The sequence below is a fragment of the Hemitrygon akajei genome, chromosome 15 (genome assembly GCF_048418815.1).
Source record: "Hemitrygon akajei chromosome 15, sHemAka1.3, whole genome shotgun sequence".
Taxonomy (NCBI): Eukaryota; Metazoa; Chordata; class Chondrichthyes; order Myliobatiformes; family Dasyatidae; genus Hemitrygon; species Hemitrygon akajei.
Genome location: NC_133138.1, coordinates 12318441 through 12379388, shown reverse-complemented (window position 1 = coordinate 12379388; position 60948 = coordinate 12318441). Strand labels below are relative to the sequence as shown.

At 38.9% G+C, this 60948-nt stretch overlaps 1 protein-coding gene across 1 annotated transcript; it reads left to right on the top strand.

The window, feature by feature from the left end:
* The first annotated feature begins 2053 nt into the window (after positions 1-2053).
* Positions 2054-46226, top strand: LOC140739170 (organic cation/carnitine transporter 2-like). Its single transcript, XM_073067203.1, has 10 exons — positions 2054-2604; positions 18701-18804; positions 22065-22219; positions 27344-27515; positions 31669-31795; positions 36894-36994; positions 37704-37918; positions 39822-40004; positions 41827-41962; positions 45828-46226. The coding sequence occupies exons 1-10, from the start codon at positions 2080-2082 to the stop codon at positions 45880-45882; spliced, it is 1773 nt and encodes a 590-aa protein (XP_072923304.1). The 5' UTR covers positions 2054-2079; the 3' UTR covers positions 45883-46226.
* The last annotated feature ends 14722 nt before the right edge of the window (positions 46227-60948 follow it).

Here is a 60948-nt window from a genome sequence, read left to right as displayed (position 1 = left end):
GTTTCCTCAGGTCATAATGTAATTAAGAAATGGTAGTTAACAGGAATGGTGGAAGTCAAGTTGAGGTCTGGAAGGCCAAGAAAACTTTCCGAGAGAACTGTTCATAGGATTGCTAGAAAGGCAAATCAAAACCCCCGATTGACTGCAAAAGACCTTCAGGAAGATTTAGTAGACTCTGAAGTGGTGGTGCACTGTGCAGTGACACCTGCACAAATGTGACCTTCACGGAAGATTCATCAGAATAAATCCTTTCCTGAGTCCTCACCACAAAATTCAGCATCAGAAGTTTGCAAAGGAACATCTAAACAAGCCTGATGCATTTTGGAAACGAGTCCTATGGACTGATGAAGTTAAAACAGAACTTTTTGGCCGCAGTGAGCAAAGGTATGTTTGGAGAAAAAAGGGTGCAGAATTTCATGAAAAGAATACCTCTCCAATCGTTAAGCACGGGGGTAAATCGATCATGCTTTGGGCTTGTGTTGCAGCTAATGGCAAGGGGAACATTTCACTGGTAGAGGGAAGAATGAATTCAATTAAATGCCAGCAAATTCTGGAAGCAAACATCACACAGTCTGTAAAAAAGCTGAAGATGAAAAGAGGATAGCTTCTACAACAGGATAATGATCCTAAACGCACTTCAAAATCCACAATGGACTACCTCAAGAGACACAAGCTGAAGGTTTTGCCATTGTCCTCACAGTCCCCTAACCTAAACATCATCCAAAATCTGTGGATAGACCTCAAAAGAGCAGTGCATGCAAGACGGCCCAAGAATCTCACAGAACTAAAAGGCTTTTGAAAGGAAGAATGGGCAAAATTACCCAAACAAGAATTGAAAGACTCGTAGCTGGCTACAGAAAGTGTTTACAAGCTGTGATATTTGCCAAAAGGGGTGTTACTAAGTAGTGACCATGCAGGGTGCCCAATCTTTTGCTTTGGGCCCGTTTCCTTTTTTGTTATTTTGAAACTGTAAAAGATGGAAATAAAAAAGTAATCTTGCTTAAAATATTAAAGAAATGTGTCATCTTTAACTTTATGCCTTTTGGAAATCAACTTTTATTCACTGAACCATTCATAGTAACAGGAATTTTTACCAGGGGTGCCCAAACTTTTGCATGCCACTGTACATACAAACTTCACACCTTTTGGTTCACATCCATCCCACAGACGCCAGCATCCTCTCTGGACCGGGATTCACAGCTTTTAGGAAATGCATTGTTCCAAATTAAATTCACAATACATTGTCAAGGAACAGAAAACTGGCAGCCAAAGCCATTTGCTAAATGTAAATGACTTAAACCCAAAAATTACTCTAACACCGCCCCCAAAACCCTATCTTCAGTCTCCAGCACACTCGTAGATTCGCAGTCACCGGACCCCGATTTACCCGGTGGACTCATGGAGATTCTCAGACTGGGGGCTCTGACTGAACCAAGAACCAGATCGTTTTCACATACAACAGAAAGGCAATGGTGCTAAAACTGAAACAAGAGAACACACTGTGTATTTTCCTTGCATCCTAGTCTTTAAATGCTTTGGTACTCGATCCAGCTGTGCACTGTATTAGTTCGTCGGAGAAAATTTGCTGTTCCTTTTATCTTACTGCCACTGCTTCCCAATCTCGAATGATCAACGCAAACGATTTCTGCTAATTGTTTCTAACATTACTATTTTTTTGTAGCAAGTGCAAGCCTGCTGCACAAACACAGAGGTCTCAAACTTGGACTGAAACCTGCATTTCCATCCCATCTCTGGAATCCACGTGGGCTTCGGTGGTGGAACAGGATTTTCTGGGACTTCTCAGGTTAAAACGGACATTTGCGCACACTGGCTGTCAATGGGTGACCGGTTCACGGAATTTGACTTTCTTTGCCATGATGGTGCTCAAATCCTAAGTTATGGTATGAATAGGGCGTTGAGTTGCGTTTGCACTGCAGTTAAATCTGCATATAGTGATGGCATTGATTACCCAAGACATTCCTGTCAGCAAGATGTGATAAGATCCCGGCGAAACAAAATAGACTTGTGTTTAGCGTTTTGTTGCGTACTGCAAATAACTGTTACCAGTCGTTAAACTGAATGACGAGTGGATTACTGAAGCAAAGAGACATATTACTCCTTAGTAAAAATGCGGCTCTGGTGCTACTGGTCCGCCCACCTCCGGTTAACGTTCCAAGTTTCGGGAAGAAAGTCGCTGTCTGCGCTGTGGCTGTCGCTAACATGCGGGATTACGATGAAGTTACCGCTTTCTTGGGAGGCTGGAGAACACATCAGAAACTCCTTTTCGCCCTTCTGAGTGTCAGCGTCATTCCGAATGGTTTCTCCGGATTAAGCATAATTTTCGTCGGAGATGTCCCAGAACATCGCTGCTTAATTCCCGAGAATCTCAACCTCAGCGAAGCATGGAGGAACAGGACGATCCCTCTCCAGGGTCCCGAACAACAGCGCAGCAAGTGCACTCGGTACCGGCTGGACGTGATACTGAACCTTTCGCAGACATTCCCCGACCCAGATTTCCTCAACATGTCTGAGATCGAACAGGAACCGTGTCTGGATGGATGGGAGTACAGTAAGGAGCAGTACATCTCCACTATCGTCACCGAGGTACCGTCCCCGGCAAGAGTTAGCCCAAGAATAATATGTAGAGTCTGTTATGATATGTTCAGATCTCTCAATACAACCCAGGTGCTTTCCGGATTTGACGCAAACAATACATTTCACTGTATGTTTTGATGAATAAAGCAAATCTTAAGCTTATTTTATTTAAACACACATAAAGAAACAAGTTTTTTTTTAAATTCAGGGTCAATGAAGAACTTTGTTGACTATTTCTCTCCACACAGTTGAGCGACATGCTAAGTAGTTCCAGCTTTTTATTTGTTTCTGGTTTAGATTTCCAGCCTCAGTTGTTTTGCTTTGAATCATCACGAATTAAATAATCTGCAATTTTTTATATACCAGCTAGCTTTGGGCATGGTATAATCTATTCTGTTACCTATGCTGTAATTTAACTATTTTGCCAGTCTTTCCTCTTTAGTCCTCATAGAACCTTAGAGCTTCTTTAGCTACATTGATCAGGAATTTTATTGCCGCACCTCTATGCTCATCCGATGCCTTCTATGCATTCTGCAATAAGTTTAATAAGGATAGAAAAAGATATCAATGCTTTAATGCTGCTATCATTTAGTATTAGGATAACCAAATGGAAGTAATGTGTCTTTGAGGATACTCAGCTTTAACAAGACTTCTGTAACAATGGTGACATCTAACATGAGGTATGTGGATGCCTCTGAATTTCCAGCAGCACAACTTTTGCCAGCAGGCTTCAATCATCATGGAATTTTACTGAGGTAGTGTGCGATGTAAAAAGAGTTTGAAGCCTTTTGAGGCTTTCGATGGACTTCAATCATAAAAATCTATTAGGCACTTGGCAAAGGCCAATAAAAAGAATTTAAGTTTAAGATGAGCAGCCATTGTGTGAGTGGGCCAGCATTAGAGGGCTTTAGCTCAATAGACTTGGCCAAGAAGAGATGTGTAAATAAAAAACATAAAATGCTGGCAAAACTCAGCAGGCCAGACAGCATCTATGGGAGGAGGTAATAACAATGTTTCGGGCTGAAACCCTTCATCAGGAGTGAAGTAACATGGGATGGTCGAGGGGGGATAAGAAGTGGGGGGAGGGATAAAGTAGAGAGCTGGGAAGTGATAGGCTGGAGGGAAATGGGTTGGGGGAAGGTGGAAAATTATGGGAAATAAAAGAGAAAGAAAGGTAGGGCTGGGGGGAGAGATTATAGTGAGGGGGGGAAGAGAGAGAAAGAGAACCAGACTAAAATAATAGATAGGGATGGGGATAAGGGTGGGGGGCAGGGGTATCAACGGAGGTCAGTGAGTTGGATGTTCATGCCGGCAGGAAGGAGGCTACCTGGGTGGGAGATAAGGTATTGCTCCATTGACCTGCGTGTGGCCTCATCTTAACGGTAGAGGAGGCCATGGACAGACATGTCGGAGTGGGAGTGGTTGCATTAGGGTCGCATTACCCTAATGTGTAAATTTTGGGTAAGCTCCATTCAATTTCTATCTTCTTTGGTCTATTCATGCTCTGAAGTGCACTGAAGATGGGTCCAGGGTCAGTGGTGTAAACTTCTTGTGAGATATGGGAACTCTGAGAGACCTCTATTAGGAGAGGGAAAGGGAAGAGGCTTCTGTGGCTATTCCCTTCAACAATAAGTATATGGGGGAATGATCTACCAGGGAAAGCCAGAGCAACTGGATCTCCGGCACTGAGTCTGGTTTTGTGGTTCAGAAAGAAAGTTGGGAGAAGAGGGATTCTATAGTTACAGGAACAGACAGGAGATTCTGTAGAAGTGAAAGAGACATCCTTATGCAATGTTGCCAGCCAGATGACAGGGTCAGCGACATCTCAGATCTCATCCACAGCATTCTGAAGGAGGAGGGTGAACAGCAAGAAGTTGTGGTACAGATAGTAACCAATGACATAGGGAGAAAAAGGCATTAAAGAGAGAAGATAGTGAGTTAGGTAGAAAACTAAAATCTGGATTGCTGCCTGCCCTGCATCGGTGAGGGGAAGAATAGAATTTTTTGGCAGATGAATGCATGGCTGTGGAACGGTACGTGTGCATGGTGTCAGATTTCTAGATCACTGCGATCACTTCTGGGCTGAGTAACACCTGAACTCAGGGGGGGACCAGTATCCTTGCAGGCAGGTGTGTTTGAGCAGTTGGAGATGGTTTAAACATTTTTTGGGGAATGCGAATTGGAATGATAGGGCAGAGGGTGGAGCCGTTGATATACAAGTAGATGCAGTGGGCAGAGAGACTGTGAGGAAGGATAGACAGATGATAGAGCAAAATAGCGGTCAGTGGGATGGGTCGGACTAGTTAGTAGGTCAGTAGTTCAACAGTTAGGAAAATCAAGGATAAAGTAAAAGAGAAGGAGATTGTAGGAGAGATTACAAAAGTCTAGAGTAAGTTAAAAGGCAAAAAGTTTAGGAAAAGATAAGATTTGAAATTCCAGTAATAAGGGGGCAAAATTGAAAAGGGTGAAAAATACAGGACAAGGTGCTATATTTGAATGCATATAGTAATGGAATAACTTAGCCAATCTTGTTGTGCAATTAAAGTTTTGCTGTAGGCATGATTGAGTTGTGTTTAAAGGAAGATCATAGTTGGGTGCTTATCATCCAAGATATACATTGTATCAAAATGACAAGCAGGTATATAGAGGGAATGGCATGGCTCTGTTGGTAAAAATGAAATCAAATCCTTAGAAAGGGGTGACGTAGGATGGGAATATGTAGAATTCTTGTTGGTAGAGTTAAGAAAATGCAAGGGTAAAATGACCCTGATGGGAGTTTTATACAGGGAGGACTCCAAACAGTAGTCAGGATGTGAGGCTACAAATTACGACAGAAGTCAGAAAAGGCATGTAAAAAGAGCAATGTTCCAATAGTCATGGGGGATTTCAATATGCAGGCAGATTGGGAAAATCAAGTTGGTGCTGGATCGCAAGAGAAAGAACTCATAGAATGCCTATTAATTGGCTTTTTAGAGAAGCCCATAGTTAAACCCTCTAGGGAAAAGATGATTCTGGATAGCCAACAAAACTACCTATACAATATCCATGTTCTTCGATTTCCCTCATAGTCAATTACCTGTCCAAAAGTCTCTTAAAAGTCCCCAAATATATCTTCCTCAACCACTACCCTAGGCACTGCATTCTTGGCACCCATCACACTGTGTAAAAAACTTGCCCCTCACACCTCCTTTGTACTTACACCTTCTCACACTAAATGGATGCCCTCTGGTATTAGACATTTCAACCTTGGGAAAAAGATTCTGTATGTCTACTCTATGTCTCTCATAATTGTCGCGTATTTGATATTTCAGTAATATTTGAGTAATATTGTAAATATCTAATATGATTAAGCATTCTTGCTCATTTAAATAATTCATTGTGTGTTATATGTAAACATGTAATTGGCATACGTCAGTCATCACATCACCGCATGATAAGTGCGCACCTCACTTAAAATGAAAAACAAAGTTGAACTTGCCTTCTCAGCTCCTTGTTTTACTTTTAATTAATTTTTATGTTTTTGAGTTACAAAGCAGAGCAGTGAGGATGAGTAAGTTTTAAACCAACCCGTGACCTGTGCTTAGCTGTTGAAATGTAATGAGATGTTTGAACTTGTTTTAAAGTGCAGTGAGACATCTGAGATTTTTCAAAAAGCAGCACAGCACCATTTCTTTGCACAAGGAAAGACGATTAACCAAAAAGAAGGCAGAAAATGAAAGTATTCACAGGTTCATCAACAGTAAGTACTGGTGATAATAAGCATTAGAAAGAGCAGAAATGGCTGGCTACATCGGAAAGATTGACACATTAGATTACATAAAAGATAACTGTAATATGTACATTGAACAGATTATGCAGTATTTTAAAGCAAATAAAGTAGTCAACAAGGAACAAGTACCAATTATTTCAAGTGCATTGGATGTAAAGACATATACAGTAGTTTTTTTTTAAGAGAACTAGATACTTATTGATCCCAAAGGAAATTACAGTGTCACAGTAACGTTACAAATGCACAGATATAAAAATAATCAAATATTAGCAGAGAAGTAAGAAATAATTAAAAATAACCGACCTCAAACAGTTTAACAGGAGGGGGGACATCACTTCCATGGCTATAGGTTGACTCATTATAGAACCTAATGGCCAAGGGTAAGAATGACCTCATAAAGTGCTCTTTGGAGCAGCACATTTGTCTTAGTCTGTTACTAAAAGTGATGGGTTTAATGATGCACTGAGAGATTGTTTAGTTTGTGGAATCTTTCAAGAAAGCATTCAAAAATAGCTTCTAACTAAAGCACACTTATATTTAAATGAACAGTTGAAGTAGCAGTGTCAATGGAAACAGCAGTCAGCGATGGAAATGAGTGTGAACAAAATTGCAATGTCCAAACAATAGCTAGTCTGGCTGAGCACATTGTGTTACTGTTGTGGCAGGGGTTCACATACACCAGACCAGGGCAGGGCTAAAGATGAAATGTGTAGAAAATTCAACAAATTAGGACACATACATTTGTCAGGCAGACAAAAATAAATGGACTGTACAGGGGAGATAAGAAAGATTTAAAAAAATCAAGTTGCTGTTTCAAAAATAGCACTAATCTGCATGCTGTTGATGACAATTTAGATAATGACATGAGTCACACAAGGCTGGGTAGCCTTGAGATTTACTATATGAAAACTAGAGGAGACATACAATATGGCTTACACCAGAAGTTAATTAAAGTGGAATTGGACACAGCTTGGTGGTTTCAGTCATGCGACAAAATGAGTTTGACTGACTTTTCAAAGATACTGCAGATACCCAATTAAGAACTCTATTGGAGAAAAAATTTCCTTTGTAACAGTGAAATACGACAACCAACAAGCCTCAGTTGGCTTATGTATGGTAGAAACAGGAGGATCAACACTGTAGGTTCATGAGCGGCTGAGACAACTACAACTTGATTGGAAACTTATCGACCATTTTTATGCCGCATCACCTTCATTAGAGTCAACTGAAAGTGAATTAAGAAAGGAATAGGATAGTGCCAAAACTATTTCCATGTTGTACATCATGAACCATTGTCCAACTGGGGAAAAATGAGTGTTGGTGTCAACATCCATGCTACTGGTTGGAAAGCATATTGGATCAAGCGGCTCAGAGGAATTGTGAAAGTGATGAATGCAGAGGTCTGACTACAACAGTTTAGGAGGCAACTTATCTGAGAAAGCTTCTGATATGTTAATCTGGCAGTTACTTGTAAAATGTGGCTTGGTTTTAAGATAGAAGAGAGTCCACAGAACTTCAGGAAATTTGCAAGTATTCGGTTTTTGTGAATATAAAGAAGCAAAACCTACTCTGCATGCATTAGGGTTATTGCATGAACTTCAAATGGGAGACAAAAAGCTGCTTGTAAAAGTAAATACACACAAAATCCTGGAGGAACTGCAACATCTATCAGATTGAAAAACAGTTGATAGTTTTTGGGCCAAGACCCTTCTCAGGATTGGAAAGGAAGGGGCGAAGACATCAGAATAAAAAGATGAGGGTGGGGAAGGAGGATAGCTAGAAGGTGATTAGTGAAGTCAAGTATGTAGGAAAGGTAAAGGGCTCAAGAGGAAGGAAAGGCTGGATGAATGGAAGGCCAAAAAGAAAAGAATCAATGAAGATACAAAAACAGAAGATTCATCAAATGATGTTCTAAATGAGGAAACCACGAGAGAGATCAGATCTGCAGATCAGAGTCAGAATGAGAGAGAAAGAAGCTGGGACCAGGAGAGAAGCAAGGATCAAAGTAGATCGAATGAGACTAGCCGAGAAAAAGAAAAGAAAGATGTACAGAGCTGTCAGGTCCACTTCCTACAGTGTCGGAGTAATCTCTTACGACCACCATGGAGGAGATCCCAGGACTGAGATTGTGCTGACAGCCATAAATCTCAGCTGCCTTGCAGACTGACCTCCCTTGGCAGGAAAGATGTTATCTCAAAGAATAAGAAAACCATCACAGCAATTACATCTTTAGGCCTGAATGGGACAATTTAAAAGTTACTCTGCTGTAGATGTCTATACAGTAGTTGTATTATATAGTATACTATGTATATAGTTGAGATGCATTTTCTATTGAGTTGGAGTTTATGGCTCAGCAAGGAGCAGTTTTGTGTATTTAATTTTTAAATAATATTTCAGTGGTATTGTTTGATTAAACTACTTGTTCATTTAAATAATGCATTATGGGTTATATGTAAAAGTATGTGAATAGCATACGTCATCACACCACCACGTGATACATGCATGCCTTGCTTAAAGTTAGACTCGCATTCCTCACTCCTTGTTTTCCTTTCAATTAGGTTTTATGTTCTTGAGTTAGAAAACATAGCAATAATCTTATAAATCTCGATCAGATCTCCCCTCAGCCTCAACAACTCAAGAGAAAAAAAAAACTCAAGACAAGCCCAAGTTTGTCCACTCTGTCATTATAGCACATGCCCTCTAACCCAGGCAGATTCTGGGCAATCTCTTCTCCACCCTATCCAAAGCCTCTACATCCTTCATATAATGGGGGCAACCAAAACTATATGCAATATTCCAGATGCAGCCTAACTAGGGCTTTTATAAAACTGCAACATTACTTCTTGACTTTTGAACTCAATGCCTCAACTAAAAAAGGCAAACAGACCACATGCCTTCTTAACCACCCTATCAATCTATGTTGCAACTTTCAGGGAACTATGAACTGGGCTCCAAGATCCCATCAGCTCAACAAACTTCATGAGGTAATGAACCAGATTTTATTAGGGAGCTTAATGAACCCTTACTTGAACCCTGATCAAGTAGTGATCATAATATGATGGAATTTATCTGCAGTTTGATAGGGAGAAGCTCAGATCAAATGTTTAAGTATTACAATGGAGTAAAGGGATCTACAGAGGCATGAGAGAGGAGCTGGCCAAAGTTGATTGTTAGGGGACATCAGCTGGAATTTTTGAGAACAATTTGGAAGGCACAGGATAGATATATCAAAAAGAAGAAAGAATATTCTAAAGATAAGATGAGACAATTGTGGCTGACAAGGGAAGTCAGAGATGGCATATAAGCAGAAGAGAGGGAAAATTAGTGGCAATCTAGAAATTAGGAGGCTTTCAAACAACAGAAGGCAACTAAAAACAATAAGGAGGGAAAAGATAAAATATGAAGTTAAGATAGCCAATAATATAACAAATAACATAACAGAGGATACCAAGTTTTTTTGCACACATTTACTTTCTTTCTCAATCTTTTTATTATTGTTATTAATGTCAACAAAATAAAATTAATACAAAGATAATGGGATTACAAACATACACATTTCGACTAAACATGAAAGAATACATAAGCAATGATTACAGTATAAATGAGTATTCCGAAATCATGAACGATACAATATACAAATAAACAAGGCAAACCTAGGTATATCATAGTATATATTAAAAAAAAACAGAAAAAAAGAAAAAAAATTATGCAAAAGAAAACTAATCTAATCTAATAACTAATAAAGAAAAAAAGAAAAAAGAGAAAAAGAAAAAATGGAAAAGAAAAAAAAGGGCTGTTTATAATTTCTCACAAAAATACAAAATCATCAGTGTCGTCAACTCCGATCCTCTCAACATATATAAAATCGAAACTGGAAAAACAAATAGGCTTGGAACAGGGTCATATTACATCATATGAAAATATTGAATAAATGGTCTCCATATCTTTTCAAATTTAATAGAAGTATCAAATACAACACTTCTAATTTTTTCTAAATTTAGACATAACATAGTTTGAGAAAACCAATGAAATATGGTAGGAGGATTAATTTCTTTCCAATTCAACAAAATAGATCTTCTAGCCATTAATGTAAGAAATGCAATCATTCGACAAGTGGAAGAGGATAAATGAAGTGAGTCCATCATTGGTAAACCAAAAATTGCAGTAATAGGATGCGGTTGTAAATCAATGTTCAATACCGCAGAAATAATATCAAAAATGTCTTTCCAATATTTTTTCAAAAGTGGACACGACCAGAACATATGAGTTAAAGATGCTATCTCAGAATGACATCTGTCACAAATAGGATTTATATAGGAATAAAAACGAGCCAATTTATCCTTGGACATATGAGCCCTGTGCACAACTTTAAACTGTATTAATGAATGTTTAGCACATATAGATGATGTATTAACTAATTGAAGAATTTTATCCCAATTCTCAACAGGGATAGTAAGGTTAAGTTCTCTTTCCCAATCATTTTTAGTCTTATAAAAGAGCTCTGAATGTATCTTCATAATTATATTGTAAAGTTTTGATATAAGCCCTTTCTGAAAAGGATTTAGTTCTAACAAATTCTCCAAAATACCTGAAGACACCAAATTTGGAAAAGTAGGAAGTATAGTATTTAAGACATTCCTAATCTGTAAATATCTAAAAAAAAATGAAATCTAGGCAAATTATATTTATTAGATAATTGCTCAAAAGACATAAAACAATTATCCAAAAATAAATCGGAAAATCGTAGTAATCCTTTAGTCTTCCAAGCTGAATAAGCTTGGTCTATAATAGAAGGATAAAAAAAAAGCAATTGGATACAATAGGAATATTTAAAACAAACTGAGTCAACCCAAAAAATTTCCGAAATTGAAACCATATACGTAAAGTATGTTTTACTATCAGGTTATCAATTCGTTTCGGCAATTTAGAGAGAGCAAAAGGAAGAGAAGTCCCCAAAATAGAACCCAATGCAAATCCTTGTACAGATTTAATTTCCAGGTTCACCCAATGAGGGCTAAAAGATATATCCCAATTCTTTAACCAACATATCAAATATCGGATATTAACTGCCCAATAATAAAAACTAAAATTAGGCAATGCCAATCCACCTTCCTTCCTTGCCTTCTGTAAATAAATTTTACCTAACCTAGGATTTTTATTCTGCCATATATATGAGGAAATTTCTGAATCGACATTAGCAAAGAAAGATTTCGGAATAAAAATAGGTATCGCTTGAACTATATATAAAAACTTGGGTAAAATAACCATCTTAATAGCATTAATCCGACCTATCAGAGATAAAGATAGTGGTGACCACTTAGTAAACAAACATTTAATCTGATCGATTAAGGGTAAAAAATTAACCTTAAATAAGTCTTTATAGTTTTTTGTGATTTTAATCCCTAAATAAATAAAAGAGTCATTAACTAATTTAAAAGGTAAATTTCCATAAACTGGAACCTGTCTATTTAAAGGAGACAATTCACTCTTATTAAGATTTAATTTATACCCAGAAAAATCACTAAATTGAGCCAACAATGATAAAACTGCAGGAATGGATTTATCAGGATCAGAAATAAATAATAATAAATCATCTGCATATAATGATAACTTATGTATATCTGTCCCACGATTAATGCCAAAAATGTTCTGTGATTCTCTGACAGCAATTGCCAAGGGTTCTAAAGCAATATCAAATAATAATGGACTAAGAGGACAGCCTTGTCTAGTACCCCGAAATAAACGAAAAAAGGGAGATCTTTGATTGTTAGTAAGCACCGAGGCTACTGGAGTATGATATATCAGTTTAATCCAGGAAATGAATGTCGGACTAAAATTAAACTTCTCAAGCACATTAAATAAGTATGGCTATTCAACTCTATCAAATGCTTTCTCCACATCTAATGAAATGACACATTCTGAAGTGCTATGTGAAGGAGTATAAACAATATTCAATAATCTCCTAACATTGAAAAAAGAATAGCGATTTTTAATAAAACCGGTTTGATCTTCCGAAATAATTTGGGGTAATACCTTCTCCAGCCTGGATGCCAGTAACTTGGAAAAGATCTTGGAATCTACATTCAATAAAGATATTGGTCTATAGGATGCACAGTCAGTAAGGTCTTTATCTTTCTTCAATATTAAAGAAATGGAAGCTCTATAAAAAGATTGTGGCAAATTGCCCAATCTAATTGCTTCTTCAAAAACCCTGCATAACCAAGGAGAAAGAGTAGTGGAAAAACATTTTTTAAATTCTACTGTATACCCATCTGGACCTGGTGCTTTCCCAGAATTCATAGAGAAAATAACCCCTTTAATTTCTGCATCCGTAATAGGAGTATCTAATATTGAAAGATCATCTGATGATAATTTTGGAAAATTCAATTTCCCAAGAAAATCACACATGGTATTACGATCATGAGGGAATTCGGAATGATACAGGGAGGTATAAAAATCTTGAAATGATTTGTTTATGTCATCATGATTAACTGTCAGATCCCCATTCTGCTGACGGATCTTAGTAATTTGACGTTTAACCAAAGCATTCTTCAATTGACTAGCTAACAGTTTACCCGATTTATCACTATGTATATAAAAATCAGATCTGGTTTTCATTAATTGATTTTCAGTCGAAGATGTAAGTAATAAATTATGTTCCGTTTGAAGTTCAACCCTTTGTTTGTAAAGCTCCTTACTAGGAGTAATCGAATATTTCTTGTCAATCTCTTTAATTTTATCAACCAACAAAAGAGTTTCCTTCTTGATGCGTTTTCTCAGACCAACAGAGTAGGAGATAATCTGTCCACGTATATATGCTTTAAAAGTGTCCCAAAGTGTTCCGCAAGAAATATCATCCATGGAATTAGTTGAAAAGAAGAAATCGATCTGTTCCTTCATAAATTTAATAAAATCCGGATCTTGCAGTAAGGTAGAATCAAATCGCCATTGTCTAGCACTAGAAGCTGTATCCATAAATTTCATAGAAAGTTTTAATGGAGCATGGTCAGAGATGGCTATAATATCATAATTACAACCAATTACCGATGGAATAAAACAAGAGTCAATAAAAAAATAATCAATTCTCGAGTAGGAATGATAAACATGTGAGAAAAATGAAAACTCTTTGTCCTTAGAATGCCGAAATCTCCAAATATCAAAAATTCCATTATCAGTCAAAAAAGAGTTAATACAAGTGGCCGACTTATTAGGTAAAGTCTGAGTAGATATAGATTTGTCCATCAGAGGATTTAAACAACAATTAAAGTCACCACCCATTATTAACTTATATTCATTTAGATTAGGTAGAGAAGTAAATAAGGACTTAAAAAAATTGGGACAATCCACATTTGGAGCATAAACATTAACCATAGCAACCTGTTTGTTAAAAAGTAAGCCAGTAATTAACAAAAATCTACCATTCGGATCCGAAAAGATATCATGTTGGACAAATGCAATAGAGGAGTCAATAAAAATTGAAACTTCCTTTACTTTGGCATTCGAATTCGAATGATACTGTTGACCCCTCCAAAACCTAAAAAAGCGATATTATCCTCTTTCCTCACATGAGTTTCTTGTGCAAAAATAATATGAGCATTAAGTCTTTGGAATACTTTGAAAATCTTTTTCCGTTCAATGGGATGGTTTAAGCCATATATGTCAAACTCAAGGCCCGCGGGCCAAATCCAGCCCGCAGTGGAATTATCTTTGGCCCGCGAGATAATATCTAATTACTATTAAAGCTGGCCCCAGTAATCGAAGCGCCTATGGCGTATGATATGGCTAATGCTGAGTTTATTCAGGTACCAGGTTTTCAGGGTTTTTAGTGTTTATTCGGCAGTCTTGCTTGGCAGTCTTCTTCATAAGAAACGGAATTTGTAAAGTGAAACACTTTGTAGTTATAGCAGAGACTGAGACACATGAGAGCAGGCTGAAAAAACGGAGGCAACAAAAGCTGCGTTCGCACGCGTCCGACTGATCCGGCCTGCATGAAGCTGCATTTTGCTCAATCTGGCCCGTGACCTAAAATGAGTTTGACACCCCTGGTTTAAGCCATTAGTATTCCAAGAGACAAAATTAATGGTCTGAGCCATATTTCTGAAATCAACCCTTTGGTATATAAAAGGTTAACCAACTTATGAACTCATGCACCCGGAAGAGGAACAAAAATAAGGAGGGAACCCGGAAGTGACAACATCGTGGACATTTTTGTAGTTTAAAATCAGCCCAAGTGAAAAAACTAAAAAAAAGTGATAAAAGGAACATAAGAAATAGAAAAAGACCTCCCACCCCCCACCCAAGAGGAAAAAACAAGACTACCCCAGCAAGGGATAGGCTGGGAAAAAGGAAAAATGAAACTAAATCTACCCCCATATCAGCAGAAGACAACTCCGTATATAAAGGATACAAAAAAAAGATCCCCCCAAACTCTAAAGAAATAATAATCACTATACAAAAACCAAACCACTTAATATAATTGGTAGTAAAAAAAAACAAAAGGGGTATAATCACTAGTAACTTATAAATCGGGTTAAAACCCAAACAAACTAAAAAAAATTTAAACTATGATAAGAGATGCATTATAGGAAAAAGACGAGAGAAAATAGAATGGCGAAATCAAAAAAAAAAGCCAAAAATATTTTAGAGAAGAAACCGCCATCTTAACAAAAGAAAATTCACCTTCGAAGGATTAATAATAAAGACCAAAGATAAAGTACAGTGGTTGAAGTAAGTAAAATAAAAAGATTAGCATGTCGAGAAAAAAAAACTTTAGAGTATAAAATATAGAGTAAACCTACACCAATAGCCAGAAACAAAGTCTAGTTTTGGAAATAAAAACCATCTTGCATGATCAAAATCACTCATTTATTTGGAATGAGTGTCTGTAGCAGTAGGGAAGTTCTCATCCAGAAAGCTTCTCGCTTCAGATGTAGAAAGGAAAACTCGCCTTGGTGCATTCGGAGGCGATATTCTGAACTTCGCTGGGTATAAGAGCGCAGGTTTTAGATTTTTCTCATAACATTCAGACATCAGAGGTTTAAAAAAAAGCCTTGCCATCATTACTTCTGGACTAAAGTCTTCTACTAAATGAAAATTGTGATCTTGAAATTTGACCATCCCTACACGCCGAGCCACACGAATAAGTTGCTCTTTAACATGCACATAGTGAAATCGGACAATTACAACCGGTGGTAGCTGAAGCGCTTGATGATCGACGTTTAATTCTGTGAGCGTGATCGAGTAACAGAGGACTGTCTGGGAATACAGAAGGGAACGCATCCTTTAAAAGTTGAGCAAAGTACTTCGAGGGGTCCCCTTGTTCAATACCTTCCGGGAGACCAAGTATGCGTAGGTTCTGTCTTCTGGACCGATTCTCAAAGTCGACACTCTTGGCTTTAAGTGTTTCCATCTGTTTAATCGTCGAAAGTAAGTTCTGCTCCAATTTTTCAATGATCAAATCTGGCTTCCGAGCGTCTTCTTGCAGAGTTGCGATTAGAACTTGCTGCTGGTTAACTACTGAGTCCGTCTTATCCATATAATCTTGAAAAGCCTTTTATCTTGTTTAAAAATTTGTCGTTGTTCTTCAAATTTTTGATTTAAAACCTCCAATAACATTTCATAAGTCAATTCAGTGCCCTTAGAATCAGTCGTCTTCTTCTTCCCGTTCCTGTTAAAATCCTTCCCGTGTTCTCGCCCTTTAGATCTAAGAGCCATTTCTGTATTCCTTTCTTCAAAAATTCACAATAAAGTCTTAAAGATAAGTCCAAAAAAGTAACAAGAATCTTCTGGTGTAGGTAAAAATAAGTTAAATAAGGGTGATCATAGGTTAAAAAAAAGTAAAGGTTATGGAGCGAATCTGAAACAGTGCTCACTCCATGAGCGTCTCCTGCTGACCCTTTTTGCACACATTTAAAGAGTAAAATAGAGACAAGAGTGGATATCAGACCTCGGGAATATGACACTTGGGAGGTAGTAATAGGGGACATAGAAACATTGGCCAAATTTAATAAGCATTGTGTGTCAGACTTCACTGTGGAATACACCAGCAGCACACCAGAAATTGGAGAGTGTCAGGGGTGGAAGTGAGTGCAGTTACCGTTACCAAGGAGAAGGTGCTTGGGAAGCTGAAAGGTATGAAGGTAGTTAAATCAACTGGACCAGATGTACTATTTCCCATGCTTCTGAAGTAGATAGCTGAAGAGACCATACAGGCATTATTACTCATCTTTGAAGAATCACTACATTCTGGACTGGTTCCCAATGACTGGAAAATTGAAAATATGGCCCCAGTCTTCAAGAAAGGAGGGAGACAAAAGACAAAAATGTATAGGCTAGTTAACCTGACTTCAATACTTGGCAAAATGTTAGTCATTATTAAGGATGAGGTTTCAAGGTACTTGGAAGCACATGATCGTATAGGCTAAGTCAGCATGATTTCTTTAAGGGGAAATCGTGCATGACAGATCTGTAGGAATTTTTTGAGGAAATAATAGGCTAGATAGACAAGCGAGAGCCAGTGGTTATTGACACTTGGAATTTCAGAAGGCTGTTGGCAAGGTGTAGCGCATGAGGCTGCAAAACAAAATAACAGCCAGGCTATTACAGGAAAGATGATAACCTAAACAGAAGATTGACTAACTGGTAGGAAGCAAAAAAATGGGAATAAAGGGGGCCTTTTCTGGTTGGCTGCCAGTGACGAGTGGCATTCTGCAGTGATTGCTGTTGGGACTGCATCTTTTCACATTATATGTCAATGATTTGGATGATGGAATTGTTGGTTTTGGGGCCAAGTTTGCAAAAGACACAAAGATAGGTGGAAGAGCAGGGACCGTTGATGAAGGAGGGGTTCTGCAGAAGCACAAAACGATTAGGAGAATGGGCAAAGAAATTGGATATGGAAGACAGTGGATAGAAGTATATGGTCATACACTTTGGAAAAAGGAATGAAGGCATAGACTACTTTCTAAACAGGGAGAGAACTCAGAAATCAGAGGTGCAAGTGGTCTTGTAAGTTCTAAAAGTTAACTTGCTGCTTGGGTGGTGATAAGGAAAGCAAATGCAATGTTAGCATTAATTTTGAGAGGATCAGAATATAAAAGCAAGGATGTAAATTTGATAGTTTATAAGGTAATGGTCAGACTGCTCATGGAGTTTTGTGAAAAGTTTTGGTCCTCTTAAGAGAGGATGTGCTGGCATTGAAGAGGGTGCAGAGGAGTTTGTTGAGAATGATTCCAGGAATGAAAGGATTAACATATGATGAGTGTTTGATAGTTCTGGATCTGTACTTGCTGGAGTTTAGAAGAATTAGGGGGGACCTCATTGAAACTTTCTGATATTGAAAGGCATAGATAAAGTGGATGTGGTGAGGATGTTTCATACAGTGGGAGCATCTAAGACCAGAAGACACAACTTCAGAGTGAAAGTTAGTGCTTTAGAGCAGAGACGAGGAGAAATTTCCCTCACTAGAGGGTGGTGAATCTATGGAATTCATTGTTACAGATGCCAGTGAAGGCCAAGTTATTTGGTACATTTAAAGTGAATGTTGACAGTTTCTTGATTAGTAAGAGCATCAAAAATTATGGGAAGAAAGCAGGAGAATCAGGATCAGCTGGATAATAAATCAGCCATGATGGAATTGCAGAGCAGATTCAACAAGCTGAATGGCCAAATTCTGTTCCTATATTTTATGGTCTTATAGTCTTTTGCACAAGTGATAAAATGTAAGAATTGTAAGCTGTTTGAACCTCAGTGCACCAGTTCATCCAGTAAGATAATATACCAGCAAACATTTCCATCCACCATCTTCTGGTCTGCAGGAAGATAACCCTACAAGACTGAGATTTGGGCACTCATGTTAAATCAAAGCTATCAGCATAAGTCCAAAAGCAAGGTAAGTAGAAGGAGGAGAGAAGAATGGAAGGTCATGCGCTTGGACTGGATGAAAGTAGAGTGAAAGGAAGCAAATGTGCAGTATTGACCAACTAATAAGTGTTTGTAATATTTCAGTTCTATGTAAATACTCTTAATCTGATAAACTGAGTGAATATATGATTGAACAATTACAGTGTTTATTAAGTAAAGAGAACTGTTTTAAATGAACAGGAAATATTTTATAGTTTTTAAAATATCCATGCTGTATTTTCAGAAGGGAGAAACCCAGATCTTACACTTCATTACTGATATTGTCATTAGTTCTTCATGCGTCCATAATCATATTATTGCCACTGAATAATTATTACTATTGAAATTAGGCTGACATTATAACTGGTTCAGTGGGTAGATCAAGTTGTGCCTGCAATTGCAGAAGGCCATACATTTGGATTTTTTGCATTTCAGTGGGACTTGGTATGTAACAATGACTGGAAAGAACCATTCGTTACGTCAGTATACTTCATGGGAATGTTAGTAGGTTCCATTAGTTTTGGAATATTATCAGACAGGTGAGTTTTTTCTTATCCTTATCTCACATAATGTACTTATCATACCTACTGTTACCTTTATCACCTTCTCACACCAAAGCGAGATACAAGATCCTGGTTAATTAAGTGATTTAATAAAATACAGTGGTTAAATTAATAATAAAGATGACTATCAAATAGTTTTTATTCTGGAAGTTGCATTGTATGAAGTTGTACTTCTGTATTAACCCATAAATTAGCATGTTATCATTTCTAATTTACTTAGAAATTGATTTGTTTATTTAGAGATACTGCTCAGAATAGGCTCTTCAAGCTCTTTGAGCTGTGCCAGCAGCAACACCTGATTTAACCTTAGCCTAATAACAGGACATTTTATAATGACCAATTAACCTACTAACTGGTACATTTTTGGACTGTGAGAGAAAACCAGAGCATCTGGAGGGAAACATACATTCCACAGTACAAGCTCCTTACAGAGGATACTGTAAGCTCTGAGCTCCAACACCCAGAGCTGTAATAGTGCCATGCTAACCGCTATGCTATTGTGGCGGGTACCAATCATCCTGACTCCATTTCCATTCATTCTGCACTGGGTGCCTTTGAGATCCTGCAGGCACTCTTGAAATTACGTTCAAAAGTTCAAAGAATTTTTTTTTATAAGATATAATACTTTAAGATTATTTTCCTTGCAAGTATTCACAAGAAAAAATTAATACAATAGAACTTTATGAAAAAAAATCATAAACAGATTAAAATTGATATACAACCAATGTGCAAAAGATGACAAACTGCACAAATAAAAGTAATACTGAGAACATGAGGGAGAAAGATACTATGAAAACAAATTTGTAAATCACAGAATCAGTTCAGACTAGTAGTGAATGAAGTTGTCCATCCCTGTTCAGGAGTAGGATGGCTGTAGGGTAATAACAGGTCCTGAACCAAATGCTGTGGGAGCTAAAGTCATTGTACCTCCTGACAGATGTTAGGAGCAGAACGAAGGCATGCTGAATTATAAATACCTCAATATCCAGCATTGTTTTTTCTTGTACTCCCATTTTTTATTGGAGCTGAGAAGGTTTACACCTTCATAAAGACATCTTGGAGTCCATGAGGGTTTCATTCTGAGTTAATTTTAGCCTTTTCATTATGTGCTTATAACAACGTGCCAGGTTGATTATGACCTTACATGGATTTTTTTTAACCTCACCAGAACCTTTGATGTCATTAGTCAAGGAGAGACAAAGGAAAACCCTCCCCAAATTCGGCTGTGCACCAAAAGATATTTCCATCTTATCTTTGCTCCACCAAATCATGATATTAAATAACAGAACCGTTCTCACTGAAGTCTGACATCAAGGAAGGCAATGCCATAACCCCACAACTTTTTTCAACCTTGCTCAAAGTTTAATTTTATTTTCAAAGTATGCATGTATAATATAATTCTGATATTTGCCTACTCCAGATAGCCATTAAAAATGGAAAGACCACAGGTATTGATGAAAGAAAAGGCATCAACTACCCCCACCCTGGCATGAAAAATGAAAGAAAACTCGCAGACCCTAAAATCTTCAACCGCTGGGAAACAACAGCAACAATAGTAGTCCCCAAACCCCCACACTTACAGAAAACCCTCACACTTACAGAAAAGAACAGCAACTGTAGCACCAAACCCCCCAATACCCACTCTTACACACAAAAATTACCAGATTTCCCACCCACCAATCGGCCACAGAAAGAAAACCATGAAAATTGAAGAAAACAAATATAAAGTATGGTCCTATAATCACATAAATCTCAGAATATTGGAAACTTTTTTGCCTGCATATGAGGACAGCAGCCATACAAACTCTGTCCTTTCATAGAGAGTGAACTCACATCCAGGGTTGAATGCACTGCTAGGGTTTCTGACCCCTCCAGTTTGCAGCTCACCTCTGACAAGTTTTACAAGGGAATTGAGCTGAGAAGTGATTTGACCTTCAGCAATTATACTCCATAAAGAAAGTTACCCACACTTCAATGATGCTTGATGAGACCCAGGTCCAAGTCATTATCAATGTTTGTGAGAATATAAGCATTTCAGACAATATCCATAATGTCATATACCATCTTGTCCCTGTTGTGCTTTGTGTCCCTTCAACCCTAAAGATTCATGGTGAAAGTTGAGAAAACATGGACCACATCCTATATCTTGGGAGACACATATTGACAAAAGCAGACCACTGATTTCAAGTGCCAATACAACATTTGAGAGAGGAAAGTTCCTAGGAATCCTTACCCCAAGATTGCTCCAAGTGGTGAAGGAGGATTTGAGATGGTATTAGGAACTTCACTCCCATACATCTGGAGAACATGAAGGATATGTATTACCAAGTGTAACATTGTGGAGAACCTCATACACCACACATCTGTGGAAGAGTCTACAATTACCTCATTGATTTAATTAACCACCTCAGAACCCACAAAACCAATGTAGAACTAATGCATCCTCCATCCAAAGTGGCTGCTTATGAAAATCATTCATTCCTTGTGTAAATTAATCAGAAGCAGAAAAGTAAATTAAACTACCTATTTGTGTGCATGGCTGGTTAAGTAATTGAGAGAATATATCTTTATGTAGATTGATAAATGTGAGATTTTGAATGTGCTTAACCTCATGCATAGTGGCTATTTTATTAGCTATACCTGTACACCTGCTCATTAATGCAAATAACTAATCAGCCAATCATGTGGCAGCAATTCAGTGCATAAAAGCATGAACACCTGGTCATCAGGTTCAGTTGTTGCTCAGACCAAACATCAGAATGGGAATCAGATTGATTTTCATCATGAATGACTGTTTGAGCCAGATGGGCTGGTTTGACTATTTCAGAAACCGTTGATCTGCTGGGATTTTCATACACGATATCCTATAGAGTTTACAGAGAATGGTGTAAAAACCAAAAGTCCCAAATATAAAACATACAGAGAGCAGCAGTTCTATTGGAGAAAGTCTCTTGTTAATGAGAGAGGTAGGAAGTGAATGGATGAACTGGTTGAAGCTGACGGGAAGGTGACAATAATTCATATAATCATGCATTACAACTGTGGTGTGTGGAAGAGCATTTCTGAATGCACAATACATTGAACCTTAAATTGAATAGGCTACAGAAGCAGAAGACTACAAACACACTTAGTAGCAATTTTATTATGTTTAGGAGCTACCTAATAAAGTTGCCACTGATTGTATATTTTATTATAAGTGTGCAGTGCTGTATATAACTGTTTATTATGTTTTCCAGGTTTGGGAGGAAAATTGTTATGTTTGGGACAATGGTGCTACAGGTTACATTCGATGTGCTTATCACATTCTCACCAAACTTAGAAATCTTCTGCCTGATTAATTTCTTCAAAGGTTTTGGTGAGGTTTCAAATTTTGTGGCTGTCTTTGTTCTTGGTAAGTATCTATGTTAGTCAGTCTATTTCTTTTTCTACACTTAATAATTATGTTATTCTTGGTAAGAAATTCCAGCAACTACAAAAAGGGAACAAGATCTAACTCAATATCTTTTTGTTTTACTGGAGATTTATCAAGTTCAGAGTTAAATCTGTGTATTTTGAGGTGCTCTCCTGTAAAATATCTAATCTCTGGAGATTGCAGTCCCAGTAAACTTGATCTGTCTTTTTATGGCAAAGCCACCACCTCTGGAACGTGTCTAGTGAATCTTCACTGCACTCTCTCTTTAGCAAGGACATCCTTTCTTAGATAAGGAGAACAAAAACTGTGCAAAACATGTAGGAATGGCCTCATTGAGCCCTACTACATTTGCATTAAGACCTGCATACTCCTGAGTTAAATTTCTTGTAATAATAACCAACATTTCAATTATTTGCCTCTTCAATTTTTGCTGCACATGGTTATTGACCTTCAGGGCAAGTGTAAAGGCAAATCCCTTTGATCAACAACAGTATCTGATCTCTCACCATTTAACCAATATTATCCTTTCCCACTATGTGTACTATAGTAGATAACTTCATATTTTTCCATATTATACTCCATTTGCCATGTTCTCATCTACTTCTTCAACTTGTCTACATCCTAATGAAGCTGCTTTACATCTTTCTTTGTGCTTGGAATCCTACCTAGTTTAATATTAACAACAATCTTGCCTACATTACATCTGTTGCTCTCAGTTAAATCACTGATATGAAAGAAATGAGGCTTAGATCAATAGTAAGATTTGTACAGGAAGACTATGGAGAGAGATGTAAGAAGAAGAAATGCAGCAAAGACAGAGATAAAGAATGTTTTACTTAAGTGGGAAGGTGCACACAATTCAATCTTCAGTCCAGGAATGAACATCCTAATGGGATACATAGAATATAGAAAATAGAACATTATAGCACAGTACAGGCCCTTTGGTTCATGAAGTGGACCAACATGTTAACCAGTGCTAAAATAAATCTAACACTTCCCTTCCACATAGCCCCCATTTTTCTATCATCCATGAGCCAATGTAAGAGTTCCTTAAATGCCAACAATGTATCTGACTCTACCACAACCCATAACATCACATTCTACACACTCACCATTCCCTGTGTAAAAAAACTTGCCTCTGACATCCCTGCTATACTTTCCTCCAACCACCTTAAATTTATGCCCACTCATATTAATCGTTACTGCTCTGTGAAAAATACTCTGGCTACTCACTCTATCTATGCCACTTATTATCTTCTATATCTCTATCAGATCACTTTTCATCCTTCTTTTCTCCAGAGAGAAAAGCCCTAGCTTGCTCAACTTATCCTCTAATCCAGGCAGCATCCTAGTAAATCTCCTCTGCACCCTCTCTAAAGCATCAACGTCCTTCCTATAATGAAGTGACCAGAACTGAACACATAATTCCAACTGTCCTCTAACTATGGTTTCATAGAGTTGCAACATTACTTCACAGCTCTTGAACTCGGTCCCCCTCTCTAATGAAGGCCAGCACACCATTACCTTCTTAACAACCCTATCAACTTGCACAGCATCTTTGAGGGATCTATGGAAGTGGACCTCAAGCTCCCTCAATTCCTCCACACTACTTAGAATCCTACCGTTACCGTTGTATTCTACCTACAAATTCAACCTTCTAAAGTTAATTGAATCACCAATTTGTGGTTTGAGCTTAATCTGTAATATCTCACCACAGCTCTGCGTCTTGTCAATGTTCTGTTGTAACCCAAACAACCTTCTGCACTATCCACAACTCTACCAACCTTCATGCCAGCTGCAGGGTTAACAACCCACCCTTATACTTCCTCATCAAAGTCAATTATAAAAATCACAAGGATGCGGGGTTGCAGATTAGATCCCTGTGGAACACCACTGGTCACTAGCTTCCACACAGAATGCACTCCATCTACAACCACATTCTATGGGCAAGCCATTTCTGTATCCTGTACTATCCCTGATTGGTTTTATTGTCACTCAGACCAATGTCCTGATCTTCACATATGTTTAAAATGCCTTCTTAGAATTTCTTCAATTCTATTTGAAAAGACCTTCTCACTCTCCTGTCCATTTTGCAGGTCCTTCCCAGCTCCCCTGTAACTCTATAGAGTCCTGTGTGATTCTTACTTCCTAAACGTTAAGTAAGCTTGTTTCTTCCTCTTGACTAGATGCTTGATATCTCGTGTAACCCTACCATTCTTTCACTGTCTCAACATGGCAAAACTATTCAGTATCCTGTGCAAGTGCTCCATAAACAACACCTACATTTCTGTTATGCATTTACCCATGTATATCTGTTTCCAGTTTATGCTCTCAAGTTCCTGCCAAATTGCGTCATAGTTACCCCTCTGCCAATTAAATACTTTTCCATACCATCTGCTCCTGCCCCTGTCCAAGGCTTGGTAGAGGTCAGGGAGTTGTGGTCATGGCCTGCAAAACGCTCATGCACCAACAGATCTGATACCCAACCCAATTCATTACCCAGCACTCGATTCACTATGGGCTCTTCTCTTGCCTGTCAGTCTACATATCGTGTCAGGAATCCTTCCTGGAACTCATGACTATCCTGTGAGGTTTGTGCAAGAGGTCCTTACCCCAGAGAGTCAATCTGTTCAACCATTCCAGTTAGCCCTATTACCACATTCACTACACTATAAACAATTTTTAATACTGTTTACATAGTAAATACTTTATGGTATTTATGTATTAATTCACATTTTATTCCATTTTGTACCTTAACATCTAACTTTATTCTTACATAATTCCTTATTCTTTATAATTGTTGAGTGGTGTTTTTCATTGCAACGCAGTACAGTGATGCGGTGATCCTCAGCTTGCTGGGTTTGCTTGGAACCTGGGTTTTTCCCCTGTTCTTACAGTCCTAGGTCATGTGCCTCTTCCTTCTATGTCTGTAACTTTCCCCATCAGCTGTTCTCTCCTGTTTTACACCTGCCACTATGGCTACATATTCTCCTATTTCCTCTCTTTAGCTCTGCTTTAATAGTCCATTAAGAGTCAGGTTTGGATGCATGCCATCTTTCAGAAGTTGTAAGAAGATGTCACCATCCAATTTAAGCCCATTTAGGTGACTATGTTGCTCAAATCCCTGATAATATTGCTCAGAATAATCCTCAACTTTCTCCTTTGACTCTTATTTAATAAAAGCCACCTTGGCCTATTTCTCCTGCCCTTCGCATATTGCATCCTTAACTGTCTCAGTAAAGTCTCCCAGTTTATTTTCTGGTGAATTGTTTCTTTATTTAAAACAATTTTTACTTTGGATTTGCTCAGGCAATGTGGACCAGACCTACTAGGGTATTTTAGCCTTTAAAAGGATATGTATATCCTCAAGAGTTAGATGATGAGCCTCCCTTATCAAGTATCAATACACAGTTACATAATTTAAAAGTTTGCTGTGATGAGTTGGTGTGACATACAACAAAAAACATTCAATGATTATAGGTGGATATTGAAGATAAGTGGAGGAGCAGGTAGTGTCGGGGAAGCAGGGAGTCTGGCGAAGGACAGATTAGGAGAACGGGCAAAGAAGTAGCAGATGGAATAAAGTGTTGGGAAGTGTAAGTTCATATACTTTGGCTGAAGGAATAAAAGCATAGACTACTTTCTAAATGGGGAGAAAAATTCAGAAATCAGAGGTACAAGGGGACTTGGGAGTCCTCGTGCAGCATTCCCTAAGTATTAACTTGTAAGTTGAGTCAGTGATAAGAAAAGCAAATGCAATGTTTGCATTCACTTAGAGCGGATTAGAATATAAATGCCAGGATGTAGTGCTGAGGATTCATAAGACATTCGTAAGCCCACATTGTGAACAGCTTTGGGCACCTTATCAAAGAAAAGATTTATAGGCATTACAGAACATCATGAGAGAATGATTCTGAAAATGGAAGGGTTAACATATGTGATGTATTTGACAGCTCTGGGGCTTACTCATTGGAATTGAAAAGAATAGGGAGAAATCTCATTTAACCCTATCAATTAGTGAAAGGCCTAGATAGAGAGGATGTACAGAGGATGTTACCAATAGAATTATATAACAAAATAAAATCATTGGTTAAAGTATGGATAGGGAATACATTTGCATAAATATGGAGATACCAGCAAGCTACATTATAAAAAGTGATTTAAACCCTTTTAGAGCTGTTGATGATGAGTGGGTGGAGAGGAGATACATTTCTCTTGTCAATATGCATCTTCTTGGTTTTGAAGGCATTTGCAATCCGCTCCGAGTTGCTGTGATTGCATCAGCACAGAAGCTTGTTTACATCCTCGTAGCACTTGGATTTACACAAGGACACTGACATAGTCTGCAAAATTTAATCAGAATCCTATTTAATATCACTGGCAAATGTCATGAAATTTGTTGTTTTACAGCAGCAGTACATTGCAAACTGTACTGGCATGCTCTAGTGCCAAACTCACATCCTTTCTTACTTTACCTCTGACCTTCCCTCATGTCCTACCTCAGCCCATTTTCTCCAAGAAGCTCAACTCTTGCTACTTTAACCCTATTCCCATTGAACTTCTGACCACCCTGCTGGGTAAGCAGAAATCCGTACCCACAAGATATATTTGACAACAAATTAGTTTACAAATATATACTTACTGGCCATTACAGTGCTTTCTAGGATACAGAGGATAGTGATAAATTGTAGAAAGAATTTGATTTATGGAAGTACCTTCATAGATCTGGGAGTATTTCTGTGCTGTGTGCTGCCATCACTTGGATAAACAATGAATCAACAACTGAGAGCAGTGATTCACATGTCAATTGGTTGAACTAACCAATATTTTAAATGCCGCACCAGTTGCAGAAAAGATTGGATCTATTCAGAAACATTCAAAAGCCCTAAGAAACTGTTAAAAATTAAACTCTCTTTTTATATCCTGTTCTTTATTTCATGCTGTTTCATCAGTGATTAGTGAAATACTTGGGCTTCACATTGCTTTGTTATGGTTTAAGAATATAATTTAATACACTTTTTTAGTTGAGTATCGAAGTTTCAGAGTGACATTCAGTCAAAGTGAATTCACTGTGCCCTGAACCTGGCTGTACTCTTCTTGCAGGATCTGAACTTCTTGAACAATCCATTCGGGTTACATACTCTACACTTGGAGTCGGCACATGTTTTGCAGTAGGCTATATGATCCTGCCTTTTGCTGCATATTTTATACGAGAATGGAAGATGCTAATATTGACCCTGTCTCTCACCTGTTTGTTGTACATTCCTTTATGGTGGTATGTAAACATTTCAATCTTAAATGCATTTAATCAGCAGGATATGACTGCATATTGCTGGAAGTCCCTGATAAATAAGGCTGTGTTTGAAAGTAACTTCAGCTGTGCATGAACATCACCTTGATTCTGCCAAGTTACCCACAATATTAAATCATCTATTGCATCTGGATTTGCTCAATTCCTCATAAATTCAATTTCCTTTACAGATCCTTACAAGTTTCACACATTTATAAAATCTGCCAATTGATACTTAATCTAATTTGAGATGTTGTGACTACACCTTTCCTATTGTCATAGTATTCTGACTTCGACACCCAGTAGCAATTATGCAAACTGCAGGCTGATAAGCAAATAAATTTAAAGCAAAGGCAAAACTACTGATTCAGAAAGTTTTAATTGCAGAGGCTTGCTTGTAGGTCTTTCAACCATCGAGCATTGGTGATGCTTCTCTTTTTTATTAAGTGCAATTGTGAACAATAGCCAGATGAGAAATGCTGATCAAGTCAACTAGTTTCCGAAGAGAACTCTGATAGGCCAGTCAGATGGTTCACTGCTGCTCAGAGAAACGCACTTGAGTCGTGCAGTGGAGGTATGTGCTGTGCATGACCTGATCTGAAAGCATCATGTTGACTCATAACAGATCATGTTCACGGTGGAACAGCTCAGTCAAAGATGGGGTGAAAAGCACAGATAGACAAATTATACCTCCACTACCCCAAGATATTTCTCCCACATATTCTTCCAGTACTCCTCAGTTGCTGTTTTGGCTGGTTCAGGGATTGGCATGCTGTTGCTCTGGAACTGTGTGAATACTTTTCCTGATTCTTTGGAGAAGAGTGCATTTATTCTTTTGACCTCCACATCCTTAATGTACCTCTGTAGTCTGGTAGCCAGAGCTGTTAACCATTGCTTGGCAGTTTCCAGAACTCCATCTATGGACATACCTCTGTACTTCCTTAATAACCGTGATGAGCCTCTGGTCTTCCCACCTTTCTGCAGTTCAGTCTGCTGACCTCTGCCCTTCTAGATTTCATTTTGGTTTCCATTCCTTGTCTCCAGGGGAGCTTATAACAGTACTCTCCACTGTATTTCATTTTGTAGCATGGCATTTCTAGGACTGCTGCTGCTGCCGATGCATATGTCAGGTTATTGGTCTCAGTTATGTTGAAGGTTGCAATTGTGAGTAGTGCTTCAATGGCTGCTATTAGCAAGCTATTTGATGGAATTTTATCACAAAGTCTGGGGAGCCTAATTCATTGTCGGACAGTCACCAGTTTAGCAATGATCTTCTCTCTAATTGCAGCAGCCAGCATCGATATGCCCCAAGGTAAAGTTTTAACTTGCATTTCCAGTGTATGAAATGATGCTAATGCCTTTTCACCATCTGGGAGCTGTGGAGGTGCGGTTTGAACCCCTATTTCCTGATCGGCTCGGTTCTGCGGTGATGTAGCTGTGGTGCATCGTGATTGTATGTCTTCCAATTCAAGAATTGATATATGTTTATTCATGTGCAGATTGCTGCTTAAAAGTGATTATGGAGAATAGATTGTAGCTGTTATAGAATAAAGATCATGGTCAAAGTAACCTCACCTTCAATATTCTGTAACATTTCAACATATCATTAGAATGATGTCCTAAACTCAGTCCTATTACTCACCTTGCTGTTTGTGTGGAGTTTGCATGCTGTTGTGTATTTAATATTTCAGTGATACTGCAAATATTTTTGATAAAACATTCTCTCTTTAAATAATTTATTACAGGTTATATGTAAAAGTACATGAATGCCATTCATCATTATGCCACCATATCATACATTTGCACCTTACTAAAGTAAAAACAAAACTAAGACATGTTATTCTCGGCTGCATATTTTTATTTTAATTAGTTTTATGTTTTAGAGTTATAAAACTTAACAGTGATGATAAATGGTGTCCTTTCAAATGTATTTTTTATTATCACAAGATCCTGCTGGACACTAAGAACTTAAAGTCCAAAAGGTCTGCCCTATTAATGAGTTGCTCATTGGTGGAGACACTGAAGGAACTAAGTTTGGAGCAGATTGTGCAACTGTCTGCATAAGTGGTGTCGGTGTGCATCGGTAGTGTGCTACACCATACGCAATAGAGACTTAGCTTAGTGAAGGGAGAAAGGAGTGTCCTTTATTGGGACCTGACATATTGAATGCATGGCTAAATGCTAATAGCTTCACTAAATTCAATCAGACATTATTAGAAATGTTGCCTAATTAAAATATGCTTGTACAAATAGATTAAGATCTAAATCCACAATCCCTGTCCACTGGCATTAATTAGCTTCAGTGAAGCGCTGTATTTGCTATTATGGATCAAGTAAATTTCCTTCTTCTCTTTCTTGTTCATATGAAATGTATCTGATACAATTCACCCCGGGCAACAGTGCAGCATGATATATTCTGGAAAAAGCATATTCTATTCTCTTTGCAAATTAAGTCAATGGGATGAATTTCCAAGACAAAGTGTAGTGTTCTCGCACAGGTGTAAAAGAACTCTGAACTAAACACCAAGCATAAACCAATCAATGAGGCGGTCCCAGTAAGATTAACCGTTTACTGTTCACTCTTCCACATTAACGTATGGTGAGAACTGTTGATAAAACAATACAAAATATATACAGTATTTGTTTCCTTCTTGACATCACATTTACATCATAAATACTTGCAAAGGTAAAACTACAACAACTATATTACATTAAAGTGCAACATACAGTCAGAATCTACCTACGCCATCGACTGGCTTTAAATACACTTCAACACAAACTATCCGCAACTCTTTAAATAACAAAAAATATAAACTTTATCAACCGTCCTTACTTTTAACAGAATCAGCGTTAACATTTTAAATTCAACATATCGATTATCTCATGAACTTATGGCGTTGCTTCACTAATGTTTCTAGTGCGTAGAAAGAAAACTTTTCTCGCGCTGATCCTGCACACATAAGCTCCCTCCTTCCCGTTTCTCCAAACCAGTATTTTCCCACAAGACGCGGTGAAATCGGGTGTGACGTCATCGCATGCCGCGATATATCACAGACAACGAATTTACTTTAAACAACCTTAACTTTAACTAGAAAATGATAACAAACAAATTACTAAAGCGAAAATATAATAAACTAAACAAATGCCTTAAAGGCTACACACAAAGTATAATATATTAATGTAATGCCATATATAATGATATCATTTGGATATCAATTTCATGGCAGTAAATATATATTGTCACTCCTGTATATTTGTAGAAAGATTTTCATTAATGTTTTTCACCAGAGCTTCTTTAAGAGTAAGGGCTTAATTTCTTAAAGTTTCTTTCCAACGAGTGCATTGCTATTTTAAGCATTATTGAAGTTTCTAATTGCTCACTTTACCATAATGTTGTCTACTTTAGTCTTCAACTTGTTTAATTTCATCCATATATTTTGTCCTTCTATTCCATGATATGGACACGAAATTGTTTTCCTTATGAATATCAACATCTTCCTTTTCTTTCTTCTCAAATAACTGATTCTTTATGTTTTTAAAATGTTCTCTTCGCCTTCTCACTAACTTGATCTTTTTCAACTTCATATCTCCAGCACACATCCAGTGTCTCAATGAGAATGTTGCAATCATTGACGTTTGCCAATAATGTTTAATGTTCACAACTAGAGACCTTAGAAAACATGTTAAAAGTTCAATACCACATTACACATAACTTACATCATCTCATAATCATTAGTAATTTCTGAATCAACTAGCACATTTGAATACAACTTCATGATATTTATTATTATTAAGTATTTTCTTTATTGAGGTACTGTGGCCTTTCTGGCCCTTCAAGCCATGCTACCCAGCAATCCCCAGATATAATGCTAGCCTAATCACTTGACAATTTACAATGACCAGTGATCTACCAAGCAGTGTATCTTTGGACTGTGAAAGGAAACCCACGCAGTCACAAGGAGAATATATAACCTCCTTATGAACTGCAGTGGGAATTGAATTCGAGTTGCCTGTACTATAAAGCACTTTGCTAGCCTCTACTCTACCATGCCACCCATCTTAGTACTATACTGTAGTAATTTCCCAAGTCTATTAGAACTTCAATAGTCGCGTTATAAAATAACTCATTTAATTCTAGGTTTATTCCTGAATCTCCACGCTGGCTATTATCTAAAGGAAGAATAGAGGAAGCTGAATCAATAATTCGACTCATGGCAAAGAAAAATGGTGTCACTCCTCCAGCGATGCTTTTCAGTGAAGATGAGGTATTACAACAATGCCATCTTTTTGTTTCTTTGTGATTCAATGTTCAAATTTATGATCAAAACACAAATATAGTATGTCACCAAATACAGCCCTGAGATTCATTGGGCAATAAAGAGCAACATTTTTATATCTCTGTTATTTTCATTTCTCTTCCATTCAAAAGGTGTTTACTCTGTGATCTAAGGCTACATCCACACTAGACCGGATAATTTTGAAAATGCCGGTTTTGCATAAAAACGATAGGCATCCACACTATGCGTTTTTAAGAATACCTCTGTCCACATTGAAACGGATATTTCGGCGAATCTCCTCCTACTGCGCGTGCACAGGACACATCTACTGAAAACAAGCGACATGTTTGGTGTCGAATCTCGCTGTGAAAGATGGTGTGTGTTTGTTCGGTTACAGACTAGAAAAACTTAAACGACAGACAGCTGTTGGCTCTCGTGCAGGAGGACTTAAAAGTTAAAAACAAACAAATACTGAAGTGTATGGAGGCAACCGACAGGGAGTTCACGGATAGTATGACCCAGCTGACGACGAACATTGAAAAACAGTCTAACTCTGTTGCATTAATAAAGCATGTTGTTAAAAGTGTAAAGCATGTCTGCATCAGTATTATCTTGTATTTCCATACAATGTTACATTAGGCTGTTACACATCTATTGTCAGAGAAGTACTTGCATAAATAGGTAAACCGCCTTCATACAAGCAAGGACAGAAAACAGGTCAACGTGAGCATACTTATTTATTCAGTAAGTTATGGGTCAAGGTATTTGGTGAGTACATTTAACTCTACTGGCTTCAGTCTCGTTGCCGTCTGTTCTGAAATTGTTAGGTTGTGTTCAGGAAAACAATGAAATGGCGCGCTGCCGTCTGACAGCATTTTCAGATATCTCCGGTTACCCCGTCCACACTGATCTGCCTGAGTGGCGTTTTCCAAATTACACACCTTGGAAAGCATTTCTGAAAAGCTCCGGTTTCGGGGGATGAAAATGTCGTTTTAGTGTGGACGGAGGGTAAAAACGAAGAGAAAAATCTTCAGTTATGGATTTATCCGGTGTAGTGTGGACGTAGCCTAATATGCTTCTAAAAGTGGATCCCATTTCCCCTAACTATTGTCTTTAATATGTTCACCTGACTACATGACCACTAACAAGTTCATAGACAACTTCACCCATAATCAAATGGATATACATTTTCAACTAGGTTTTCATTGCATAAGAAATAAAAATACTGAAAAATATGCAACTGTACAACTGTACCAATCAAGTTCAGCATGACTTGTATGTCTGAACTTACATCGGATAAAATTATTTTTGGATCTTTTTTATATTTTATAGGAATTTTGAAATGGCCTGTGCATTGTTTCATCATGACAAAGTTATTTGCTGTATTATAGTAACCGGGATCACTGGCAAGGTCGCTTCACTATTCGGTCCCCAGATCATGTAGCCTTCTTCAATGTCTTATTGGTAAAAGAGTATTAAATAACTCTATGGTTTATACTGTAAGATCATAAGATATAGGAGCAGAATTAGGCCATTTGTCCCATTGAATCTGCCCCACCATTTCATCATGGCTAATCAATTTTTACTCTCAGTCCCAATCGCCTGCCTTCCCCCTGTACCCGTCATGCCCTGACCAATCAAGAATCTATCAAACTCTGCCTTAAGTATACATAAAGACTTGGCATCCACAACTGCCTATGGTAATGGATTCCACAGATTCACCACCCTCTGGCTAAAGAAATTCCTCCTGATCTCCGTTCTAAAAGAATGCCCCTCTATTCTGAGGCTGTGTCCTCTGGTCTTAGACTCTCAACATCCACTCTATCAAGGCCTTCCAATAGGTTTCAATTAGGACATCGCTCATTCTTCTAAATTCTTGTAAATGCAGTCCCAGACCATCAAATGCTTTTCAAATGACAAACCATTCAATCCTGGAATTCTTTTTGTGAGCCTCCTTTGAATTCTCTCCAGTTTCAGATATCCTTTCTAGGATAAAGGGCCAAAACATGCTCACAGTACTCCAAGTGAGTTTTCAGCAGTGCTTTAATAAACCTCAACATTACATCCTTGCTTTTATTTTCTAGTCCTCTTGAAATGAATACTAGCATTGCATTTGCCTTCCTCACCATAGACTCAACCTGCAACTTAACCTTTAGGGAATACTGCACGTGGTGACTCCCAAGTCCCTTTGCATTTCAGTTCTTTGTATTTTGTCTCTATTTAGAAAATAGTCCACCCTTTATCCAAAGTGTATGGCTATACAATTCCCAAAACTGTATTCCATCTGCCACTTCTTTGCCCATTCTCCAAGTCTGCCTAAGACCTTCTGTAGCCTCTCTACTTCCTCAAAGCGGCCTGCCCCTCCACCTATTTTCTTATCATCTGCAAGCTTTGCCACAAAACCATCAGTTCATTCATCCAAATCATTGACAAATAATGTAAAAAGAATTGGTCTCAACACAGATCCCTGTGGAATACCACTGGCCACCAGCAGCCAAGCAAAAAAGGCTCCCTTTATTCACACTCTTTGCCTCCTGTCAATCAGCCACTACTTAATCCATTCTAGATTCTCTCCTGTAATACCATGGGCTTGTAGCTTATTAGGCAGCCTCATATGTGGCACCTTGTCAAAGGCCTTCTGAAGATTCAACTACACATCAAACAATTCTCCTTTGTCTAGCCTACATATTAATTGTTTAAGAATTCCAACAGATGTGTCAGGCAAGAGTTTCCATTAAGGAAACCAGGCTGACCATCGCCTATTTTATCATGTGCTTCCAAGTACCCTGAGACCTCATCCTTAACAATCAAATCCAACAACTTCACAGCCTTTGACGTCAGACTAACTGGCTTATAATTTCCTTTCTTCAGCCTTTCTCCCTTCTTGAAGAGTGGATTTACATTCGCAAATTTCGAGTCTAGTGATTCTTGAAAGATCATTACTCTTGGCAGTGTGGAGGATCAGCAAGATCTTGGGGTCCATGTCCATAGGACACTCAAAGCTGCTGCGCAAGTTGGCAGTGTTGTTAAGAAGGCGTATGGTGTGTTGGTCTTCATCAACTATGGGATTGAGTTCAAGAGTCGTGAGGTAATGTTACAGCTATACAAGACCTTAGTAAGACCCCATTTAGAATACTGTGTTCAGTTCTGGTCACCTTATTACAGGAAGGAAGTGGATGCTATAGAGTGAGTGCAGAAGAGATTTTCAAGGATATTGCCTGGATTGGAGAGCATGCCTTATGAGAATAGTTTGAGCGAACTTGGTCTTTTCTCCTTGGAGCAATGGAGGATGTAGGGTGACCTGATAGGGGTGTATAAGATGAAGAGAGGCATTGATCATGTGAATATCCAGAGGCTTTTTCCCAGCGCTGAAATGGCTAACATGAGGGGGCATAGTTTTAAGGTGCTTGGAAGTAGGTTCAAGGGGGCTCTCGGGTAAGTTTTTCACACAGAGAGTGGTATGTGCATGGAATGCATTGCAGCAGAGGTGGTAAAGGCAGATACAACAGGGTCTTTTAAGAGACTGTTAGGTACATGGAGCTTTGAAAAATAGAGAGCTATGCGGTAGGGAAATTCTAGGCAGCTTTTAGAGTAGGTTACATGGTTGACAAAACATTGTAGGCTGAAGGGCCTGTAATGTGCTGTAGTTTTCTATGTTTATATGTAATGTTTCCACAATCTCTTCAGCTACTTCTTTCAGAACACTGAGGATGTACACCATCTGGTCAAGGTGACTTATCTACACGCAGACCTTTCAGTTTCCCAAGAACCTTCTCACCTGGTACTTCCACCATACTGCTAGTGTCTTGCCCAGCATGGACAGAAAGCATGCAAGGTCCAGCCGGACTTGATCCCGGGACCAATCACCTCGAACTGGTCTGATGCCACTGCACCACCGGCCAGCCATTATTAGCTAGCTTACTTTTGTATTCCATTTTTTCCTTCTTAATGGCTTTTTATGTTGTCTTCTGCTGGATTTTTGAAAGCATCCCAATCTTCTAACTTCTCACTAATTTTTGCTCTATTATGTGCCCTCACTTTTGATTTTATGTTGGCTTTGACTTCTCTTTTTAGCCACAGTTTTGTCATCTTGCTTTTAGAACCTCTTTGGGATGTATATATCATCTGCCTTCTGAAGTGCATCCAGAAAACCCAGCCATTTCTGCTCTGCCGTCATCCTTGCAAGTGTTGTTTTCTAACCAACTCAGGACAACTCCTCTCTCATGCCTCTGCAATTCCCTTTACTGCACTGTAATACTGATATTTCTGAGCTTAACTTCTCCTTCTCAAATTCCGGGGTGAATTTGATCATATTATGATCACTCACCCCTAAGGGTTCTTTTACCTTAAGCTCTCTAATGAAATCTGGTTCATTGCACAATACCCTATCCCAAATAGTTGATCCCCTAATGAGTTCAACCATGGGCTGCTCTAAAAAGCCAGCCATAGGCATTCCAGAAAATTCCTGTCTTGGAGTCTAGCACCAACCTCCTATCTCCAACAGGAGATACTTATTCGCAATAAGTATTTGTAATAGTAAGGAAATGAAAATGTTGATGTTTTGAGTTGATCTAAATTGCTACTGTCTCAAAATGGTGGAATACAGGGACATGAAATCTACAGAAGGGACAACCAGTAGTTGACAGTGGAGCCTTCTAGTGAAACAGTAATTTTATTAAAACTTCTACAAAAATTATAATGAAGCTTAAATGAACCATTTACAGAGCTTACATCATTAATCAAAGTTCAGATTTTGTATTTGTCCAGAACCTAATTTGAATTTAAACGTGGAGAATATTCAGCTCATTTTATAGAACTAGAGAAATCATTGTGTGCAAATTCATTTTTCACCAGGTAGGAATTGCTGGCAGTGTGGGAAGAGGAATAATTTTTATTTTTGGAAAGTGGTGAAAACATTTGAAATGCACATACAACAATTCTGGCTACCCAGATGGAAAGTCACAGAGCAAGTTTTGAATATTAAGTCTTCTGGATCATTCATATCATTCATTCAAGAGATGTGGAAAATAGTGCAGACATTTTTCTGTTAAGCTAATGCAATTTTGTTTCTCTGCTTTTCTTCCAGCTCGAACACATAAAGAACAATAAAATAAAATCTGTTCCAGTTACTCAGTTGTTAAAAACCTGTAATACCCGAACTATCACAATCATTAACATTCTGATCTGGTAAGTATTAGAAGAAAACAAAATACACAGAAATACTCAAAAAAAAATCTGATTTTAAGGACTTAGTGAGGAATATGTTCTGAAACTGCTTAGTCTCTGCACAGATTAGATTGAATCTCTTCACCCACAGACTAGATTGAATTGCTGCTCAATTTTGTCGAATCAAGTTTTTTTCCCAAAATTCACAATTGGAGCCCACCAAAAATTAGTTCACTTCCTACTCAAGAGGTTTGAACAGAACAGAGAGAAATTGGAAATGACAGAGGTGCACCATCTCAAACAAGACATTAACGGTACCCATATAGGCTGTCTTTGAAGAATATTAAATTGCTAAAAGGTTAAAATGCTGACCACCTAGAGATGTAAGGGGAGCAAACAAAGAGTGCAAAGTTCCCTTCAGTAGCAAATTGTATGAATTCAGTTGGCAGTGAAAAAAAGACTATTTTTTGCAGGGTAGATAATAGTTGGTAATTCTTAGGCAGGAAAACAGAGAAGTTCAGAACATAATAAATTTAAGTAATATTTATTTTATTGTTCAGTTAAGAAACATTCATTGATGTTAGTGAATGTGACAGAAATAATTCTGCAAAAGCCACACATCAGCATCTTCTCTGGAAAACATGAAATCAAGTGAAAGAAATTCTAAGAAGTAAAGATAGGAAAACATAAGAATATGCTTTACAAGAAGTATTTGAATTTGTTTTTGCAGGATGATCGTAACAATGGGATACTATTGCCTGTCATTGAACATACCCAATCTCTATGGTGATGACTATCTCAATTGTTTCCTCTTTGCTGCCTCAGAGATTCCAGCCAACATTGCAGTATGGATTCTCCTTCAGAAGTTTCCACGCAAGTTCAGCCTTTCAAGTATTCTTTTTCTTAGTGGAAGTATCCTGCTCTTCAGACAGCTCATCCCATCACGTAAATTTTACACTGCTTCAAAATCGGTCCTATTATGATATTTGCTAACAAGCATTAAAAAGCAGTATCCCATGATCAGTTGAAATACACAGGAGCTGTAATTCTGAGAGGTTTTGGTACGCTGGCACAGTATGCCAACCACTCTGAAATCCTTTACATTCCTTCCACCAACTAACTGTACAGATTTTAACAGTGGTATGATCTTGAGATGTTGGACCAAATTGTGACTCGTGCAGATGTGCCTGAGAGTCCAAATGAAGTTTGCTGTCCTGTCTATAGTTCAATGAACATCATGGATGAGCATTTGAAAATTAGCAGACTCTAACATGAGATCTGCTTAAATTGGAAACTTAACTCATATGATTTTGATTCTGATTAATATTCTATTATTATTCTGAGCTGGTTATCCATTCCCTGCACTTCTGGCAAATTATGCAAGAAGATCAGCGAAGTTAAATCCAAATAGCACAGCTATAACTCCTATTGATTTTTGATCATCCACATATTGATAATGTGGCATCTACTTCCACTGGCAGCCTGTTCCACTCCCTCATCACTGTCTGAGTGAAGAAGAGCCTCCTCAGGTTCTCCTTAAATATTTCACCTCTTACCCTTAAAATATGACCTCTATTTTTAGTTTCACCCAATTGCAGTGAAAATGCCTGTTTACATTTACCCCTCTATAAGCTTCATAATTTTGTATACCTCTGTAAAATATCCCCTCATTCTCCTACGCTCAAGGGCAAAAGTTCTAACCTATTTAATTTTCCCTATTACTCTGGTCCTCAAGTCTGGCAACATTCTTGTAACTCCTTGCTGTACTCTTGCAATCTTATTGATATCATTCCTTAGGTACAGGCGTTCAGAATTGCACACAATACTTCAAATTAGTCCTCACCTATGTCTTATACATCTTCAACACAACATGCCAACTCCTGTACTCATTACTTGAATTTATGAAGGCCAATGTGCCAGAAGCAGTCTTTATTTATCTGAATACTTTGATATAGAGTCATAAAGCATGAGAGTACTTACCTCCACAACTCATGGAGGTGTTTTCCCCAGATTTGAAACTCAGATCTCCTTAATATACTTACAAAATGCTTGTCAGTCAGTGATATTTTATGCCCCCTTTTTGTTCTCCTAATTTCTATTTTAAGCTCCCCTACTCCAAAACTGGCTGTACTCCTGAAGGAATTAGCCATTGCCAATATTTTTATCTAGCCCACAATAGTCCTTGATAGTCAGGGTTCCATGGACCTGCTGTCCACACCTGTCACCCTTTTGGGAACATGATCATCCTGAACCCTCATTAATTTACTTTTGAATGACTCCCACATGCCGATAAAACTTATCTGAAAACAATTGCTCCAACTTTACCCGTGCCAGATTTTGACTTACAATATTCAATGACCTTCCTCCAATTTTAATCTTAATTTCTGTGCCATAGATTCCCCTTTTGATTGTTACCTTGAGACCTATAAAATAGAAATTACTATCCCAAAGTGTGCCACATATCTCCCAACAGCTCAGCTTCTATTTTTCCATCTACCTCTCTTTGTCAACTTAGAGCTGCTTTGCTTTTGTAATTATTATTATTGTTGAAGAAATTAGCTGTTTTTATTTACTGAACCTCATTTATGTTGGATCAAAATATTTAACAGTAATTCTGAAAATTCATTTTATCATGTGTATCTTCAGCACAGGATCTCAGAAATACACATCTGGAGCTTTTTATTCTTTCCAATAATTTTAATATCAGAGGAAAGACACCAGAGCTTCTCAATGTTTGATAACATTGGAACGTGTATGGGGAAAATTAACCTGTGATTTCAACATGCGGACAGATCTATACAACCAGAGCATCATATATCCAGTCCACAGCTATTTCTGTTTGTTCCAGATTTTTTGTTACTTGCTGTAGTGCTGGTGTTAATTGGAAATTTTGGAAATACATGTGCTTTTTGCATCATTTATGTCTACACCGCCGAGCTGTATCCAACCTCATTGAGAAATACAGGTGTCGGAGTGAGTTCAATGGCATCTAGAATCGGAAGTATCATTTCACCTTACATTATTTTCCTTGGTAAGATAACAATTAATCATCACTGATTAATCAAGACTGTTTAGACTTTTGACACTATCCTAATATACAAATAATGGCATCTTCAGAATTTTGCAAAACTCTCTTCTTTGGAGAGAGTTATTTAAGCAGAATTAAAGACCATTGCATTTGGAAGTCTGTGAACTGAATAAGTCTGATAATGAACCTCAGAGCAATGGTAACCTTTACCTCCATTGAACTTAAATTTGAATTTATTTAAATTTACATCCATCCCAAAACATGAGGAAGTAAACATATTTGCATTAGAGGGGTCTAGACAAGAGTGCATGGCTGGTGTTCTCCCTTCAGTCTCTGCATATGAAATGTGTCAGTCCCACTTGCACTTGTTGAATTACTGATTTATTTCAGTTCCACATTTCCAATCTTTGGTCTGAGGAAGAGAGTGGCCATTCTGTGGCAGAAAATGCTCCTTAGTTTATGGGTTCTGTCTGCTTCAAAGTAGACAGGAAGCATTCAAAACCCCTTGGTGGGCTTGAGCCCTTCCATGATTAGTGAGCACCAAAGGAATGAAGGACAGGGCCAGGAAGTGAGCTGATCTAACCTAACTTCACTGTTCAGAAAGCATTAATTTTTTGTGAGCTGCTTGATCCAATTGCTATTCAATATTGTTAACAAAAATTGGGGGCTTTCAGAGTGATGCTCTAAGTCAATAATTTTAATTCTGAGTTCCTGTGTAACTGTTGTGTAATGCACACAGGACTTAAGAACATAGAGATGTCATTTCCAGTTATTTTTCATTTAAATATGAGTAGCCAATGGCATCCACGTGTGAGGAAATAGGCTTTTGGTACATCTGAGTGGACTGAGGAATTGACTAAGTATGTCACAGGTTGGTGCAGATGCACAAGTCAGTCCATTATACTCTTTCAGCCCTCCTACATGTTCTATACAAATTCTACTGTACCCATAGCACTTGATCTTCACCCAGCTTGAACTACACACCAATTATTTGATTGAAATCCTTTACCACCAATCACATACATCCCAACCTCCAATCCTCAGTGATCAACAATAGCTGACTACTTTCCAATTCCAATGTCATATCCTATCCCCATATCTCTATCCCAAGATACCCTGTGCTTCAAGCCTAGGTATAACTAGCTTCCATCATTCTATTTGTACCCTTGCATCTGTGTGAGGAGAAGGTCTTGTGCTTTAGGCCTTAGGTGACACTGAGTTTGAAAGCAATTGACCATAATCAAAAGTATTATTGCCCAAGTATAATCATTGCCACAAAATTCCCACTTAGGCGCTGAGGTGCTGTGCCATTCCAGGCCCTTTGGCTTTATTTGGAGTTGATTGGAGAATCACTTTTAACATATAAGCTCTTCTATTAATTTGAGATTGACTAATGATAATTTCATCTTAATTTGTAGTTCAAAGTGTAAACAAATCTTCAGCATCTGTTATTGAAACTGATGTATAAAAATATCAAGTTTATTTCAATATGGCTTGCCATTTACACATTGTCCCTCTAATTAATTGGCTGTTTATCAAGCCCACAGTGATATCTCTAACTTTCCCATACAACATGGTATACTAATATGCTTATAATATCTAAATTTGTCTTGGTAATCTTTCCTAAATTGTAAGTTATAAATTATTAATTACACAACCAAATCAAGGAACAGTGGAAACAAACCAAATTGGAAATGACTTGAATATTCATGTAGTGGAAATAGATTTGAGTGTATTTTGACCTCGGTTACATGAAGTCCCCATGCTTGTTAAGGTTCATCTGTTAAGATTCATTTTGAAGTGAGTGTGCACTTTATACTTCCAGATACTTATCAAGAGAATCTGTCACTGATTGTGATCGGGGTGTTAACAATGTTCGCAGCAATTGCGGTTTTGTTTCTGCCCGAAACATTTAAAGTTCCTCTCCCAGATAACATTGAACAAATGCAAAAGATCTATTGGTAAGTATTATAGTCCTTATGATTTATTCATTTAATACAAAGTATTCTGTTCTAAATGGCAGGAGAATTAATGTAGAAAGTACCTCAGTTTTGTTTATAGAGAAGATTAAAGAATAGACTTCTTGTTTTTAAATAGTCATGGAAGACCTGGGGGGGGGGTGGAGAGAGTTCTGTATAAAATATAGTAAATATAGTGCTTCGAGCATTTTCCATTTCTGGGCTTAAGCACCTGCAGAGTTCAGGGGTGATGCAACAGCACAGCAAATAAAGCTGATGCTTTCCTGCAAATGATCTGTATCTGATCATTATCTCTCGCTCTGTCTGTGTGGTGTTTGCACATTCTCCCAATGGCCTCGTTGGTTTCTTCCCAACACTCAAATATGCAGGCTGGTAGGTTCATTGGCCACTATAGATTGTCCCTAGTATGTAGATGAGTGGTGGAGTCTATTCCTTCTGGTCAAGCTGAAGTGATTCTCCAAGCATGGAGATCCAGAATATACAGAAGTGACTTCAAAGTAATAGAAGACAATTTTCACATAATGGTTGTTAGTGTCTTGGACAAGAACTTTAGTATAAGTAGCTTGAATCAGATGTCCTTTCCTATCTTAGAAATCACAGAATTTACACAGTAGCCTATGTGAATAAAGAGAGCACATAACACAGGTCTTGTACACTATAGAGACAGTGTGATGATGATGGAGGGGGAGAATGAATGGAGCAGTGGATAGGGTCCTGATCATGTAGTCCAGCTATATAAAAGCTGCTAAGCATATCAAACATTGGAGAGGCTCTATCATTTGAGCAAGAATAGAATATGCACTCAGTAGCCACATTATTATGTAAACTTGCTCATTAATGCAAACATCTGATCAGCCAATCATGTGGCAGTAATTCAATGCATAAAAGCATGCAGAAATAGTCAAGAGGCTCAGTTATTGTTCAGGGAAAACATCAGAATGGGGAAAAATGTGACCTAACTGACATTCACCGTGGAATGACTGTTGGTGCCAGATGGGGTAGTTTGAGTATCTCAGAAGCTGCTGATCTCCTGGGATTTTCACACACAACAGTCTCGAGAGTTTACAGATAATGGTGTGAAAAATAGTGAGCATCTATTGAACAGCAGTTCTGTGGGTGAAAATGCTTTGTTGATGGCAAAGGTCAGAGGACAATGAACAGACTGTTTCAAGCTGACAGAAATGCAACGGTAACTCAAATAACCACATGTTACAACAGTGTTGTGCAGAAAAGCATCTCTGAATGCACAACATGTTGAACCTTGAAGGAGCTACAGCAGCAGAAGACCACAAACATACATTCAATAGCCAATTTATTTAGTAAAGAAGGTACCTTATAAACAGGCTGCTGAGTGCAGACTTCAACACTTACAAACAAGCTGGAGGAACTCAGCAGGTCGGGCAGCATCCATTGAAACGAGCAGTCAATGTCTCGACCCGAAACGTTGACTGCTCGTTTCAACGGATGCTGCCTAACCTGCTGAGTTCTTCCAGCTTGATTGTACATGTTGATTTGACCACAGCATCTACAGTGTACTTTGTGAGTGCAGACTTATACTTCTGATGCAGGTGGCAGAAAGGCTTATGTATCAGAAGACGGGCTTTCACCACATGGTTCAAAGCTCCAGATCTCTTCTACCGACAGTACAGTCTTCATTTTCAATCTTTTTATTTATTTTTCAGTTAAGAGTATACAAATCAGTGGAGAAGTTTAGCAAACAGATAATACAAAAGACATATAAACAGCAGTAAAAAAGAAAGTATATATTGTCAAAATCAGATAGGTAAAATGTTACGCTGTTATATATACAATATAATCAAAAAAACCACAACTCCTCTTAACAACCGTAAAAAAAAAGAGATTGGAAATTTTATTTAATAAAGAAAAAAAAACACTAACTAAACTGAAACAAAAAAGGGAAAAGAAAAGAAAATAAAGATTGGGCTGTCCATTTCAGGATAAAATTAGAAGAAAGAGAAAGAGAAAAAATAATACTTCCAGTCAACTCCGAACCTTCACGGGTAAGGATTTTCCCTAAAGAGAATAAAGAAAATTAATTAATTAATTAAATCATGTGAAAATATTGTATAAAGGGTCACCAGACTTGTTCAAAATTAAAAGATGTATCAAATGTTCAGCTTCTAATTTTCTCCAAGCTTAGACATGACATAATGGAGGAGAGCCAATAAAAAACAGTAGGTGGATTAGAGTTTTTCTAGTATAGCAAAATAGCTCTCCTAGCCAGTAAAGTTGAAAAGGCTATCACATGTTGAGTGGAAGCAGACACTCTGCCTGCTTCCTCTGGAATGATCCCAAAAATTGCTGTAAGTGAATTGAGTTGAACATCCACATCTATAACTTTAGATAGTATTGCAAACACATCCCTCCAAAAATTATTTAAGCTTACACATGACCAAATTATATGAGTCAGAGTAGCCACTTCTGCATTACATCTGTCACAAGTAGGGCTTATATTAGGAAAATATGCACCAGTACAGTCTTTATGAAAATATTGAGGGAGTTTTCAGAAGTGCCAGTGAATGTTGGGGATGGCCATTGCATGGTATAAAATTTACTTGCCACGTGCCATCCCAAAATTAAATGTTGCCTTAGCCTTGCTATAGCAGTCATCTGCTGTTTTATTAGTGAATGTGGGGGAAAGTGTGCAATCATTAGTAAATATTCTGAATTATAACCAAGTATTAATAGGTCATTTGTGGAGCAGTTGAAGATCATGGGTACTGGGATAGGACCTCGGGGAATTAGGCAGTGACTTGATTTACTACGTTTAGTTATCTCATAAGGTGAGAGCCAAAGTGTGATGGTCAGTTAAGACAAAAACAACATCCAACTGCAAAGAATACATTAAAACAAAATTATATGAAAAAGAAGCTCTGTGAAGGTTTGGATTAATTTTAGATTATGCTATTATATTTGAAAAAGATAGAAACATGAGGACATCACATAACCAGTACATTAAATCAATCAAGAAAATGGTGATTAAGTACAATAAACAAAGGAAGGGTTGAAATACCCAAATGACTATTTTGCTAAAGCAAAACATTGGTAATAAATACCTAGCAATTAGTTCAAAGATGTTCCAAGACTGAGACAGCAACACATGGAATAGCTGACTCCGTAAAAGATGAAACAGAGCCAACATTAAAACATAACGTGTGTATTTGAAATGACAACAACATAAGTACCTTGTAAGATCAGAAAAAGGCATATCGAAGTGTTTAGTCAGGGGAGAGAGGCTGTAAGAGTGGTGGAAACAAATTCAATCAGAGCTTTCTCAAGTACTGAGTTTGCAGAGCTATAGGAAAGAGCAGGTGAATGGGTCTCACTGGATTGTGTTAGAAAATCCAGCTTGAACTCATTTGGTGGAATGACTTATGATCCTTTAACTCTACTTGGCTAATGAAAAGTAAAATAATGAAAAATTTGAATGTCATGTGTTTGAATGTTATCAGTAAAAATTAAGCTTTAATTTTAAACATCAGTTTTAATGTTATAACTGCATCATACATAAAACAGTACCAGATTGTCTGATTATTTGCTTGCTTAAGTATTTTACTTGAGTATAATTCTCTCCAGAAATGTATGGGTAACTTGTTTGAACTCTTTGTATATGTAGGCAACCCACCTGCCAGCAATATGCGGCATAATAATGCATTGATTAACTTGCATATCCCATGCTGATAAAAACTAGCACTGGAAAGTATTGAATTACTACTAAATTTATTTGAAATAATTGACTACATCTGGTATAACATTGAAATGTTTATGTTCAAATCCACTCTTTATGATGGATTTTTTATATTTATATTTTTTTATTCAAATATAGGATCAAAAGTACAAGACTTGTTCACTCTAATTTAGGAAAAAATGAAATAAAGTAGGGCGATCCTTCTAGAAGAAGCTGCTTAATGCTCTGACTACAAATCTTCAGCAGCAGAGAAACAACTGAAGATTTCATCACCAATTGGATCATGGTTTGGCAGATTCTTCTGTGAAATTGAAAGGGAGAAGAATGGGAGTCCTCACTAAAATGCTTAGATGATCTTCAAGGGGCAGGATTTGGTTCTTACTAAGTTTTAACAAAACATATTTACTGGATTTTTTTTCTGTAAGATATTGTGGGGAAAAAACAATCTGAATTTTTTTGGCTTCTTTGAATCAACGTACCTTTTCATCACTGGATATCATTCTCTTCATAGAGCTACTTATTAAATGTAATGAAACATAGCACAAAATCTACCCAGTATAGTGGTTTCCTTCAGGAATGTTATCTGCTATCAACTGTTACTTCCACTATATTCCTCCAGCTTTGCTCCAAACTTCTACTTTAAAGTTTAATACAGGCCATTATATTACTAACCTACTTCTATTTATTCACGTGCAAGCTTTTGGATGTTGTTGGCAATGCCAGTATTTATTGTATATCCTTCAAGGCTCCAAACTGAGGAAGCAGTTAAAAGTCAGTCAGACTGATATGCTTGAAATCATACTAAAAGCACACTAAGGATAGTAGATATCTTTCCCCAAAGTGTATAAATCACTTGATGGTGCAATAATTTAGTCATTTCAATTAGGCATTACTAGCAATTCAATTTTAATCATCTGAATTTAAATTCCTCAATACTACACTGGGATTTTAATTTGAATCAGTGAATCAAAGGCATAGACCTTAGATACTCACAGAAAACTTAGCCGCTGTCTGACATCATTAAAAGACAAGGTCCTTCAGCCTATTAAGCCTACTTCACTATTCAGTTATACAGAGTCATATAATCATAGAGTTATGCTGTAGTTCTGCACAGAAACAGGCACTTCAGCCCATCTAGTCCATGCTGAAACCATTTAATCTACCTACTCCCATCGACCTGCACTGGGACCATAGCCCTCCATGTGCGTTCAATCTAAGAACCTATCTAAACTTTTCTTAAAAGTTGAAATCGAACTCACATGCACCACTTGCCCTGGGAGCTCACTCCACACTCTATCGATCCTCTGAGTGAAGAACCTTCCCCTCATGTTTCTCTTAAACTTTTCACCTTTTACCCTTAACCCATGACCTCTGTTTGTAATCCCACTCAGGCTCAGTGAAAAAAAGCCTGCATGCATTTACCCTATCTACACCCCTCATAATTTTGAATATCGCTCAAATCTGCTCTCAATCTTCTATGTTCTATGAGGGGTCATGACAAGCCCTCATGACAAGTAGGAATCTCTAGGCATTCTATACATCAAGAGCAAGAGGATAACTAGGGAAGACCACTCAAGGATAAAGGACTGCACACATGCTTTGAGGAGGGGGATGTGGAAAAGATCCTAAATGAGCACTTGGTATCATTATTTACCAAGGAGAAAGACACAGAGGACTGGGATATCAGCATGAAATATACCTATTTGCAAGTGCATTTTGAGATAAAGGAGGAGTAATTGTTGGGTCTCTCAATGAGTATTCAGGTGGTTAAGTCCTGAGGCCTAATAGGATATATCCCAGTCTATTGGGAGAGGCAAGTCGGGGAATTGGCCTTCATAATCATAGGTAAGGTCCCAGAGGACTAAAGATTTGCTGAATTGGTTCAATTATTTTAAAAGGATAATGGGGATATTATTGGAAGCTTTCGACTGCGAGTCTTAAGTCAGTGGTCAGGAAGTTACTGCAGAGGTTTCTTAAAGAAAGGATTTATGATCATATGGAAAACAAAGGCCCAATTAGGGATGGTCAGCATGGCTTTTTGCAGGGCAAGTCTTGTCATAGGAACTTGATTGAGTTCCTTGAAGAGGTGAAAATGTGATCAAAGAAGGTGGAGCTATAGATGTTGTCCATATAGATTTTAGTAAGGCATTTGATGAGGTCCATTCTGTGAGGCTCACCAAAAAGACTAAGATTTGGGATCAGAATTTGCGTGACCATAGAAAACAGAGGATAGTTGTTGATGGGACTTACTCTGGGTAGTTGTCTGTGACTAGTGGTGTTTTGCAGGGACAGGTACTGAGATCTCTGCTGTTTGTAATATATATATAAATGACCTGTATGATAAGACAAATGTGTGGGTTAAGATAGTATGCAGATAATAGTAAAATTGGTGGTGCTATGGATAATGATCAGTTGCAGATATAGGTGGAGAAATAGAAAATGGAATTTAATACGGCCAAACCTGAGGTGTTGCATGTTGGGAGATCAAATATAGAGAGACAGTACACTGTGAATGGCAACGCCCTTAACAGCCTTAATGTGCAGACAACACACACAAAATGTTGGAGGAACTCTGCAGGTCAGACAGCATCTATGGAAAAGAGTACAGTTGATGCTTTGGGCCAAGACCCTTCAGCATTGTTCAGAGCAGTGTATGGTACAGTTAAAAAGGTAAAATTGGATGTTTACCTTTAGTAACCAAATGATAGCTCCCAAAGGCAGAAAGATTTTGATAGAATCAGAGGTCAAGTGTGAATCCAGTCAATGAAGCTTTTGTACAACTGAATATTGTAGCAGGTAGTGCAGGTGGCTCGGAGTTCCAGTCACCCAGGTTTGATCCAATCTCTGGTATTTTTTTGTACGGATTTTTTAACCTTTTCCCTGTGACTAAATGGGATTCCCTCAAGTGCTCTGGCTTCCTTCCATGTCACAAAGATGCACTGATTGGTAGATGATTTAGCATGACCCTACTTTGGTTGATGGGCTTGTGATGAACAATATATTACAGAGAATGTTTTTTGAGGGTTAGTCGAAATTCAATAGGCTAAATATTCTCATTCTATATCACATGAGAAACTGTTCACAACTTCAGTTAGATCACAACTCAATGTATGTGTAGGGATCTGATTATTGCTTCACAAGGATGATGTGATTGCATTGAAGAGGGTGCAGGAGGTACTCACAGGGATGATTCTCGGAATGGAAAATGAGGAGCATGTGGGATGGAGAAATCCAAGGGGAGATTCTATTGAAGTGTGTGAAACTGGACTCATTTATTTTAAGGAAATTCATCACGTTGGACACAGTTCTGTTTTATTCCTGCAGTTCCCATACCACCCTGTTCTTTACAGGTTGTGGTATTGGTTTACTACTGTCACTAAAATATACTGAAAACTTGTCTTGCATAGTGGTTATGCAGATCAAGATCATTAAACAGTGCATCGAGGAAGAACAAGGTAAAACAATATCAATGCAGAATAAAGTGTAAAAGCTACAAAGTGCGGTGCAGGTAAACCATAAAGTGCAAGATCTCAACAAGGTGCAGTAGACTGTGGGAGTCCATCCCATTGTACAGGAGGTCTATTCCTGACAGTGGAATAGAAGCTGTCTTTGAGTCCAGTAGTACATAATATGGAATAGAAGCTGTCTTTGAGCCTAGTCATACATATTTTCAGGTTTTTTGTATTTTCTTCCTAATGGGAAAAGGAAGAAGAGAGAATTTCTAAGGTGAGCAGGGTCCTTGTTATGCTGGCTGCTTTACTAAGGCAGTGAGAAGTATAGACAGAGTCCATAGTAGGGAGGCTGATTTCTGTGATGTGCTGAGGTGCAGTGGTATAAAACATTTTGTCTTATATACATGTCACAAAGATAATTTTCCACCCATTGTTCAAGGAAAGTGATAACTCGGTCAGCATTCAAGATGCATTCCGGGAACAAGGGCATCAATGGAATGAACACAGAAGTAGGTTATTATAGCATTACAGATGTGTTACTGATGGTAGTATTGTGCAGGAACTAGGTGTGAAACCCTGTTATTGGGTGTACTGTGGCAAGCAAAGCGTGTGGTTGAGGGCTCTTTCTTAGCTAGCCCACTGGCAGCTCCTGTTCTGTGCACGGAGAGAGTACTGAGATCCCGTGGTCCTGCTCATCACACCTTCTTGGTAAACAAAGTTACTGTCTGCTCTTCAGCCTTTTCGCCCCTTGTGCCACGTCGGGCGTGTTTTTTTAGATAGATAGATAGATAGATAGATGGATAGATAGATAGATACTTTATTCATCCCCATGGGGAAATTCAACTTTTTTTCCAATGTCCCATACACTTGTTGTAGCAAAACTAATTACATACAATACTTAACTCAGTAAAAAAATATGATATGCATCTAAATCACCATCTCAAAAAGCATTAATAATAGCTTTTAAAAAGTTCTTAAGTCCTGGCGGTAGAATTGTAAAGCCTAATGGCATTGGGGAGTATTGACCTCTTCATCCTGTCTGAGGAGCATTGCATCGATAGTAACCTGTCGCTGAAACTGCTTCTCTGTCTCTGGATGGTGCTATGTAGAGGATGTTCAGAGTTTTCCATAATTGACCATAGCCTACTCAGCGCCCTTCGCTCAGCTACCGATGTTAAACTCTCCAGTACTTTGCCCACGACAGAGCCCGCCTTCCTTACCAGCTTATTAAGACGTGAGGCGTCCCTCTTCTTAATGCTTCCTCCCCAACACACCACCACAAAGAAGAGGGCGCTCTCCACAACTGACCTATAGAACATCTTCAGCATCTCACTACAGACATTGAATGACACCAACCTTCTTAGGAAGTACATTCAACTCTGTTTTTTTTGCTGTTTCCTTAGCATGTGTCTGTTATTTATGAGTTGTGAGCTCGATGCTCAACCCAGCACGGATGGAAAGTGTGCAAGGAGTCGGCTGGATTCAAACCGGGGACCATTGGCCTCAAAGCCCAGTGCTAATACTATTACATCATTGGCTGGCTAAAATTGCTGTCTCCCCTCTTTATTTGGTTGTACAAGTCAAAGACTAGTGGCTACAGCAGAGCGTGTTGCATTCTCTTGGCTGGCAAAAGCTGTGTAGCAAACAAGGAAAGAAACATAGAAACATAGAAAACCTACAGCACAATACAGGCCCTTCAGCCCACAAAGCTGTCCCGAACATGTCCTTAACTTAGAAATTACTTAGGGTTACCCAGAGCCCTCTATTTTTCTAAGCTCTATGTACCCATCCAGGAGTCTCTAAAAAGACACCATCGTATCCGCCTCCACCACCGTCGCCGGCAGTCTACTCCACGCACTCACCACTCTCTGCATAAAAATACTTACACCTGACATCTCCTCTGTACCTACTTCCAAGCACCTTAAAACTATGTGCCCTCTCATACTAGCCATTTCAGCCCTGGGAAAAAGCCTCTGACTATATCAGAAAATGGTCCACAATTTTCGAGCTGTGAATTTGAGTCCTTTGCAAATTATTGGGGGTTTCACATCAAGCCCACAACACCCAAGATCCAATGATGGCCTAGCAGAGAGTTCAGTCACAGTAATGAAGGGACTCATGAAGAAAGCGCAAGATGAATGAGAGGAATTCCACAAGTGCCTGATATTTCACAGAAGTGTGTCACTGCAGAATGGCCTCTCTCCAGCCCAAATGCTGATGGGTCAACATATAAACACCAACCTTCCAGTACACGAAAATCTGTTGACCCCTAAAGGAGCACACAAGATCAAATAAGAGGGAAGGAGAAACAGAAACAGTATCATGATAAGACTGCAAAAAGCCTACCAGTCCTGAAGCCTGGAGATCAAGTGCAAATCCGAGATCACAATTCTGGCACTTGGTCCATGCAAGGATATGTGCATGTGGAAGCTGCTCCACATTCCTACCAGATCCAGATGGACAAGGAACACCTCTGAGAAGAAATCATGTGGATCTACAACCACAAGCTCCAACCCATAGCTATGACACATTGTCTGTCAGTACAACAGAGGGGTCAACAGATGTGAAAAATAAATCTATTGATCAGAATTCTCAGAAAGACACAAATATGAATGCATCAAATACAACCAATACACCTGAGGAAACATACAGCATACAACATAAAGGATCATTAAGCCACCTTAGAGACTGATTGAGAGTCTTTGAGTGAATCAGTTGTGTGACTGTACAGTATTTGCTCTTTCCAATTGAAGTTAATGTAAATATCTTTATTGGAAAGCATTATTGTGTTTTGCAGGTTTATGTGGATGTACTATTGTGCATGTAAGGGTGAAGATGTGTTATTATGGGTGTATGAAATGAAGAACTTCAGTTCCCAGAGTGCAATGTGAATAGTTCACCTGAAATGGGAAGTGATGTTGATGAACGGGTCACATATGCTCTTGTCGGGCTAGCATGTCCCGAGTAAAATGTGGTCGAGTGAAGCCAGTCTATAAATACATATATAAATATGTGTAGGTCCAGCATTTTTACCCACACAACTTTGTCTTTGTTAAATAATAAACGTAACAGTTAGTGTCCACAAAGATTTTCTAGCCCACTTCTTTGTCAAAGACACAGACAAATCCTGCAGTGATGTTAAACTGCAGCCAGTGTTTTTGCTGCTGACCTGACAGTAAAGAATGGGGTTTCTCTTCCTTGACCAGTGATACTGCCCTGGACCAGTGATAATATCAGCAAAAGCAAAGAGCTGATTATCAACTACAGGACAAAGAAGCTGGACTCCGTCATCAGCGAATGGAGGTGGAGAGAGTGAGTAGCTTTCAATTCCTGGTGCCAACATATCAGAGGATCCGTCCTGGAACCTGCATGTAAGTGTCATCACAAAGAAGGCATGTCAGTTCCTCTAATTTCTTAGAAGTTTGTGTAGATTTGGCATGTCACCAAAAACTTCGACAAACGAAAAGATGTGCTGGCATTTGAGAGGGTCTGGAGGAGGTTCATGAGAATGATCCCAGGAACGAAAGGGTTAACGTGTGAGAAGCATTTGACGGCTCAGGGCCTGTACTCATTAGTGTTTAGAAGAATGAGGGGGGATCTCTTTGAAACCTACTGAATATCGAAAGGCCTACAGTAGATAGAGTGGAAGTGAAGAGGATGTTTCCTGTAGTGGGGGATTCGAGGGTCTGAGTGCACAGCCTAAGAATTGAGGGACGTCCATTTAGAACAGATATAAGGAAAGATATCTTTAGCCAGAGGGTGGAGAATCTGTAGAATTCATTGCAGGACAAGTTATTGGGTATATTTAAAGCAGAGATGGATAGGTTCTTGATTAATCAGGGTATCAAAGGTTACGGGCAGAAGGCAGGAAAATGTGGTCGAGAGGGATAATAGTCAGCCACGATGAATGGCAAAGCAAACTCAATGGGCCAAATCACCTAATTCTGCTCCTACGTCTTATGGTTTAAACCTCTGTTGATACATTGTGGAGCACATCTTAACTGGTTGCATCACAGCCTGGTATGGAAACACCAATGTCCAGGAACTGGAAAGCCTTCAGAAAGTGATGGGCACAGCCCGATCGTTCAAAGGCAAAGCTTTCCCATCATTGGATGCATTCACATTGAGTGCTGCCACAAGAAGGCAGCATCTATCATCAAATATCCCCACACTCCAGGCCATGCCCTCAAGCTACTACCATTGGGCAGGAGGTACAGAAGCCTTAGGTCCCTCATCCGCTCTATCAAGGTCCTTCACTGAGAATTGTGGTAGAACAAACAGATCTGGGAATACAAATTCATAATTCAGTGAAAGTCATGTCACAGGTAGATAGGGTCATAAAGGAAGCTCATGGCACAATCAGTTATTACCCCACAACTTACAGGCTCATTTTCCAGACAACTCATGTTTTCAGTATTATTTATTATTTGCAGTATGTCCTCTTTTGCGCACTGGTTGTTTGTTAGTCTTTGACTGCTTATGTGTAGCTTTTCATAAAATTCTATCGTGTTCCTTCTTTTCCTGTAAATATCTGCCAAAAAATTTATCTCAAGGAAGTGTATGGTTAACATCTATGTTACAAATAAATTGAAATCTAAAACCACAATCCCAGTGCACTGATGTGAATCAGCTACTGAAGTGTGCTGTGCAGTATTTGCTGTTATGGATCAGCTGGATTTCTAGTTATTTCTTTCTTGATTTATTTAGTCCTAAATATTGTTAATGAATTGCTTTCATTATGAATATCAGCATCAACATCTTCTCAAGTTGCTGATCCCTTACATTTTAAAAATACCCTTTTTGCTTTCTCACTTTCCTGATTCATTATTCTCCTTTTATTCCCCTTCATATCATCTGCACACGTCCTCTGTCTCAATGAGAATGTTTTAATTGGAGACATTTGTCAATAGTGGTCACAATCTGAGAATTTACAAAACTTGTCAAAAGTTGAAATCCACATTAAACACCATTTATGTAATCTCATAATCTTTTGCAATTTCTAAATCCACTAATAAATTTGAATACAATTTCATGAATTTAATTATTAAGGAGTATCAGATTCATGAATCATTGGCATCTCTTCTGAGGAATGAACAACCTGTACAAATGGGACAGGTTATACCTGAACCCGAGGGGGACCAATATCCTAATTGGACGAACCAAAAGGGTCAGACCAGTTAAGCTCACAGATCTCAGTTTTGCAGATGACATAGTCCTGTTCTCTGACCAGATGGAGGAAGCACAGCAGCTACTGACAAAAGTGGAAATTGAGTCCAATAAAGCTGGACTTCACCTAAACGCTAAAAAGACAGAGTACATGGCGTTCAACTGTGACGAAGGTACTCTCAAGACTGTAAAGAATGATACCATTAAGAAAGCCTTAGACTTCAAGTACCTCAGGTCAAGAATGATGAGTTTGGAGAAGGACATAAAGATACGGAAGGCACTGGCATGGAGGGCTATGAACGACATGAAGGAAATCTGGAGGTCGAACCTGACCAGAGGACTCCAAAAGAGGATCTTCATAGCAGTCAGAGTCCATTCTCACATATGGATGTGAGACGTGGGCACTCACCAAGACCATGCAAAAGTCACTAGATGGTTGCTATACACGAATGCTCCTGATGGCTCTTGACGTGAGTTGGCAACAGCACATGATGAACGTCGAGCTCTATGACGACCTACCGATGCTTACCACTAAAATTGGGGCGAGAAGACTGCAACTAGCGGGGCACTGTCTATGTCACCCTGAGCTACCTGCCAGCCTAGTCATCACATGGGAGCCCAAGCATGGGAGGATGAACCCTGGGCGCCCTCCCAAGACTATGGTCAACACGCTCCTAGAAGATAGCGGTGCGGCTCGTGTAGATGAACTGAACACACTGATGAGGGGGAGGGAGGAGTGGAGAGTCCGTCATCGTGCCCGACGCCGGCTCCCTAGGTCTGAGTCGACGTAGTAGTAGTAGTAATATCCTAATAGGCACATTTGCAAAATCTGTCCAGAAGGGTTTAAACGAATTTGGCAGGAGGATGGGAACCAGAGTGACAGTGCTGAGAATGAGGAGTTGGTTTACAAACAGAGTGTGTAGTGAAACAGCTAGAAAGGAGGGGCTGATTGTAGGGCAAAATTGCAGTCAACTGAATGAGTTGCAAGATAAAAGGCAGACAGAATTGAACAGGGTGAATGCACGACTGAAGGTGTTATATTTGAATGTATGGAGTAATTGGAATAACGCAGATGAACTTGTAGCGCAGTTACAGATTGTGTTACAGATTCAAGCAACAATAAATATATGAGTGAGGCAGGGGTTTTTATAACAAATAACACGTTTATTAAACACTGAGAACAAAACCCCCCAAAAGTAAACAAAACACTAACGTAACCGGAAATCAGCTGCTGTGCGGCAGCTTAAACAGTTCTTAAAGCAATGTTGCAAAAACAGTTCTTCAAAGTTGTATTGCCAAAAGTTCACAATGCTTACAGTCCATTTAAGGGAGAGACTTTTTAAGAAGATTTAAATTCTCTTTCACGTCGTGTTGTTGTAATTCCCAGTCGAACTACTTTTCCCACGAAGAATTTTACGAAGGTGAAATGAAATGGCTTAAAGGCACTGACCTTTCCTTTACAACACTGTTCCCAATCCTTTCTGCTATTTCGCAGGGATTAACACGAGAACAGTCAACGAACTCCTTCTGAATAAGGATCAAACAAGGTCGAACCTGTTTCACCGTCGAAATCGATTCTCCTCGATCTTTTAACTCCCGAACTCCGATCTTCACTCTTCACTGATTCTCAACTAGCAGTATTATACAGAAACTGCTGGCAATGACATTTTAAACTTTAGGCATTAGATAAAACTTCATCTTTCAACTAAACTGCATCATAACATTAAATCACGCAGTGGCATGAAGTCAACATGGCAAATCCAGCCACGAACTGCCCCTCCTCACAGGGAGGGGTCCTCCTTTTATAACCTGTAAAAAAAAACCTGTCACATGACCTCTACTGGTGGGAAAATGACATCACTCCACCATCACAAGACCATTACCTCAAGTCCAGTATAGCTTCAACCCCAGTCATGTGACAAGGGTACCACTGTCACGTGCCACGGGTACGTAACAATTGGCATGCATGACGTTGTGCACATCACTGAATCGTGGCTGAAAGGTTATAGCTGGGAGCTTAACGTACTAGGATACACATTGGTTTGAAAGGACAGGCAGATAGGCAGTGCGTATGAAGAGGTTCTGTTGGTAAAAATTGAAATCAAAGCATTAGGAAAAGGTGACATAAAGCAGGAAGGAGTTGAATCGTTGTGTGTGGAGCTAAGAAACTGAAAAGGTAAAAAGACCTTGATGGGAGTTATATTCAGACCCCAAACAGTAGTGAAGATGTGGTGTACAAATTATAACGAGTTAGAAAATGCATGCAAAGGGGCAATGTTAACGATTGTCATGAGGGATTTCAAAATGCAGGTAAATTGGAAAAGTCAGGTTTGTGCTAGATCCCAGAGGGGGAATTTCTAGAATGCCTACAAGATGGCTTTACAGTAGCTTGTGGTTGAACCCACTATGGGATCACCTATTCTGGACTGGCCGTTGTGCAATGAACCAGAATTGATTAGAGAGGTAAAGGTAAGGAACCCCTAAAGGGTAAGTGATCAGGTTATGATAGAATTCACCCTGCAATTTGAAAAGGAGAAGCTCAAATCAGATGTATCAGTATTACAGTGGAGTAAAGGGAACAACGGATGCAGGAGAGAGGAGTCGGCCAAAATTGTTTGGAAAAGAACACCGGCAGAAATGACAGCAGAGCAGCAATGGCTGGAATTTCTGGTAACAATTTGTAAGGTGCAGGATATATACATCCCAAAGAGCAAGAAGGATTCTAAAGGCAGGATGACACAATTGTGACTGACAAGAGAAGTCAAGCTAACATAAACGCCCAAGAGAGGGCATATAATAGAGCAATAATTAGTGGGAAGCTAGAAGATTGGAAAAATTTTAAAAAACAACAGAAGGTAACTAATAACGTCAAAAAGAAGAAAAAGATGGAATACAAAGTTAACCTAGCCATTATCATTAAAGGGGATACCTAGAGTTTCTCCAGGCACATAAAGTATAAAATATCAGACTACTGAAAAATGATGCTGGAGAGGTAGGTATTGGGTCAAGGATATAATGAATGAAATGAGTAAGTATTTTACATTTGAAGATATTAACAATATGCTGGAAGTTCAGGGTTCATGAAATGTGTGAAGTTGTCAGTACTAGGGAGAAGATTCTTGGAAAACTGAATGGCCTGAAGGTAGATAAGTCGCCTGGACAAGATGGTTTAATTGGTGTAAGTTGTGTACTTGGATTTTCAAAAGGCCTTTGTCAAGGTGCCACTCATGATGTTGCTTATCAATTTAAGATTCCATGGTATTACAAGAAAGATACCAGTATGGATAAAGCAGTGGCTCTTTGACAGGAGGCAAAGAGTGGGAATAAAGGGAGCCTTTTCTGGTTGGCTGATGGTAACCAGTAGTGTTCCAAAGGGCTCTGAGTTGGGACCTTTTCTTTTTACGTTATATATTAATGACTTGGACGATGGAATTGCTGGCTTTGTGGCCAAGTATGCAGATGGTACAAATGCAGGTGGAGGGGCAGGTAGTTTTGAGTAAGTAGAGAAGCTACAGAAGGCCTTAGACGGAATTGGAGATCGGGCAAAGAAGTAGAAGATAGAATTCAGTGTCAGGAAGTATATGATCATACACTTGATAGAAGAAATTAAAATTGTAGACTATTTTCTAAATGGAGAGACAATTTGAGGTGTAAAGGGAGTTCTGAGTCCTTGTGCAGGATTGCCTTAAGGTTAACTTGCAGGTTGAGTCAGTGGTGGAGGAAGGCAAATGCAATGTTAGCATTCATTTCAAAAGGACTAGAATATAAAAGCAAGGATGTAATTTTCAGGCTTTATAAAGCACTGGTGAGGATTCACTTGGAGTACTGTGAGCAGTTTTGGGCCCCTTATCTTAGAAAGGATATGCTGACTTTGGACAGAGTTCAAAGAAGATTCACGAAAATGATTCTAGGATTGAAAGGCTTGTCATATGAAGGGTATTTGATGGCTCTGGACCTAGAATTCACAAATTCAGAAGAATGAGGTCTGTCCTTGTTGAAACCTATCAAATGTTGAAAGGCCTCAATAAAGTGGATGTCGAGAGGGTTTTTCCTATGGTAGGGACCAAAGGGCGCAGTCTCAGAATAGAGGAGCATCCTTTTAGAAGGGTCATGAGAAGGGATTTTGTTAGCCAGAGAGTGGTAAATCTGTGGAATTTGTTGTAGGAGGCCAAGTCATTGGGTATATTTACAGTGCCTATAAAAATATTCAACCCTCGCCCCCTTGGAAGTTATCATGTTTTATTGTTTTACAACATTGAATCACAATGGATTTACTTTGGGTTTTTTTAACACATCATCAGAAAACATCTCTTTTGTGTCAAAGTGAAAACAGGTCACTACAAGGTGATTAATTACAAATATAAAGCAGAAAATAATTGATTGCATAAGTATTCACACTCCTTTACTACGACAAACCAATTCATCACAGCTGCAGCCAATTGGTTTTAGAAATCACAAAATTAGTTAAATGGAGATCACCTTGTGCAGTCAAGGTGCTTCAATTGATTGTGGTAAAAATACACTTGTATCTGGAAGGTTCTGTTACTGGTGAGTCAGTATCCTGGCAAAAACTACACAATGAGGACAAAAGAAAATTCTAAGCAACTTCTGTGAAAAGGTTCTTGGTTATAAGAAAATGTCCAAGTCACTGAATACCTCTTGGAGTATAGTTAAGTCAATCATCAAGAAGTGGAAAAAATAGGGCACAGATGTAAATCTGCCGAGAGCAGGCTGTCCTCAAAAACTGAGTGACTGTGCAAGAAGGGGACTAGTGAGAAAGGCTACCAAGAGACCTATGACAACTCTGGAGGAGTTACAAAGTTCAGTGTCTGAGATGGGAGATGCTGCACGTACAACAACTATTGCTTGGGTGCTTTACCAGTTGTAGCTTTATGAGAGAATGGCAAAGAGATAGCCACGGTTTAAAAAAACTTACATGAAATCTCAGTTAGAATTTACCAGAAGGCATGTGGGGGAATCTGAAGTCAGCTGGAAGAAGGTTCTGTGGTCTGATCAAACCAAAATGAGCTTTTTAATCATCACACTAACACACCATGGTGGTGGCTAAATCATGCTGTGGGGATGCTTTGTAGCAGCAGGCCCTGGAAACTTGTGAAGGTAGAGGGTAAAATGAATACAGCAAAATACAAGAAATCCCAAGGCATGCCTCCTTACCTTGCACAGGCTACCTTATCAAATGCCTTGCAGAAATCCATGTACGCTACATCTACTACTCTACCTTCATCAATGTGCTGAGTCACATCCTCAAAAAAATTCAATCAGGCTCGTAAGGCACGACCTGCCTTTGACAAAGTCATGCTGACTCTTCCTAATCATATTAGCTTCTATAATCCCCTTTATTCCATTGTGCTACTGACACATGTGACTTACAATTCTCACTCTCAAAATGCAGTATGGATTCAATTATACTATGATTAATGTCTCCTAAGGGTTCCTTTACCTTAAGCTCCCTAATAAAATGTGGATTATTACACAGCACCCAATCTAAGATGGCCTTTTGCCAAGTAGACCCAAGCACAAGCTGCTCTAAAAAGCCATCTCATAGGCATTCAGCAAATTCTGTCTCTTCAACCTAACACCAACCTAATTTTCCCAATCCCCTTGCACATTGAAGTTCCCCCTTTATAATTGTGATATTGTAGCGGTGTGCTACACGCAGTGCTAAAATAACGACACAGAGTCGGTAAACTGCAATTAAAGAAGATTTTATTCGAACTTCACAGCCTTGCTTTAAAGCCTCCCTCATCCTGCCCTCCCCAGGCGCGGATGCTGCAAGGGGCACGTACTCACAAACCCCCGCAGGCTTTCCCTTTGTTGGTGAAGCAGACCTGGCCTTTGTGCCGGCGCGCTTGCTATTTGTGAGCCGGTTCGAGTGCGCTAGGAAGTGGGTCGCCACATAACCTGCCCCCCCCAGAACCGGCGATACACCCCCCAATGTCCACAGTCTGGGCCGGACCCTGTTTGGGAGGTCTGCCTCTGCGCCGCAGTGCCGGAAACTGGACTGGTTGCGCCAAGTCCACATGGGCCGGTTTGAGTCGGTCCACCGTGAAAACCTCCTCTCTCCACGAACGTAGACCCATTGTTCCTGAGCACCGTAAACAGCCCCTCATAGGGCCGTTGCAGTGGTGGCCAATGCCCGCCCCTTCGTACAAACACAAACTTACAGTTCTGCAGGTCTTTGGGTACGCAGGTCGGGTTCTGCCCATGCTGCGAAGTGGGTATGGGGGCCAGGTCACCGAGCCTCTCGTGTAGTCTGCCCAGGACTGCTGCAGGTTCTTCCGCTTGCCCCCTTGGGGCTGGGATGAACTCCCCGGGGACGACCAGGGGTGCGCCGTACACCAACTCGGCCGACGAGGCGTGCAGATCGTCTTTGGGCACCGTGCGGATGCCGAGTAGGACCCAGGGAAGCTCGTCCGCCCAGTTGGCTCCTCGCAGGCGGGCTATGAGAGCCGACTTCAGGTGACGGTGGAAACGCTCCACCAGGCCGTTCAACTGTGGGTGGTAGGCAGTGGTGTGGTGCAGCTGTGTCCCCAAAAGGCTGGCCATAGCTGACCACGGGCTGGAGGTGAACTGGGCGCCTCTGTTGGAGGTAATGTGGGCCGGTACACCAAAGCGGGACA

Excerpts from the sequence above, each read along its gene's own strand:
- LOC140739170 (XM_073067203.1), top strand. The coding sequence starts at position 2,080 with ATGACGAGTGGATTACTGAAGCAAAGAGACATATTACTCCTTAGTAAA. Across the intron at positions 2,605-18,700 it reads TCTCCACTATCGTCACCGAG|TGGGACTTGGTATGTAACAA; the intron begins GTACCGTCCCCG and ends TTTGCATTTCAG. Across the intron at positions 41,963-45,827 it reads CAAATGCAAAAGATCTATTG|GATCAAAAGTACAAGACTTG; the intron begins GTAAGTATTATA and ends ATTCAAATATAG.